We start from the raw sequence: 72,089 nt of genomic DNA, 5'->3' as shown, positions 1-72,089 counted from the left end.
GAAGATCCTAGATCCAGAAGGCTTGACACGAATCTCTGGTGGAGCGGAGAATGGTAAGTTAGACTGTTGAATGGGTCACTACATCTAGATGTCCTTATTACTTTTCATTTTGCAAATATAGAAACCTACATGTTTTTTTTATAAATCTTTCTTTTGTCTTGGTTTTGTGTGGATACTATCGGTGTAACAACAGTAATGCTCACTTCACGGCAACCCTCCTCTGACATACCAGGGTCACTGACTTTTCACTGCACCCGGGCAATGATTTAATCAGTGCAGCATCTGCCTCACTATACCTCACTACTGGGATTCAATTGGCAGGATCCCCCGGTGGACGTAGCTCCCTCCAGCTCTCTCATTCTCACGGGGCACTTTGGTCTTAACAAGCAGGCAGACACTGGTGCTTCAGGCTCCAGGGGAATGCATATTTGGAGTGCCTGGGTGATGTTGCCTCACCTAGCTAGGAGACTGGCAGACCTTAAACCCCAGCCCTAGTCACAGTCAAAAGTCTTGCAGCATTACACACCTAATGTATTTTGGCTATTTGAGAACACCTGCATACTACACTATAAAACACACTCCATTTCAGACCATGATCCTTTTATTTATTTATTTATTATTTTATAGCACTTATAAGGCGCGCAGCTACCCACAAAGGGTTTCCCGGCGCCAAGATAACAGAGCCCAAAACACAACAGGAGAGGAGACAGTCAACAGCCAACTATTTGTCAAACAGCCAAATTTTAACACTTTTTCTAAATCTCAGATGATTTTCTTCTTTGCGTATGTGGGGGGGGGGGGTGTGTTCCAGAGGGTGGGCCCTAGGTAGGAAAAGGATCTCCCACCCATTCTGGCCAGTTTGTACCTGGGAACAGCAAAATTCGCTGCTGTACAAGAGCGAAGGTCGCGGTTGGGGAAATAGGGCTTGGCAAGATCTTGTAAGTACCTGGGGGCAGTGCCAGCTTTGATTTTAAACAGGTAGTTCAGGGCTTTGAATCGAATCCGATTTTCCACCCTTAGCCAGTGCAGATCCCTAAGATGTTTTGTGATCCTAGCAGATCTAGGGATTCTGCATAGCAGTCTAGCAGCAGAGTTATGCACAAGCTGCAGGCGTCTTATCACTGCTTTGTTGGAGCCCAGGTAGAGGATGTTCCCGTAGTCAAGCCGAGATGTAACTAAGGCATTGACTACAGTCTTCTGGGTAATAGGCGGTAACATCCAGACAATTTTGCGTAGCCATCTAAGAATAGTGAAGCACATGCCTGCCACTTTGTTGGCTTGCTGCGTCATAGATAGTCCATCATCTATGATAACCCCAAGGTTTCTCACCTGGGTGGCTGGTGGCGGGAGCCTACCCAACGACGTCGGCCAATGGGGATCACTCCAGTTATTCCAGCATAGCAGCACTTTGTTGCAGAGTGCTTTAACACTGAATGACGTTTTTTTCTCAGTTTTTTGCTCTCTGTTTCTTGATTATTTACCCCATCAATATCTCAGAATGGCAGGGAAGACACATTCCAGTATTACTGAGGGTGAATTGTCAGTCATGGTTGATGAAATCATTAGGGTAGAGCCACAATTGTTTGAAGCCCAAGTACAAATGACAACTATAGTACAGAAAAGGGAAATGTGGGACAGAATGAATGCTGTAGCAAACAACCTGTGGCCCCAGGAGGAAATTAGGAAGAGGTGGAAAGACCTGCAGGCAGAGTGCGTTCCCTGGCCTCCAAGAGTCACCTGGAGGCCCAGAAGACTGGTGGGGATTCTCCCAGGGCCCCCTTACAACTCCTTCCCGGGGAGAAGAAGGTCCTGAAGATCCTAGATCTAGAAGGCTTGGCACGAATCTCTGGTGGAGCGGAGAATGGTAAGTTAGACTGTTGAATGGGTCACTACATCTAGATGTCCTTATTACTTTTCATTTTGCAAATATACAAACCTACATTTTTTTTTATAAATCTTTCTTTTGTCTTGGTTTTGTGTTTCAGTGTATTATCTCTCATTTGAGATTAAAGATTCCAACCTTCATTACATTTCCCAAGATGTAATTGTCCTTATAAGTGTTTTTACACAAAACAACATATTTCATATAGGTGTCTTATAGAGTAAATATTTTTCTTTTTTAACTGCATTTTTCCTAGGTATGTCTAAACTTCAATGCTGCAAGTGTTGTTAATATATAATTGAAATGAAGAGTATGCGCTCTTCCGGAGCAATGGGTCCGGACGAGTTGCCCATTTCAGTACTGAAGCAAGGTGTCACTTCATGGAGTAGGATTCTCCTTCCTTTGTTTAAAGTCTGCTTCTTAATGAGATCAGTTCCTACATCTTGGAAGGGAAGTATACTAATACCCATATTTAAGAAGGGAGAGCGGGATAAACCCATGAACTACCGTTTAATAGATTCTCTGGTTCTTCTCCTTGGCAACATGTCTGTCTTGATGTCCAGAAGTGATCTAAAGTATTGGGGTCTAGGCCACAATATTTATACTTGTAAATCCTTTGTCCTCTGAGGACAGAGGGTGCCTGCACCTAGCAAAAATCAGTTCTGTGCAGCTTCCTGGCAGGAGGTGGAGACAGCATTGTTGAAAGCAGACTTGGCCCAGGTAGCTGGAAGGAAATCTCCTCCCCCTACTCCCTATTCTGTGAAGGCTGGGGGCACTTAAAGGAAATTTCAGCCCCCCACTCTCTATGCAGCTACAGCCCTATTCATCCCAGCCGTGACTCATTATACTGCTGGAGCCTAAGTCCTCCTGTAACTTACAAACCAGACATGCAATACACAACCTAGCAGAGGTAGGCTGGATGGTTAGGTCAGAAAATACCTACTTTCTAAAAGTGGTATTTTCAAACACAAAATGTTAAAACCAACTTCACTAAATATATATTTTATCATTCTGAGTTCAGGCATTCTAAATTCATTTTCTACCAGGTTCCCTGGGTCAGTTAAGATTATAAGATGTTATAATCAAACTGTCAATTCTAGCCTATGGGGACAGGTAGCCTTGCAATAGTGAAACACAAAATTGGTTGTAATTCACTATCAGGTCATGCCACATGTCCTACCTTTCACTTACAATGCACCCTGCCCTTGGACCTACCTTAGGGGCGACTAACAGGTAAAAAAGGGAAGGTTTAGGGACTGGTAAGTGGGTGCACTTACCAAGTCAACATGGCAGTACTAGACTGCGCACAGGCTCTGCAATGGCAGTCCTGAGATACACTTTACAAGCTGCTTCTGTGGGTGTCACAATCAGTGCTGCAAGACCACTAGCAGTATTTGATCTACAGGCCCTGGGCAAACAAGGTGCACTGTACTAGGGTCTAACAGGTAAATCAAATAAGCCAATTGTTGCTAGTCCATTAAATCAATTCACAATACGGAGCACTTGTACTGCGGCACTGAATAGCAGTGGCACAGTGCCCAACGCATCTAAAACCAGCAAAACATATTAAAAACAGAGGAGACAACAGTGAAAAATGGAAAGGAGACTCACACCAATGGTACCAGGTCTAACAAAGGCTAATTGAGATAGGCAAAGAATATCTACACCCCTGAATGTGGGGTCCTGGAGGCAAATATGAACAAGAGTTCTGAGTACCCGTATCTAGATGACACATAAACAACCAGTCATCCATTGCTCCTCTATCAAGCGTTGGATCAGCATTCAAATGAAGTTAGTCCAAGGCACCAACCTCTGTTCCCACACCCAATGACTGCAGATATAGTTAGTGCAATAGGTGAAGTCCATGAGGGAGAGGATGAGCTGGATGTCATGACACATAAACAACCAGTCATCCATTGCTTCTCTATCAAGCGTTGGATCAGCATACAAATGAAGGTAGTCCAAGTCACCAACCTCTGTTTCCACACCAAATGCCTGCAGATATAGTTATTGCAATAGGTGAAGGCCATGAGGGAAAGGATGAGCTGGATGTCATCGGCGTAAGATACTATGTTGAAACCCATGCTGTCTGACGATGGCGGCGAGAGGGGCCAGGTACATGTTGAAGAGCGTGGGGCTGAGCGCTGATCCCTGTGGTACTCTGCTGTTGATCTCTGTGGGTTTGGAGATGAAAGGGGGGAGTCTAAATCCTCTGAGTTCTGCTGAAGAGAAAGGATCAGATCCAGTTGAGGGTGGTTCCTTGTATCCCGGTGACCTGCAGTCTGGCTGTGAGGGTGTGATGTGAGCTGGTGCTGAAGGCCGCTGAGAGGTCCAGTAGGATGAGGGCTGAGGTGTGTCCCTGGTCGAGTAGCATGTGGATGTCGTCAGTAGCGGCGAGGAGGGCAGTCTCAGTGCTGTGGTTGTTGCGGAATTCAGACTGGGAGGCATCTAGGATGGAGTGCTCTTCGATGAATGCAGTCAGCTTGGCCTTTATGAGTCTTTCGGTGATTTTGGCTGTGAACGGGAGCTGAGAGATCGACCGGTAGTTTTTCAGATCCCTAGGGTCGACCGTGGGCTTGACTGCTGCCTGCTTCCAGTCGTCAGGGAAGGTGCAGGATTGGAGGGAGGGGTCGATGGTCTTTCCTAATTCGGGGGCGATGGCGGTGGTGGCCTTCTGGTAGATATGTGATGGGCAGGGGTCTGTGGGGGCTCCAGACCGGGTTTTCATCATGGTTGTGGTGATGAGTTCTACCGTAGCAGTGGTCCAGGTGGTGATGGTCGGCTGGTTGGGCAAGGGGTGGTGAATGGTGCCTGGACACTGAAGTGGTTGTAGAGGGTCTTGCTCTTCTGATTGATGTAGGTGCTGAGCTTGTTGCAGAGTTCCTGTGATGGTGTGATGTCCACGGCCTCACTGGGGGGTTTTGTGAATTGCTGTATGACCTTGAAGAGTTCTTTGGCGTTTGTTGTGTTGGTGTTGATTATGTATTTGATGAAGGTCCGTTTGGTGTCCCTTATGAGCTAGTGGTAGTCCTTCAGGGCACTCCTATGGTTTTTTAGGTCTTCGTGGTTTTCCGGCTTCACCATATTTTCTTGAGACATCTGTGGGTGCGCCTGGCAAATTGGAGTTTGGTGGTGAACTAGGTGGCCTTCTGGGGCGTTGTTTGGCAGTGTGGCGGAAGGGGCGATATTGTTGGCGCATTTGGGGATCCATCGATGGAGCTCTTTGGCTGCGGAGTTGGCACCGGTCATGGTGGTGGGGGGTCTTGGAGGAGGGTGGAGTTGAGATGTTCCTCCGTGATTTTACACCAGTTCCTTTGTGGCAGGCAGGGGGCTGGTTTGGGTGCAGTGGTGGTGTTGAAGGTGAAATATACGCATTGTTAGTTGGTCCAGGGGGGCTGTGCGGCTCAGGGGTTAGAGGCGGCAGACCCGGAAGCAGAGATCGGCCCTGGACCAGGGTTCAATTCCCCGCCTCGGCGGGTCTTGGGCTCAAAAAATTCCACGGACTCGATAATTCTCGCTCCGGTGCCTTCTCAACTCACGGTTTCACACTCTGCGACTCTGGGCAATAGCTTGCTTAATCTCCACAACGGCCCCTCGCGGCGGGATGCCTGGCTTTCACCTTGTGGATACCCTGCCGGGGTTATCTCACAGGGGAATACCAGGACGGGTTCCCTAAGCAAGCGCCAGGAAACCCTTTGTGGGTAGCTGTGCGCTATATAAGCTCAAATACATTTACATTTACATTTACATTGGACCGATGCTGGAAAAACACTGTTTCAGTTGTTTTTCATGGCTCAAAAATGTGTAACCACTGATAACCACTGTTTTTTTAAGGTATTGAAAACACTGAAAAAAACACCAGAATTTCCCAAACATAGAAACTGAAAACAGGAAAGCCTAAATATGCTGTATATTGGTACTATACTTAAGTTACTTAAGGTAAGTGTTACTATTGTGAAATGACCAACAAAAGGATTCAGGCTTCCAGGTTCTACAAATATTGGTACAACATTGCAGTATTTGTTGTCATACATTGATTAATATTTAACTTTTAATGTATATCACGAATGCAGCTTGTTGGACATTGTGTCCTAGGGTAGTTTGGTATATATCTTTTTTATGACAAAAGTTCACTATTCTAGGGAACAAAGGCCAACCATTCAGATGTGTTCAACAGTTCCTTCAGAGAAATTAATATGGTTAAGTGACAAGATCATATATAATATTATACAATATGCAGGAGTTATCCCAGGAATTACAAAACTGTGACCAAATGGTTTCAGAAGATGCTCCCTACATGCATGAGATGATGATGTAAAGAACCAAAGCCTGTGAACCTTGTAGCAGGTGCAATAAGGTAACTAGGAAAATGTTGTGTGCTCAAAGTTATTGATCAGTGATATTCATACAGCTACAATTAAACTATTGCATATGTCTTATCAGCATCATCCAGAGCAGGCAAAGGAGACATAGGCCATGGAGGTGAGGAAGCAGCTGGCCACTGTGTCTCAGCTGGTGAGACCACTGACACCAAGGGACACAGTGCTACAGAGGGTAAAGGGACTGGCATGGAGGTCACCAGCTCAATATCTTCTTCAGAGGCCTAACTAAGAGACCAGTCTCTAGTGGGGGCAGTCCCTTTTGCTGCATTTACACCTGAATCCATGTCTGATATCCATCTCCACCCTCCCTCTTGCTCCCCCCAATTGGCCAACCCTGGCCCCTAAAAGGGCTGGGTCTCCTTTGCCACAGGCTTCTCAGCCCCTGCCTCTGACCTCCCTGACTGTGCTGAGCGAGAAGGCTATTGACCTCCTCTGCAGCCTTGCTGTTGGCCAGATTGCACTCCTGAGAGCCACTCAGGGGGTTAGCAGCCATGTGCAAATAATGACAGCTTACCTGGAAGGCATTCATAGTAGTGTATCTTGCCTACAGCAATCTTTGAAGGTCTGACCTCCTCACTACCGCAGCCTTCCAACCAACCCAACCTTTTGCTCCACATCCCATTTCTTCCCTATCCCAATTCACTATTCCCAGCCCTGTCCCAAGCACACTCACACATTTGCATGCACCCTCTCCAACACACAAAAGCCACAGACACAAACATAAACACAGACAGCAAAACTCACAGGCACACACCCAAATCGAGTGACACCATACTCAACACCACACCCACATGCACCACCACCATCACACCCACAGAAACCACATCCATCACCAAACCTACATGCACCACCACCAAAGAACCCACAGACACAGCCCCAACCACCATACACATGTACCACCCCACCACCACCACATCCACAGGCATTGCACTCACCACCACACCCACATACACCACCAGCACACCCACAGACACTGCACCCACACTACCACAGCCACATCCACTACCACCAGGACACCCACAGACACTGTACCCACCACCACACCCACATGCACCACCACCAGCATACCCACAGACACCACGCTCACCACATACACACTTGCACTGCTACATCCACATGTACCTCAATCATACTCAGAACTCCACAGCACACACATCCATGCACACATGCATTAGAAAACACACCCACAAAACACAAATGCTCACACTCACTCAGACAACAGACAGCTTGGAAGCACTTGCCCCCAAATGTACATGACATGCACCAAACCCACAGTCACCTGCACCCTCAACAGACACATGCACATCAGCCACTGCCGCTTTCACTCCCTCTACCTTCCAAACCCAACTACCTGCTGAACATCCTACCCATTTTCCCCATAAGAGATTGTTGTTTGCCCTTACCTTAAGCTGAGATTGTTGTTTGCCCTTGCCTTAAGCTCTTCTATATCTGAAACCACCCTTCCAAAACTACTGCTCCCAAATGCAAAACCACCCCTTCCAAATGCAAGACCACCACTCTCAAACGCAACTGCCCCAAGTAAGATCTTGAGGTGCCTGGACTGCCCACTAGATGCCCCTTCCTGAGGATTTCCCCTTGGGAGTAAATTAGCAGTCAAGCTTTGTGCCACAGCACAACAGTGCACAGGACCTTTTGAATAACATGGACTGCCATTTACTTCCTTATTATTTTGAAGATGTATCTCATTGTTTAAATAAATCTCTAGTTTTCTTTTCACCAAGTTTGTCCTGTCATTCATTTTGCTTTGCAATTTTTTTATTCTTATAAATGTTTTGACTAAAATGTGAACTACATATTTATCTTTACCATGATGATAGGAAATACAACATATTTTTTAATCTTTATCTTTGTTAAGTGCATACACTGGTTAACATAGTATGTGATGGTCATTTGAATTTAGGGGCAGGCATTCATCATGATAATGGACACTTACACCAGTACATACATGTTTAAACTTATTTTTGGATATGTCACTACAGGTGGGTTTGTTTCACCTTGATTACTGATAATTATGAAAACATATTAATTACACCTTATTAAATATTGGAACAATTAAAACTGGATACAATGCAGGACTTGCACTAGACCAGAGGAAATGTTACTTGGATGAATATGTTGGATGATTCAAAATTGGGACTGACATTGATTTTACAGGTAATTAATAAGGTAAAGGTTACACCTTGTGTGGTACCATGTCTGAATCAAGTTACATTACACTTATCCCAATGATAATAATTTTTAACTGGCCAATTTTTAAAATGTGTTTGAACACACCGGTATGGTCACTCTTAGATTTTTAAATTGATATATTCTTTTTTGTGCAAGCATCCATTTTTTTAAGGCAGCTGGCACCAAATGTATACATACAATGTGATTATACAGGTGTATTTCTTTAAATTTCTTAAACATCAGCATTACAGACACATGCATTGCACATTGGTATGCTATTTCTTGTAAGAGAGATTTAAAAGTGCATGAATCCAGAGCAAATGTTAACAGACAAGTCAAAATGTAACAGGTAGAAATGGAGCTCACTGTTGATTCCATCCACAATGGTGTTGATTTTGTTTGTCATCAAGTAGCAGCATCAGGAAGATCAGGTCCATGGCCTAAAAGGAAGTGCAAAAGTGAGAAAAAGTGAGTTTCTGCCTTATATCCCTTCCAATCCTCTACCTCAGGTGTGGAGGTTTTACCACCACAGTCATGTCACTGGGAAGGCACATCGTGAGTGACCCAGCACACAAACCAGCTGTCCTCCCTCCAGCATATGGTTTTACCTATTACCCCTTTGATGCTAGAAAACATACCTGGCAGAGACGGCGGCACTCCGATGATATGTCATCCGTCGAACAACCAGCATCTAAATAGAGCAGGTGGACTGCTAAGTAGGCGGATGGAGAAACCATTGAAAAAGTGGCTGCAGAACCAGGTCCACCAAAATCTGAATCAGGCCCTTAGAGCCTGAGTCTTTGAAGTTTACTGTGGGGTCAGTTTTCCTTTGAAGTGCCCTCTCCTCTGCCCTGCCCTTCCTTGAAAATCAGTCTGTCACAGCTGTAGTGAATCCAAATCTGATAGCCTCACAATACAGGCCATGTGAGTGACTAAAGGTTCATACCTAGATGTCAGCCACAGTGACTTGTGTATCAGAGGATTACCCCAGAGTTTCAGCCATACTCTTTATGGTTCCCTTATCAGTCCTAAATCCTTCGTGAGAAGTGCCCAGGTCCTTCCTAGTGACCTTTCTCTGAATCAAAGAGCACCCTTTGGAGTGCAAAATTGGGCACGGCCTTCCCTTTCTCCAATGTGTGCTACCCATCTCACATAAATGCAGCAATCCACACATCTATCTGGTGGGATTCCTCTAAGTCGCCATGTTCTTCCAGTCAGCCCTGGATCTCCCAAAATGGAACCCAGCATCTTCCATGTATTATACCAGTCAGAGGCACACATGCACCAAGCACTTGTATAACTCACATGCACTGCGCAGCACTACACACCAACTAAATGTAGGCCAAGGATGAGTGAAGCACAAAGCAAAAAAAGGCCTGTTCACTTCTACTGATCCCTACACGGTATGCTGCCACCACTGCGTTTTTGCTGCTCAACTCCTGGTACTGGCAGTAGTCTTTCACAAATATGATGATAGTGCTTTGGTTGCCCCCCCCGGATCCAAATCCATAAAAAAGGCCAATGTCATGGTGCACACGCATGATCCGTGTTCACGCATGACAACAAAAATTTGCATCAAGGATTTAGACATCATTACAGTTGGGGAACTCGAGGCAAGTGTGCATGTCAATCACGGTGAAAAGGACTTTTCCGTCCAAACACATAGTCTTACCTCATTATTAAATCAGTTGTTTTTGATTCATATTATTTATGGGAAAAATACACACTGCCAGGCCATGTTTGAAATAAGTGCAACATTTGTTGAAATTCCCTTGTTGAGGAATAACAAATTTAAAATGCAGCATACCTGACATACATCAGACTAAACAGACTAAAGTATGTTACTCTCTGAGTTTGCCCTCAATAAGCTCAAGGCAAGCAGAGTAATTGATCTGTAAACAATATTAGTCCTGAAAGTCTTGTATTGAGGTGCCAATGTAGCAAGGAAATTAAAAACTGAAGGGGCATTTGCTACAAAGATAGTGATTCCTTCCCACACGCGAAACAACTCCAAGATTGTCAAACTTTCTTGTAAATCTTGAAGATACTCAGGTCTCTGGAGAAGTTTATGAGGCCAGTAGCTGAAGATAAAAGGCCCAAAAGTGACCAACAATACAAGGAAGCTTCAAATCCATAAGCTGTAGATTAGCAGATAGGATCTAAGGCAGGCACCTGGAAACCATGACATAAGGAGGAAAAGTGCAAATGTGACCAATCTTGCAAGAACATGTCTATGGCAAGAGAATACTATAACAGTAGGGTAATCATGAGTACAAACATGGGCCAAAGATCTATCTGTAACAGACTCTGTTGATGATTCAGTATTTGGAAAAATATTGGATGAATAGTCCTGTCATGAAGGTACCTTGACAGCTAACCTGCCACGATGTGAATGATAGGAACAAACTCTTCCCTAATTGATTTTTTTTGTTCAGGTCAGAACTCCAAAAATGCCTTATCTAAACTTCCCAGGAGTTTAGACTTGGCACATCCAAATTGGTCTATGTATTGGTCCGCGTAGATGTTGTCCATCCATAAAAGTAGTGTGAAAAATACTCTGTCATTGTTGAAATTGAATAGGAATGGCCATTCCTTTACTGATCATGTCCCACCATTTTAGGACTGAATGCGCAAAGGAACTCATCGGCACAGACTTTCATCAGAACCTTTCTGCACATAAACAATCATAGGGAATTTGCTATTTCTTTGTGTGCTGCACAAGGCAGCACACATGGAAACAGCAAAAACTAGGAGAAATTAATTGTTTCTCCTCGTTTCGCCTGTTTAAGACCAGGTTTTTCCAATGCTGCATTGTAAGGAAGGCGAGGCCCCTATCGCCATCACAACGTCACTGAAAGGGACATTGTGGTTTAGTGGCTTGTAAATATGCCCCATAGCTTCTTTACTTTTCCATTTTTTGTCACAGTTGGTCACAAAACCCCTTTTTATGGCTCATTCCAAAAGAAGATCTAATATATTCTTTATAATCTCCGACTATTCTGCTCATAACTAAACTGGATACAGAGAAAATCTTGACATAAAGAAGATAAAAAACTATTTAAAAAACCCCTATATGGTTTGAAGAACCCATAAATTCTATGAAATTGGTTGCTAAATTTGAAGAAACAGATTCTGCAACCAATTTACAAAGGAAAAGAAAATGAGGTGCACACCTTGAGAAAAAGCTCTCCCTTCTCCCCTATTTAATCTTTATGTAAATTTGCGGGGGCTACAAATCTTAGTAAATCTGTCCCCGAGTTTCTAATCAGCTCCATGTCTTGAAATTGATTGTAGAGGTGAAAAGTATCTGCAGTAAAGTATTCGGTTGAAATTGTATTTTCCCTTTTTTTATGCTTTCTTTAATTGTACTGTAACATAGTAATAATAATAATGTGTTTTTTAATGAGGTCATGTTTTAAAACTTATGATGTACTTTTTATGATTAACAAAATGTTTAATCGAATAAAAGACTTTTTGATTTGATTTGATTTGAAGTATTCGGTTTGCCGGTTGCACTCTCATGTGAATTTACCATTTCTCACGGTTCAGAAAGATGGCCTTTAAGTGTTCTGACACTTCACAAGTTTGGCGCCTGCGCATCGAACGAATGAGACGAAAGGTGTGGTATAGTAGCATCTAGATTCATAAAACACTCACTAGACTCCTGATAAATGTACTGACTAGATGAAGTGCAGGCCGCCATTGTAAGATTACACTAAAGACATGGTGAGTTGCTTCCATAAATGCCAATTTTGAAATTAATATAACAGTAAAGGAAAGCCACTCACATTTGAATGCATTTATTTCCGTCGCTTCGGACGGCATCCTTGCACTTGAGTGTTATCCCAAGCGAGCAAGCAGTGCATTGAGCGTGAAGGACAGGATGTCACAGTGGGTCGTCTCGGCGCACTAGAGTGAAGAGAAAATATACACCTGTCAGGCCAAAGGGACCTAGTCTGCCAGTTCTGTTTCCTTTAAAATCCTGTTCATGACAGTCACTTTGTTGTGGAGAAATTTGTGCAGCTCAGGTGTTCAGACAAATCTATATAGAAATAAAATATTTAGCTAAAAAAGAAAATTCGTCTAATTACTGAACTTGTGAGATACAGTCAGAAGTAAACTCTGCCAGGATATGAGCACGCTTCAGAACATGCCTGTGAGTAAGAATCATAGTAAAACTGGACAAACCCTTGAGACAATGTAAGGAGAATACGGTTTAAAAAAAAAAACAGTATATTCAAAGTGTTCACATTTTTTTAAGGAAATGCTTTGTGTTTTAATGATGCAGCACAGTCACTCAGGAAAACTGCTGGAAAATTAATATTGTCAGTGATTTCTACATGCCCTAAGACATACAGATGCAGATTCCCATTTCCATCTTAGCGGGAAGTTCATTTTTTTGACTTTCAGCTTTTAGATGTGCTATTTCTCATTTACGTACCTTTATTTATCACTACTCGTTCGGTCAACACCTTTCATGGTGAAGGATGTGCACCCCTGCCCTTAATGCCCCAACTGTAATGATGCTTGGATTCCTAATGCTGATGTTTTTTGTAATGGGCAAACACAGACCATGCATGACATTGGCATATCTCACGGGTTGTGGTCTTTTTGGACTGGGAGGGGTGCCCAAAGCACTACCCTCTTAGGATCGAAAGGCTACTGCCTTTGCCAGAAGCAAAGCAGCACGAATGAGATAGTGGCAGCAGACTGTTTAGTTATCAATGGGAGTAGAGATGTCCTTTTTACCTGTGTCGCTGGAGTGAAGCCTACATGCTGGCTCATTTAAAGTTCAGCTGCAGTGTGCTTAACTCGCACTTGGCCTACGTCGGTTTGGTGTATAGTGCTGCACAGTGCTTTAGCATACACATGTGCTGGGTGTATGTGTGCCTGTGAGTGGTCCAGTACAGGGATTATGCAGTGCTGGGCAGTTTATGTATATTATATGCATGTGCTGGATGTATGTGTGCCTGTGAATTGTACAATCCTTGGAAGACTCTTGGTTCCCTTTTGGGAAACCCAGGGTTGACTGGAGGAATATCTAGAGAGGAGGTAGAGGAATACACCCAGACAAATCTGTGGATTACTGCATTGCTATATGCTGATTTGGGCAGGCTGGTGGAAGGGAGAGCCAGGCTCTTCAGTACACTTCAATGGGGGCTTGTTGATTCAGAGAGAGATCACTGCAAAGGGATCTCACCACATCTCAGAAAGGAGATGGGCTGATCAGAGAATCATTAGGAGTAGGGCTGAGGTCTTGCATTAAATCCCATGGTCTATTATGCGGGGCTATTAGATTTGGAGTGTCTCCTGCTGTGACAGACTGTTTTTAGAGGAAGGAAGGGCAGGGCAAAAGAGAGGGCACTTCAAAAAGAAGCAGGCCCTCTGACACAAACTACAAATACTCTAAATCACAGTTAGTGTCTTCTGGATATGGATTATAAGAAGGGGAGCTAGAGACCCATAACATTGCCAACTATCAAGCACCCAGTACAGCTGTGTGAGAATGAGTCGCTTTGCAAGACTTCTGCCTGTGACCAGTACTGGGGGCCAAGGCCTGCTAGGCTCACTGCTGGGCGAGGGGTCTTGGATAAGACCACGTGCCACTGGAAACTGAAGCACCAGCTCATGCCTGCTTGCCAAGACCAGTGTGCCCTGTGAGGGATGTGATTGGATCCTTACTGAGAAATGCGAGGAGGCATTTGCTGCACTGATTGGGCCGTTGCCCATGTGCAAGGAAAAGTCTTTGCCCCCCATATGAAAGATGAGGGCTGCCGTGAAGTGAGTTGTGAATGTATCTGCAGCGAAAGGTACATTCATCCCTCGTGGGCAGCTTTTATGTCGGCACCCGTGGGGCTGCCGTGAAGATTGCTGCTGTGCCCATCAGGTTATAGTCTGTGTGCTGAACTAAGTCTGTCACCCTATATGCCAGGTGGAGTCATTGTGAAGATTGTTGCTGTACCAATTTGGCTGTAACCCTTGTACAGAAGGGGAATGGTGACCCTGTATGATGGAGAGCAATCGGACAAGGCAACCAGAAAAGGCAAGGATTGTGGTCTAGTTGAGACCATCAGAGTGGGGGAGGATCCCAAGAAACATACCAGCTTACCACAGCCCTCCCGGCTGCATGTGAAAGATTTACAGGAGGCAGTTTCTGCATCTGCGAAGGGGTCCTGCTCAGAGATTATGGGTGCTCAGATTATGCAGGTGTGATGGTGTGGGTAAAACTGATTTACAGGCCACGCAGCCCCTGGGAAATTGTCTGCCAGCTCTGGTACACTTTTGACTTAAATTAAGTGTCAGAGTGGGACACTTGAGACTCAGACTACTAGTGGGGCCTAACCTAAATGTTGAGTATTATGAATGGGAAACTAGCACTACAGCTAGCAAGAAGACAGTGGGACTCAAGGACCCGCCTATGAAACACTAGAGCCCTGACCTCAAAGAACTGTGTGTATTGGTTGTAAATGTCCTATCTTGCTTTGTTTTCATATATAAAGCCCCCTATTTTCATAAAAACAAGTTTTTGTCTGGACAGTCATTAATTGCTGATGCGGAGCATATTGTGAACTGTGAGCTTGTGTTCACCCCCTGTGTCTACCTCCCCCCGAGGAGCCTTGGACTGCTCTATCGTGCTGCCACTGACAGATGGTGTTTAAAGGGTATTGGCCCAGTAGCTCGGGATTTATAGCAGGTCAGCCCTGGGAACTTCAATAGTAAAAGGCCTAAACTCTTGCAGTTGGGCCCAGTAGCTCCTGCTTGTCCCATGGCCATTTGACAATACTATGTACATAAAAAGCAACAAGGCATAAACTACACATGTAGATGCACAGAGTAAAATATGCTATTTTTACTGTTGTTGAGGGAGGAAAGGGGCATTATGACTCACTGGTGGATTTTCCTCTAGTGAGTTAGGGCCCCTCCTCAAACCTAAAATGGTAATAAAGAGCGCATTGCACCTCTACACAGCTGCATTTGCACTATTTGTTTGTAGAGAGCAAGCTTATCTCAAAGTACCATGGAATGTTGTGAACTTTAACACTGATAACTGCAGACCAAGAGTGTGACTGCAAAAGTTGGCTGTAAGATGCTCCTTCAAAGCTAGCTGGCCTGAAATTAGACCTTTGCAAGGAGTTTCACACAGATGCTGCCAGAACAAATTCAGACACCAGAATTGACATCACTGATTATGGGTACTACTGCCAACAAAGCAAAACTGAGTCTAGACCCAGGGAAAGGTATATCTTAGAGATCAGAAAGGATGGGCTATTCTTCTGATGAGAAGGATGCAGTGCTACGATCCTATAGTTTGGAAGCGACAGTTGCCAGGGTAATTGTAGTTTAATCTGAAAACTTGACAAATATCTCTCTTTGTCTGGCATTTATCTAAAGTCAAAAGGTACAGAATTGCCTGCTGATTGCTAAAGTTTCACAGCAGAAAACTCACAATCTGCAATGAACCACAGCATGTTCTTGTTGTTGGCATAGAGGTTTAGTGACCAGTATGGACCATTTAGGGGATCAACCTCTAGTTTGAAAAAAATGCAGACAGAGGATCTATTTAGAATTATGCATGACAGTGAAACTGGGTAAGCTGCACATGATGGCAGAAATGATATGACCAATTCCAGGACATTATTAACGTTCATCTGGTGAAGGCAGATCAGTAAGACAAAGTGATCAACGTGTATAAACACAGCAGACAGATCTAACATTACTAGGTCACTGATGGCACCTGAGTCTGTTTCCTTCCATATATCATCCAAAATAGAGAAATGCCCGGATTAAGTATTCACAAGAGGCCCAAGAAAAGCCTGAAAGAGGCTCAGAGAATTGTGATCTAGGATTAACGTCTGCATCTTGTAAGACATCCCATGACAATGAACATTTAGGATTGAACAAAGATTGATGGATTTAGTGGTTTCCACATATTTTTGTATGTGTTACCAGTTCATTTTTAACACTACAAGCTACAAAGAGGTATTTTCTAAAGAATACGTTTTCACTAGTTGCACAAAAGAGCATTTATCAACTTTGCTGGGCAACATGTTCTAGAAATAAACTCACAGACTTGTCAAACATAGGAATAATGAAAGCCAACACAAAGTTCCTTAGGGATTAGTGGCTAATCGCTCACAAAAAAGCTCTGGCAAAACAGTCTTCTTGTTTCTATGCTGAGTTTGATAATGAATGGTTTGGAAATGGAACACATGTAAAGGATGATGCTGAGGGGTACAAAAGTGTAGCTATACTAAGACATGTTGGTGCCATTAGAGGCAATGATGACAAAAGTCTATAAGCTACTTTGAAAGCATGTTTTTACAGTTGATGTGCCATATTTTCCACCATGCATTAGGGTTACATCCCATGTAAATGCAGTGAATAGTTTCCTCTGTTATACTGCAAGAGTTTTTCAATACAGACATTTCGATTTTGATCATATCACACATTACTTATGTTATGAACTGCATAGGCATTACAAACCTTTAGTATGTTTAATCACCAGTATTCTCTGTTTCTACAATATTCCTCCTTTCACAAAGATTGTATTCCAAATATGTAAAAGATAATATGTGTTGAGAGTTTCAAACTTGATTTTGGTAGGAATGTTTCAATTCTTTTATTTTTATTAGCAATTCTGATCTATCTCAATTACTAGGCTGTGCAAGTGTAAACATGTGTATCTGAATCACTCACCCTTCAACCTTTAATTGGTAGATGGATGCACTTTGGTTAGTTTAGTGAAAAATCTCCTCAGGGAGGTACATTTTTAAATATACCAGTGCAGAATCACAGGATATTTTGAAGACGTTTGAAAGGATTTGGTCTTGGATAACTAGTGGTTCCATTTTCTAAGGAGCAACAATTTCGACTTCTGCTGATAGGACTTACCCAATATATTTACCACTCCTTTTGCATTAAATCTTTACATTATCTTATTCCAATTTCCTGTCAAAAGACAATGTTACACTCTAGATTCGTCACTACTTTCAAAAGGTCATGTTTTATACTGTCTTCTTCATTGCCCAATAAAATGTAGCTGATGGTCAGGATATCCATGGTACATGCATGTAAAGAAGCAAAATCAATGTTTTCTTCTATTTTTTTCTGGGAACTCATCTGTATTTGGTAATATACATGGTGAACATCTGAATCAGAAAACCATTATCTATTATCAAAAAGACAAAATCTCTTTTCACTTTTTGGCTACAACAATTGATAATTCACATGTGTTCTTGAGTTACTAATAATACCAGTCAATAACTATAGCATATCAGTTCTCTAAATTGTAGTTATAAATTAGCCATCAAGAGCTACCATAAATCAATTAAGGAAGCCAAAAACAAAAATGTCACTCCTAAAATAGAAATAGCGAAACAATGTTCCTCTTGAGATTTTTCAGATTGCAAAGGATTTTCTCCATCCCAAAGTTTGTTCCATTGAAATCAAGCCTACACAAAGATTCTCAGACTTTTTCGAATAGAAGATGAAAGTGATTCAAGCAAGGATCACCAATAACAAGTTAGGGCCGGTGAAGATGCAGGAAATCTCAGTCATAACTCATCTGAGTTCTAAGAGTTCACTTACTCATGGGGACAACATTTTTTTTAAGAAGGTCAGACTGAAGGTCCTAAGAGATTTGTCCCAAAATTGGGCAAAGATAAAACAATTGATTGGCCTTGAATATTATTCGAGGCTTGCACCTATGTGGGACAGCCCAGGATCCCCTAGCTGTTTAAAAGATCAGTTGGCAGCCCTTTTAAAAACATCTGGAGTAGAAGTATGGGGGGACCTCGAGGTCGGCGGTTCGCTGTTGCCTTGGGCAACTCTAAACGATAAGCTGGTGGGAGGTTTTTCAAGGTTTAAATATCTGCAGCTATTGAGCTGGTCTCGGAATTTGAAGATCACACTAGGGCAAGGGGATCCCTTGGAAGATCATTTAGTTACCAAACCAGTAGGAAAGAAAGAAATATCCTTCTATTATTGGGCAATTAAAGACGCTATAGACTGGGAATTCAGGCTGGCTGACCAATTATGGGGGGAGGCTATTCCAGATACAGATTGTGAGTCCCTATGGCTAGCTTCATTTAACATCCTTTTCTCGATTGTAAAGCCAGCGTGGTTGAGGAGAAACCACTATTTTACAACACATTGGGCTTACTTTTCCCTGGCAAGGCTCTCTAAAATGTCCAAAGGCCCCCCAGCCATGTGTAAAAAATGCAATCTGGAGAGGGCTCCAGATACGCATATGTTCTGGGCCTGCCCCTCATTGGTGGAATTCTGGACTACAATTGAAGTCTCATTAACATCAATTCTGGTGTATACAATACATATTTCTCTTGAAACTATCCTTTTTAACATCTGGAGGGACATTAGTGGCCCAGATAGAGATTTTCTATTCTTTGCAATGCTCTTAGCCAGACGTGAAATCTGTGAGAGATGGGCTGAATCAACTTCCCCCACATATTCGGAGTGGTTGTCCTCTTTATATAAAACCTCTAAAATGGATTTGATTCGGTTGAAAAATTCAAAGAAATGATAATTTGGAAAAAACTATAAAAATTGGACAGCAAATTGATTCTGTCCCCCTTTTTTTTTTAAATCCAATGATTAAGCCTCAAGGAAGCTCTAAGCCAGTGTCAAAGTTTATGATAACCAGCGACATCGGCCCGGGTTCAGCCCTGAAGAGAGTACAACCACCCTCCCCTTTAACAACAAGAAGGCAGCAACTGGATGAAGTAGGTCTGTTGCTGGTAGTGCTGAGGGGCAAGATCGAACGGTGGGGCCTACCTCTCCTTCTGGAGTAGCAGCGGCAGCCTATGGATTTCAAGTTAGCTGGGGTTGGAGGCGAATGAGGAAAAAAAAAAGTTCACTTACTCAATTTCATTTGATCACATTACAGCAGCACTCTGAATGTGCTTTTAAGAATTGTAATACTGGTGGGGCATGCCCTTAGGATACATATAGTGGATGGAATGCCACTGACTGAGGTGGCACCGCTGGAGGATCACCTCCTTCTAGGTCCTATCTCAGAAAAGGCCATTTCAAATGGATTCCCCATAAGTCAAGGTAGACAGTCACCCAAGCACTCACCAACAGCAGACTGGACTACGGGAACGTGCTTTATGCCGGCATCAACAAGTACCTACTCCGCAAACTCCAGACAATACAGAACACTGCTGTGAGACTCGTCCTCGGCATCCCCGGGCACGAAAATATCGGCCAACACCTACGAAGACTCCATTGGCTCCCTGTGGAGAAAAGAGTCACCTTTAGAATCCTCCCTCACGCCTACAAATGCCTACACAACAATGGACCCAAATACGTCAACAACAGAATCAACTGCCACGTACCCAAAATGAACCTCCAATCTTCCAACCTCACACTAGCCGAAAGCCTGCGCATCCACAGAGCCAGAGCAGACGGAATATCCATCTCTCACATTTCAGCCAAATCCTGGAATGAACTACAGGCAGACATCAGGAAGGCCTTCAAGACCTGGCTCTGCGACTAACAGATCTGTGGACCCCCCTCTCAGCATCTTGAGACCCTCACGGGTGAGTACTGCGCTTACATTTCCCCTGATTGATTAATTGATTGACTTATAAGAATTATTTTTGTTCCAAAGTGAATGTCAAGCATTGTATCACTCAAGTCATCAATTGGATGTAATGTAATCATCTAAAGCAGTAATTCTTAACCTGTGGTCCGGGGACCTCTGGGGGTCTGCAAAGCCTACTCAAGGGGCACGCAACTGATTTGAAATTTACATAAAAGGGGGACCCTTCACAAACACAGACCAGGGAGGTCAACTGGGGGATTGCTGTGTGCAGCAGCCCGAGCGCTGCTTTCTTCCTGCCACCGGACATTGAAGCCTGCCTGTATCCCGATCACCGCGGCGAGCCGGTAGATCGGGAACTACAATTCCCTGCACCCCCTGCGCCCAGGAAGGCGCGCATCCTGGTTACAGACCCGCCCCCGGAGGTTCGCTTAAGGCCAGCGCGAGCCCCGGGGGAGCGGGGGACCCTTCACAAACAAAGACCAGGGAGGTCAACTGGGGGATTGCTGTGTGCAGCAGCCCGAGCGCTGCTTTCTTCCTGCCACCGGACATTGAAGCCTGCCTGTATCCCGATCACCGCGGCGAGCCGGTAGATCGGGAACTACAATTCCCTGCACCCCTTGCGCCCAGGAAGGCGCGCATCCTGGTTACAGACCCGCCCCCGGAGGTGCGCTTAAGGCCAGCGCGAGCCCCCGCGTCGCGGGACCGCGCGCGGGCTAAGCCCTCAGAGGACCTGAGGAGGACGGGATGGGCCACCCCACTTGGCCCTATCAAAAGGACGAGGTATAGAGACATTCTACTCTTTTGTTTTTCTTTTGCGTTGTGATTTGCCTATTGACGCCTGGGACCCCCTTTTGTAAATCAACCACCATGTCTGTCTGGGACGAACTTAATGCCCTGTGTGGCACAAACTATGTCCCCGATATTCTTACTTCCCCTACAATGGACAGAGATATGCTTCTCACAAACTGCACCCCACAGACCCTTGAAATATTCCCGCCTCAATCTGATACACTGTTTCAGAAACCAATCAGCAAAAGGAAAAACGAGGGTACTCCACCAAATGCCACCCGTATGTGCTGTAGCCCCTCTTATTCCCTCGTCAACCCAAGCGTATTAACGCCATCCAAAGCGGGGACCACCTCAAATGACTCTGTTTCCCCCCTCCATTCGACCCTATTGGCCCATATTGAGCGACTGTTGAATGTGGCCTTAACACCCCTGCTCTCAAAAATTACAGATCTGGGAAACAGGTTGTCTGATGTCGAAAAAATAGTACAAAGGATTGCACCTTTACCTGTAAATACTGTTACTCTCTCTCGCCCTACGTTCTCTCCTAATCTTGTAAACCCCGTGTCCATCGAACTCAGGAAAGATCCCTCTCTTAGCACATCCATTCAAAGCGGCAGGAAAGTTACTCCTAAGCCCACCCGCCTCCCACGCAAAGCCTCGAGGCCCCCTCAAGAAAGAAGACACCAAATGAACTTACCCCCTGAAGCCGCCCCCTACGTGACTCTTCTCTCCGGGGTCCCCGAACTTAGTCAGGATAAACGTGAAACAAGCCAGGACCTGCTGAATAAAGCCATCTTTTGGCTCAAGAACAATAGACCGCTACCACCCGAACTAGATGGCGGAATCCTGAGCGTCAGGAGGGTGAGATGGCTAGGGATGATGCCCAAAGACATTCCGGGAGACCTGATACTAATTAAATTCAAACATAGGAACATTGTCCCATTTTTAAGATTTTCCCAGCCCAAAATTGGAGATGGCCCTATTTCTATCTGGGACTTGTTTGATTTTTACCCTGGCCCAAGGGTATCGAACTATAACACCTGGTGAAAGGGGTTTCTGCTTACCATGCGTTCTTAATTTGCACTAGATTGGTTTTACTTTTGTTTTTAATATCCGGTCTTTTCTCAATATTGCAATGAACTGTTGATTTTTATATACATGTATGTATTTCTTTTTGCTGCTTTTATGGTTTTAAACTCAAAAACCGAAATAAAGCTTATTTGAAAGAAAGACATAAAATTAACAGATGAATAAAGTGCATATATACAAAGGAGCAAAATTAAAATGTTAAAATGTTCTTTAAATGTGAAGGAATTTGAAACTAGAGGTTAAAACTTAAATTAGTATCAGCAGTTGATTTGTGGGAGCAGTGCAAATGCATTAAACTGAATATAGTATGGATAATGATTGGCCTCAATTGAATTTAGAAAAGCTCTAACCTTCCTAATGAAAGGTTTTTTTATATATTTGTTTGTGTATTAAATAAAACATTACATTATTTCTGTATTTGCATGATGAATGCTGGTTTCTGTATTTCTTGTGTCTATTTTTCCAGTTCAAATGATCAAAAAGGAAATGACTCAGTGGGGAGTCCTCATATTCCAATAATAATTCATTGGGGGTCCCCAAGTTCCAGTAATAGTGGGGGTCCACAGAAGTCAAAAGGTTAACAACCCTTAATCTAATCTAATGTATAATACTGAGAAAACGGAAATTCTCCTGTTTGAGAAAACCAACACTTTCTCTGCCCTGAAATCTTCCCTCTTCTTCTGTTGTGGCAAGGAATGTATAGGGAAAAGTTGACAGTAGTTTATCTTTCTACCCCCAAATTGAGATCTTGTCTGGAAGCTGTTTCTATCTCATTAAATCTTTCAATCTTTCAAAAAATGTGGTAGTTTCTTACTTTAGCTGCTCGTAAGACAGTGGTAAGTGTCATTACTTCCAGGATCAACTACGGCAATAGTCTCTATTTAGGTATTCCTTACAGACTGCATGTCATTCAAAATGCTGCTAGACTGGTGCTCAAACTCCCTCGTAGAAGTGCTGTATCTAAGTGACTGTGGGCACTTCACTTGTTACTGGTACAGAATAAATCCTGTTCAATCTCTGACTATTGTCTTCAGTGCCTTTCAACATGCAGACCTGAAATATCTTGTTGCCCTTTTCACACATTATGCCATGCAAATAATGTGAAGTTTCACTAATAGCAAACTCTCATGGATTCCAAATTTCAGAAGATCCTTTTTTGTTTTAGAAGCCAGAGCTTGGAATCAGCTCTCCATTTCCATGAGACAGGTCGAAAATTAGGACATTTTCAGAAAGCTTCTGAAAGACCTGGTTGTTCTTCCTGTTGGAGGAGTATTCCTTATGCTTTTTCTAATGTTCTTTATCTAGTTCTCAATCGGTAATTAACCAGTTCGGACCAGTGTAAGACTGTACCTTGGGGTAACAGTGCACTCAATAAGTAACCAATTCATTCATTCATGTAATCAACAAGTGTGATGTGATTCTCCACTCAATTTGCCTGTTAAAAATATTATACGTTCAACAAAAAGTTTAAGGAGGGTCTGAGGGCAGGTTTACCGACCAACCAGATATGAGCCCCAAACTCTATATAGCACAACAAATAATATCTGGGGGTCAAAGGAAGGAGTCTGTAAGTCTGGCAGGAAGGACCACTATACCAAACGCATGCTGGGCAGTAGCGGTGAGAAAATAATATTTAGTGAATGGTCAAGTCGAGACTCAAGAGTACATGGAGAAAATGTATTGTTCCCATCAGAAGCCACACTGTACCGCCCTTGTTGTCATCATATGGGATCTCCTTACCCAGGAGGCAAGACGGCCGGTAAATAGTTACCGTGACCGAAATGTGATGTGAGGGCAGAACAGAAGGGTATGATAGTGGCTAATGAAAAAAGCAGTGTAAAGTGATTTGAGTGGAAAAGTGAAGGGTAATTATAAAATTAGGTGAATGGGTGGAAAAAGAAATTTTATTACTATCCCCCAAACCCTAAGATTAAAAGGCAGGTGTGGGTGCAGGTTTTAAATAATAACCGCACTTAGTGGTGGTCGACATGTTTCTGCATTATACAAGATTTTCTCAATGCATTCCTCAGGACCGAAAAACTGTACACTACTGCTTCACCCCACCTGGCTGCAGCGCAGGTAAAAGGAGCACCGCTCTATCCGTCGGTGTCTCCAGGCAGTCTTCAGTACTGCTCGGGGGGGCCAAAGTACTGAAGACTGCCTGGAGACACCGACGGATAGAGCGGTGCTCCTTTTACCTGCACTGCAGCCAGGTGGGGTGAAGCTCCTCAACCTACATATAGGGTGATATTTATTCATTCTTTTTCAAAGCAGTAGTGTACAGTTTTTCGGTCCTGAGGAATGCATTGAGAAAATCTTGTATAATGCAGAAACATGTCGACCACCACTAAGTGCGGTTATTATTTAAAACCTGCACCCACACCTGCCTTTTATTCTTAGGGTTTGGGGGATAGTAATAAAATTTCTTTTTCCACCCATTCACCTAATTTTATAATTACCCTTCACTTTTCCACTCAAATCACTTTACACTGCTTTTTTCATTAGCCACTATCATACCCTTCTGTTCTGCCCTCACATCACATTTCGGTCACGGTAACTATTTACCGGCCGTCTTGCCTCCTGGGTAAGGAGATCCCATATGATGACAACAAGGGCGGTACAGTGTGGCTTCTGATGGGAACAATACATTTTCTCCATGTACTCTTGAGTCTCGACTTGACCATTCACTAAATATTATTTTCTCACCGCTACTGCCCAGCATGCGTTTGGTATAGTGGTCCTTCCTGCCAGACTTACAGACTCCTTCCTTTGACCCCCAGATATTATTTGTTGTGCTATGTTAAATATTATAGCCATATGCTAAAAGCATATCAGATCTGAAATATGTTTATCCTAGAGTCATTCTTCCTCATGCTTTGAAAAAGGGGTGTCTTCAAAATAAATTTTGTTAGAATCCAGTTATGGATTGACCCATTGCACAATAGAATCCTTTGCTACTGAGGAGGTCAGGTGTAATTCAATTATCTTAGTTTAGCCCCCACTAAAGAAATTGCGCACTCACATTGGTCAACGAAACGCAACTTCCTGTCTATATTCTTTTGTGGCAATACAATATTAATATTTATTAGTTTCCTCCTTGTAGGTGTCTACTTGACACACTCTATGCTGGAGGGCCTTGCAGGTATACTATTTAGGAAAAAAACATTTCCATAGAAATTATTCATAGATTACATTATCATGACCTTTGAACCTGAGACTAAGGTACTTTCCATAGATTATTTTGAAATGCTTTTCAGCTTCTATTTTAACGTCAAGTTTGCTGTTAGTAACAACAAATACATATTCAGCAAGAGATGACCTGGCATTCATTAATTCATAAGGGAAATATGTTTTGTGGAAATACGTCTGTCACTAGTTTTCTTCAATGGCTTTTACTCATGACATAGTTTGTAGTTTTTGCGTCAACAAGGTTTGAGTCACTACCTGGCTGAATCCTTCTGGAACTTCCTGAATTAGGTGGCCATTATGAGTGCTGAGGAAATTTAGATTTGTCTAGTAACAGGGGCAACCTACTGATTTGTATTTCCAGATGTGAAGTAATTCCATTCCATCTTGGATTTTCGATTACCTATTTTGCCCAGGAAAAACAGATGTGATGTGTCTGTGGAAAATGGCCTGAAATGTTGAGGTAGTATGCAAAATTTGTTTTCCATAGTGATTCTCCATTCCCCATTTTCAATGTCCAATACAGTAATGGTGTGGTAATACTGCACCTGCAATTACCACATTCAGTTGTATCTGGATTCTCAGGAGCAGAATTGCCGCATTAGGTGTGACAATGATCTCATACTGAAACATTAGTGGTATATTGACAGTTAAGGGACAGAAATATTTTCCAAGTTCTGCTTCATGATTTCAGAAAATGGCCACACACGTCTATTAATCATAGAGAAAGGCCAGAATGTGGCCCTTTTTTTAGATACTTTCTGATGCAATTCTCTTGGTTCATTAATCTTCTGTACCTCTTTTCTTCTACTATTTGGAATGTTCTTGTAAATCCTCTTTGATGGCCAGAAAAGGAAGTAGTATTATCATCCAATCAATGTTTATGGGATAACTGTTTTTATTGCTCCCATATCATGACACAGCAGTGATGTGTTTCTTTCAGAGTTCAATGATTTCTTGAGTTCTCAAGCAATCTTTGGGTCATTAAGTTTTGAGTTTTGGATTCTCACTCAAATCATCCACCTCTATATGCATGTTGCTGTTCAATTCATTATAGGAAGGGAGATTAATTTCAATATCTTTTGGAGAAAGCTTTCTCCTAATGGTGGGTGAACTGATTGACAACGAAATGCAAACACCATCAATTACCTCCAGGATTCGTTAGTGACTTTTTTCTTAACTTTAACCAGTAGACCTGTTGCTTTGAAGTACTTATTCTCATATCTTAAACTAAGAATGCCTAGGCAAACCTATTAATTTATTGATTACTCTTATTGGCCTGTGAATGAATCAAACATGATAATGTTTTTTGGTGTATTTATTCTATTGCCCTTCTTCCCGTACATCAGCAATTCTGGAGCCCCATCTCATTTTCTATCTGAGGAACCAGTTTAACAGTATAATTATGTGATCATGTAGGTTCTGTTAGTGAAATAGAAAACAGAATCTTTATATTTTGTATTGGACATTACCAATGGCAAATAGTAACTACCTCATCAAAACAAAAGCAAGTGTAATTCACACTGAACGCAAAATCGGTGCTATTGCAAACATGAGTGCAAAGTTGCAAATATCATTTGCATCTATTGAAGCATTAGGTTAAACCATAATCAGCAATCACAAGAGGTAAGGAAAAAAATTGTGTAATTAATCACTGAATTTGCATTGCTATATATTCCATTGATCTATAAAAATCTTTAAAAATGTAATTTTGTGAAATAATATATTCAACTCCCCCACTTAGACCCTCAGTGTATTATAAAAACCAAAATAAAAACATAGTAAGAACAACAAAGCGTGATACCAAAATCACAAAGTGATAAAAGGGTCAGGATAGAGGACTACAATAACACACCTACAAAGACAATCCTCTATTAACGAGTATCTTTTAAGATGCAAAACAGACATCCCACATTTTTAAGGTAATGGCCAGTACAAAGATGCAGTCTTAAAAAAGCAGTCAAGGGATCAGCATATATATAAAAATTACAAAGTTGAGGCAGAGCTCGAGTGATAGCCATGTATAAAAATACTGTGCTTAAGACATTCAAGGAACTCAGGGGCCGGCCCGGAGGATGCGGAAAGACCGCTGCGGAACCTTGAAAGACCCCCCGCCAGATTAGGATGGCTGGGGGGGTCAGGAAGACCGTCCACCGCTTTTCCGCCGCGGTCGCCTTACGACCACGGCGGAAAGGGAAACAACACTTGCAACGCAACTTTTACAACACACTACCTTTACAACAAAACTTTTACAATGCAACATCCATTACAACGCATACCATTACAACACAACCATTACAACGCATGTCACTGCAATGTATACCACTACAATGCATGTCATTACAACGCAGTCATTACAACGTATACCATTACAACGCATACCTACACTATCCAACACTTACCCTACTGTTGCACCCCCTGTAGTTAGAATAGTAATTTTTACCCCTACACCATCCAATACTTACCCTACTGTTGCACCCCCTGGAGTTAGAATAGTAATTTTTACCCCTACACTATCCAACACTTACCCTACTGCTGCACCCCCTGGAGTTAGAATAGTAAATTTCACCCCTGCACTATCCAATACTTACCATACATGCAAAGTAATGGTATGCGTTGTAATGGTATGCGTTGTAAATGTAGTATGTGTTGTAGTGGAATGTGTGGTAAAGGTAGTTTCAAAGAATTCGTTGTAATGGCATGCGTTGTAATGGAATGCGTTGTAATGGATGTTGCGGTGTAAAAAATGGGTTGTAAAGGTATGCGTTGTAAAAGTATGCTTTGTAACGACATACATCCCGGCGGAAAAGCTCTAATATGGAGGCGGTGTCTAACAGACGCCGCCAGCCATATTAGGATGGGGCAGAACAAATGCCTTTCCGCGGCGGCTTCTCCGCCGTGGAAAGGCACACTGTGTTTACTTTGGGGGCCCGTTGTGGGCCCCCAGGGTGACGGGGGTGGGGGGTGCACATTGGGGGTACCTATGGGTAGTGCTTTGTACATGCAAATGCAAAGCATGCATATTTAACCTTGCAGCGGGTGCTGCTTCAAACAGCACCCACCGCAATGTTAAATATTGAGGATGTGACCGCCACCTAAATGCACTGGAGGGAACACCGCAGCCCCTGCGGACGTTGCCTCAACCTCAAGGGTCGGGGACGGACACAAGTCCGTCCGCGATCCTAATCGGCCCCTCAGTACGGTGTTGGAACAAAAAACATTAACATTGTCAAGCAGCCATCTAGCACCACTAAAAAAGAATTGTCAGAAAGATAAAGTCCATCAGGGGAAACCAAATAAAAAAGCAGTGATGAGACATGGAGCATAAGGACAGAAAACAGGCCAGAGGAAGGGTGGCTGTAATAACCCAGTTAAGGAAGCTAGGGGGAACTAAGCCAAAGCAAAAGGGCCTTTTAAGGAAAGTGCAAGATTCCATATATGACTTTAAAGTAATCCTTACAACCCCGACCTGTCAACCTGTGCAATGGCAGCTGCAATCTCCTTGCTAAAGATGTCAAAGAATTCGAACCATTCTCAAACCTAAATGACCCATACGCAGATAGATGCAAATGTATGCTCATTCTGTATATGCTGTGAGTTCTTCTGATCGAAAAAGGTTCTCTTTGTTTAAAACAGAGTTGGTTCAAAATCACAACATCTTAACCAGCATATCTCTCTCAGTGTTGATCTCTGTACTAGTATGTCCTTTGTTAATAAGCATTGTTAATGTAGCCATTTCTTGCCAAAATATCTCAATGGGATGCAGATCTCTTGTCACATCTCCATAGTTCCTTTTCATTGTTTTGGTCAAATATATTTAATCAATAAAGATAAAATGTCGGCAACTATGTAGCACAATGAGTATCAGACATATCCTTCAAGTGTATTGTTTCAACTCATATATAGTTAACGTAGGCAAAGGGAATGAGTAGGTACCATGAGACTAGCTGTAAAACAACAATATGCACTGTGTGGCCTTGATTGTGAGTCAAATGCAACAATAAAAAGTTGGTGGATGGAATGCTTGAATTAATCCTAGCAACCGGCAATTGCTTGGGGTTACATCCCAGTCCATCGTTTTCTGCTGAAAATATCATCTTAGTTTTGACCTAGACATATACAAATCAGTCTTGACCTGCTCCAAAAAGAGCAACCCAGCTGGAACTTCCAGTTCAGGTCCTCCCTGAACTGGAAGATTGAAGTGAGGGTAATAAAGGTTTAAAAATTAAAACATAGTCAGTACGGGACATAGTGTGATGAACATTAGAATAGAATGTGAATTCACAATCATCAGGATTACTAGTCTTCCAAGCATCATTCAGTGGGTGATAGGCAATAGCAGATTAAAATGCTGTATGAGATTTATCTGGTTTAAATTTATAATCAGATTTCCTGTGAGAAAAAGGGTCGAGCCTACTATTGAAATCACCAGCAACAATAATATTAGAGTTAGCAATTGAAGATCATTTTAATTTAATAATGTTCTAAAAATCAGGGTCAGATTTAACCAGCCCAAAAATGTTTAAAAAAGTAACAACTTTATTATAAACCATAGCGTGAAGTATTACCCATCGTATCATTTTCAGTTGATACAATTTGTAAGTTCAAAGATTTACGACAAAGGATGGCTACACCACCCTTAGGATTAACAGCAGGGGAAAAAACAACCCGGCCCACCCATTGACACTTGAGTTTGAGAGATTCAACACCATTTCAATGAGTTTCCTGTAAAAAACAATCTGAGAATGAAGTTTTGACAGATGAGAAAGTACCTTTTGACGCTTAACAGGTTGACCCAAACCACGAACGTTCCACGATACAACATTAAACATGTTAATGTTTAGGAAACAGGGGGATAATCACAATGGTAACAAACTGCAAGAAACAACAATGAAAATGAAAACAGTTGGTCATAAACATCAGACAACATGATGAAATTAAGAAGAACATACAAAAGCACATAAAATAAATACTCTTACAAATATAAGAAGAAGGAAGGGAACATTAGTGAAGAGACAGAAAGTGCAAGAAAGGGAACAAAACAGGGAAAAATTAAAAAAGAGTAGAAAAAGAAAGAGTAAAAAGAGACAGATCAAGGACAGAGAGCCAGGTCTGTATTATGCAGAGAAAGAAACAAGAACCAGGCATGTGGAGAAGTGTGACTCAATGCTTAGATCGGCAGACCTTGATGCAGAACACTGGCCAGGGACCAGGGTTCGATTCCCGCCTCGGCGGGTTTCGGGCTTAAATTCCTCTGACCGGATATTCTCGCCTCAGTGCTGATTCTAAGCATGGGTCCCACGCTGCAACTCTGGGCAATAGCTTGCTTAGTCTCCACAAAGGCCCCCTGATACACAAGGGATGCCTGGTTTCACCATGGGATGCCCAGGAGTGGACACCCCACAAGGAAAAGCCAGGAGGGGTTCCCTTGTGGTAGGAGTACAAGCGCCGGGATGCCTCCGGGTCACTGTTCGCGCTATACAAATACGCCACATTTACATTTACATTTATGTCCGCACCATGGACAAAATCGACAACGGAGAAAGGTTAAGATGAAGAGGATGAGAAAAGTATAGAAAATAAGACAATATGAGAAATAGAGAAAGTAAAATAGTACAAGAGAAACTATTTAGGACACATATTTAGGACGCATAAATCATCATAAATAGATGAAGAACATCAAAGATCAAAACAAGAAGTAATAATGAAATGTGAAACATTAACAGTCTAATACTATAAAAGCATAGAAGGTTTTAAAAACACTGAACATTTGTGCCCATAGACATTTTAGTGATAGAATGCAAAAACTTTTTTAACTTGCGAAGATCTTCAAAAGAGCGGGAATCATCTTCATGGGTGATTTTGCAAAGACAAGGATGTAAGAAGCCATAACGGATGTTCAGAGATCTCATTTGTGGATGGAGGCTTGTAATTATTTATGCCTAGCATTGGTAGCATTAGAAAGATCCTGTGAGATGAAGATGTTATGTCGCAACCAAACAAGACAACGTTTTTCTCTGTCAATTTATAGGACATGCATCAGGTCAGGGAATTCAAGAAAAAGCATAATTATGCCACGTGGTGTGTTAGATTGAGGTTGAGGTCGACCAAGATGATGAGCTTTTTGAATATTGAGGGGAGTCAAAGATTGAAGATTGAGGAGGTCAGCCGAGAATTTCTTCAAAAAAGAAAGGAGATCCAGATGTTTTCGGGCAAACCATACAGCTGAAGATTGTTTCTTCTGTTACGGTTTTCTAAGTCCTCAGTGTGGAGTTTAAGTTCATGGATTTCTTATTCCAGCAAAGGTACTTTAGTAGCCACATCTTGAAGATTACTTATACGTTGTTCCATTTCGGACAGTTTACCTTCCATATTGATCCATCGGTCTTCAATCAGTTGTAATTTTTCATTGGTGGGGTTCATGAATGGTTTTAGAGATTGATTCTAAGACCACATTGGAAAAAGACTGAACTGGAGAGGGGGATCATTTTTGGCTCTTTTTAGTTTGGTGCTAGACGAAGATGACTTTGTGAGAGTGATGGAGTCATTGGCTATCTTGTCCAGATAAACTTGATGACGAGGATGAAAATGATTTTTAAAAGTAAAGATTTTTCTCATAAATAAGATTCTTAATATACAACATTGATGTAGTTAACAGGAAAGACCAGATGATGGAGGATGTTGAGTGCAGCAAGCTCACATCAATAAATACCCATCCACGACCTCCTAGAGGTAGTCCACTTGTGAGGAAATTGGAGGTCAGTCAGCTTCAGCAGAAGCCAGACGGTAGAAGTAAAGGCAACATGCGGATAAGAATAACAGCACGAACCCTTAGGAGTTTCCACAGCACCAAATACCTGTTACGTCGAGGAATGATGTGTTGACAATATTCTTTGTTCCTTCACACCATGACAGCCAGAACACTGACTCATACAAGAGAATCCCCACACTCAAAGTTGACCACTGAGTCACATAAGCAGAAGAAGGAACAGCAGGTTCAATTGGCACTGAAGGCAAGAGGCTCCGAAGCAGAAAATATGCCAGTGAACATTTCCATGAGCAATCAATATATGTGACAATGTTGAGGTAAAGGCATGAAGAATGCAAGGGCTGGGCTTGCTTAGAGATGCCTTTCCTGTTTAAAATTATCACCCATTCTTCAAATACTGTGTAGTAGCAGAGAGCTGTATGGTAAATATGGCCTAATTACCAAGTTGTCATGTTTGTAGCAGTGACCAGTCTCAGCGTGGTGATCTCTCCTCATGAGACATGGGCACCGCGCATACAAAATGGCAGGTGCTTGCCTCAGGAAAACAAATTTGCGGCAAACGCGTCAGAAAAGCAAAGATGCTCTCACACGAACCACAGCAAATGCGAGCCGCCATATAGCTGAAGGCATACACTGCCTAGTGACTGCAGGGCAGGGTCTGGAAGCAGTCAAAATCCGCAGAACTCAACTGAAAGCCGCCATCTCGTTCAGTACGGTAGCCATGCCCCCCTTTTCAGTGTTTCTAAATAGCAAATTGGGTAAAATACCAAACCACTATTTAGAAATCTCAAAAAAGTGAATCCCTATTTAGGGAATTACAAATACGGAATCATTATTGATATTTACAAAGAATTAGCAATTTGTGAATACTCTTAGAATTAGTATATTGCACTTGCAATTTATCAATATATGGAAACAGGTGGTACCCAGGTACAAAGTTTAACAGGTGACCCAGAATACATTTTACTCATTCAGATTGGAAGTTCTGACTGCAAGATGTTTGTGTGTTTTTGCAGCCCAGCTCAGAACAACGATGAGAAATGAGAGGGGTTTTAGGCAGTGTGTTAAACTGTTTGAGTACTGTCGCGGCCTGCGTGGCTTGCATGGAGGTGGGGGGCGTGCTGGGAGGGGAGGGGCTTTGCGTGGGGTGGGGGAGTTTTAAATTAATAATATATAACTATTTTTTTTAATGTACCTTTCCACCAGCCCGGTCCCGCATCTTCTAGGCTCCTGATTCTGCTCTCCTGCCTCCGGCAGGAACATGAATTATGCATCCTCCCTCCCCCCCCCTAAGCCAATCACAATGCAGCAATGGCAGCATTGTGATTGGGGGGGACACTGCCCAGCCAGAGGCTTACGGGGAGGCCATGTTCTCCATGCAGACTGCATTGAAGCCAGCATGGAGAAAGGGCAGAGTGCGCATGACTGATTTGGGTGGTCCCAGATGGCCGACCAAACAGTCATTGCGCCCTCAGGAGTGGGCACACCACTCCTCCCCTGCTTGCAAAACAGCCACAACCACCCGCCTGCCTGCAACTAAACATTAAATGGTAATAATGGGAAGTTATTACCATTTTATGTTTCTGCTTCTCGCACTACGTGAAAGCAGTGGGGCAACGCTCCTATGCCCTAGTGGAGGAGCGGCCCCTGTTTGAGGAATCAGAAGAGGAAATACATGGGAAGTACAGGTTAAGTAGGAAGGTTTTAATTAATTTGATCTGGGCCAGACTGGCCATAGCAGGCACCGGGTATTTCCCCGGTGGGCCACCAAGGTTAGGGGCCGGTTTTGGGCCCCTGGGGCCGATTTTGTTACAAGGCTGTCTTTGCAGCATAGCTGCAATATCGGCCGCTGAAACAAAATCGGCAGAAACCAGCCCTGGTAAATAGCTTGGCCGCACCCCCAAACCCATTGGGGGCTGGCCAAGAACTTTACCAGGGCCGGTCTTGGGTCCCAGTCCGGCCCTGAATTTGATTGATGAATTATATATATATATAATAACAGTATTTATTTAGTTGTTTTAAAACTATTTATAAATCAACTGCATTTCCCATCAATCATGTCACCAGTACTGCATATGGATGAAATGGAATTGTTTAAAGCAGTACAAAAGGGGGTGGTGATGGACGGAGCCTCTGAACCAATCAAACACTCACACCCAGTCAACAGATCTGGGTTTAATCCATCACCATTATTTAGCTCACTCTGCCACCCCAGTTCAGACATGGCCATATGCAAATAAGTCTGAGCCTGTGGCTCATGGGAACAGTCCAGCTCGAACTGCCAAGCCATGCCTTCCCTGGACCGGATTCAAGCTTCCTAGGACCGGTTTCTGGCATTACAGCCGTCTTCAGTCAGGCTTGCTTGAATCCAGTGGCAAAGTGAGCAAGGGACTCACGTCTGAGCATACCCTGCCAACTTATGGCGAACAAATCGGTACAAAAGGGGGTGGTGATGGATGGACTGTCTACTGTACCCCCACCCGCTACACTGGAGGCAATGGTACAGACAACCCAGGAGCCTGAGGTAGTTGTTGGTTTTGCCATCATTGACACTTCCGCACCTGCATCATCGCAAAGTAAGTGTACATTGTTTGTAATTGTAACATTTCTCAACTTATAACTGCCTTCTACATACATGTACATATTAGTAATGCAGACATATTAGTATGGGACACTTCCATAACAAAATAAACCTTTATAGTGCATTATGGGACTCATAGTTAAGAAGAAAAACACTAGTCAGTGCCATCTATTTATTAAAGAAATGATATCAACTAAAGAGAAATTTGTTCCCCATGTAATGACATTACTAGTATGTCCATTATTCAAACAGGTGCACCTGAGGAGGAAATGTTTGTACAAATGCAGAGGCAGATGAACAGGCTAAAATGGTGGAGAAGGATTCAAACTTGTTGGAGAGTCAGTCCTGTACACCTCATGGCCATTCCAGCACCCCACAGCCACCATCTGTTGAGGATTAGGTTGCCATTCAGCCACCTACTTCCACTCTGCAGCACGTTGGCAGGCCCCCAACAGCAGCATCTCACAGTGTGTGCTCCTAGGCATCCTGATAGTTCTCATTGGAACCAGCCTTTGGGATCTCAGGCAGCTGCAGAAGATCAAGCATTGTGTTGTGGATCTGAGGCTTCCATGCTGCAGGCTCAGCATCTGAAGCAGAAACAAATTAAAATGGTGAACTAAAGATTGAAGACCACACAGAAAACCATTTTGTGGGTTTCAATACAGAGGCCAAACAGTTGGCAGACACTCAGTCTAGGATGGACACTACAATGGACAGTTCCCTTTAGAAATTATGTCTTCAGACGCCTGAGAACAATGCCAATCAAAGGCAAAGAGAGAGGAGCAGTGCTGTATCTATGGATGCCTTAACAAGGTCTATTTGAAGGCTAGCACATGCCAACTCTATCTTGTCAAGTCGAACTGTGATGCTACAGGTAAAATGGACCACTTCCGTAGGGATGTATCAAGGGGCCTCTGGCAGATTACCACTGCAGCGGAAGCCATACTAACTGCCCAAATTGCAAGTGGGGTAGGTGCAGACCATCCTGATAGTGAGGGGTTGTCCAGTGTTAGCAGCATCTCTGCCACAGATGCACTTGTCCTACGATGCAGTATCAGCCGTACTCCTGCACCTCCACATGGTGGACATTGCATACCATTTGAATATTGAGGGAATGTGTGCTTTTCCTGTTCCTAAACAGATATTCAAGATGGGATGGAGAGCATGTAGGCACATGTGTCTCATCTATACACGCCACAAAATGCGGAACTATGGCAAGTATTTGGCGCCTTGTCCGAAATGGTTGGCGTACCTGTGTCACCTTGCCCGCGGATTGCGCTGCTGGGGCAGGCTTGCCTTCTCCTGGCAAAGCGCCATGTAGCGTGCCGCTGGGGTCACGGCCGAGCACCCAAGTTCAAGGACTGGCTTACCGTCATGACTACATGGCAAGACCAGCTACACAACTATGCGGAATTACTTCCACACAAGTCGAGGCCCAAAGACATCTGGAGTCCGCTTGTTGCATACCTTCAACGACTACAAGCCGACTCTCAGTCGGAAGACGATGAACCAGAGCGAGCGACTATTCCTGCGGCACCAGACACAACACACCACTCCTAAATGGTCATTTACGATGTTTCCCTCTACGGTGCATGTGCCGCACCTTCAATACACAACCCCTCCTTTGTCCATGCACACTGAGGCTCCTGTCCTGCGCCTCCACAGTAGAGTAGCCTGCCCGCACAATCTGGAACCTGCATTCCACTCTCACCTGCGAGTTGCACACCCGTAGCAGTCCTAGTTTTCAAGACCACCTAGCTGATTATACATGTGCAATGTGGCCAACTTGACATGCACGTTGCACACGGTAGTACCCGTTGCACCTAACCCGTCCCCATACTCACACAGCAGTTTAGGATGCAGCTAATGGGATAGTTTATAGGCAGAAAAACAACCTAATATAGGCCGCTGAGTCTGTCGGATTTTTTGGTTAAGGTTATGTTGATTTAGTTGGTATGGAAGGGAAGAAAAAATGGAAAAATTGTGAAACCTCAGGCATTCTATTTCCTATTTCCATTGTTATTCTCAGTACTTTGCAAATGCTTCCTCATACAGCTCCCAATAGCCCTTTTCGCGGCCGGCCCTGATGGGTTGTAGGCGGCTTGCTGTATCAATCTAATTTTCCCCTGAAGTATAGTGCACTCCCAAGATGATGCAGAAGCTGCCGGCCCGACCATACAGGTTGTAGGCGACCAAGCTGTGTAACCTCTACTGATCATAATAAAGGTTTAAAAAAAAAAAATACAAAAAATAACTATGGCAATCCTGTAAAATTGCAAATTGGTACTTTGCATTTCCTGAGAATTCCTGGGTAGATGTATGATGTGGTTGATAGTGAGATGCATGGCATCTAGGAATGAACGGAAGAAACATGAAAGTGAACTTTGAGAATTCCATCCTACGACAGCAATCACACCCTGATAAATGTCAGAGGCCAATAGGTGAACAAGCACAATACCTGAACATGATGTGTCACCTTGCCCGCGGATTGCGCTGCTGGGGCAGGCTTGCCCTGCACTGACCGCACATCGCAAATTCTTTGCACTCGGCCTTCTCCTGGCAAAGCGCCATGAAGCGTGCCGCTGGGGTCGCGGCCGAGCACCCAAGTTCAAGGACTGGCTTACCGTCATAACTACATGGCAAGACCAGCTGCACAACTATGCGGAATTACTTCCACACAAGTCGAGGCCCAAAGACATCTGGGGTCTGCTTGTTGCGTACCTTCAACGACTACAAGCCGACTCTCAGTCGGAAGATGATGAACCAGAGCGAGCGACTATTTCTGCGGCACGAGACACAACACACCACTCCTAAATGGTCATTTACGATGTTTCCCTCTACGCTGCATGTGCCGCACCTTCAATACACAACCCCTCCTATGTCCATGCACACAGAGGCTCCTGTCCTGCGCCTCCACAGTAGAGTAGCCTGCCCGCGCAATCTGGAACCTGCATTCCACTCTCACCTGCGAGTTGCACACCTGTAGCAGTCCTAGTGTTCAAGACCACCTAGCTGATTATACATGTGCAATGTGGCCAACTTGACATGCACGTTGCACACGGTAGTACCCGTTGCACCTAACCCGTCCCCATACTCACACAGCAGTTTAGGATGCAGCTAATGGGATAGTTTATAGGCAGAAAAACAACCTAATATAGGCCGCTGAGTCTGTCGGATTTTTTGGTTAAGGTTATGTTGATTTAGTTGGTATGGAATGGAAAAATTGTGAAACCTCAGGCATTCTATTTCCTATTTCTATTGTTATTCTCAGTACTTTGCAAATGCTTCCTCATACAGCTCCCAATAGCCCTTTTCGTGGCCGGCCCTGATGGGTTGTAGGCGGCTTGCTGTATCAATCTAATTTTCCCCTGAAGTATAGTACACTCCCAAGATGATGCAGAAGCTGCCGGCCTGACCATACAGGTTGTAGGCGACCAAGCTGTGTAACCTCTACTGATCATAATAAAGGTTTACAAAAAAAAAAAATAACTATGGCAATCCTGTAAAATTGCAAATTGGCACTTTGCATTTCCTGAGCATTCCTGGGTAGATGTATGATGTGGTGGATATTGAGATGCATGGCATCTAGCAATGAACGGAAGAAACATGAAAGTGCACTTTGAGAATTCCATCCTACGACAGCAATCACACCCTGATAAATTTCAGAGGCCAATAGGTGAACAAGCACAACACCTGAACATGAATGGGGATAGAATTGCTGCACAGAGTACTGCTTGCTAGATGTGGCTTTAAAAGGAATGTAAAATCCAATATGATATTGCTACTTAGCTTGCATTTGCCATGTATTACTTCCTCTGTTAGTTGAAAAATTGTCAGCCTGACTCTGAAAATCCTCTATTGTCTCTGCCTCCCCCTCTGCTGAGCAGCCAGTATTCACATCCTCCTTGCAATCACTTACAGAGCAGCCATTGTGGAAATCCCTGATGCATTCTGGGCTGTTTTCATACTGAACACCTTATCACCACCTGGTTTGGATTGGTGTTAAATTGCATGTGCAACTGGCCTTTTTGCAACTAGTTGCTCTTTGGGTAGGAAGAATTACTGAGCTGCAAAACTTTTGTATCACAATTTTTGGTTTGCAAAAGGCTTTTGTACATCGCAAAAAGCCATTTTTCCATTTGCAAACAATTGTGCAACTGATTTGCGAGTTGCTATTTCTTTATACATCTAGCCCAACATCCCTATTTTAACACCTCTTGTTTAGCACATATGAAATAGAGACAACAATATTTCATAGCTCCATGAAATAAATAGATCAATTTAATTGGGAAATATCTGGGTTACCCATACTGGAATGATGGAATGGGTGCAATTGGAGCATTCTTCCATCATAGACAAAATACATTAAACAGTTGGAATGCAATTTAAAGCGTTACATAAATACATCCATCTTATGTCACATTAACTCACAAATGTTTCGAATTTAGGAAGTTCTGTGCTTCCCAAGTGAAAGGCACTTGTGCCTGAGCTTGAGACAAAGCAGTATTCAAAAGTTTACTAGAGCATTCTAATGAGTCAGAGAATAGGCACTGTCTACGCAGGGGAGGAAAAACACCATACAATATATATGCAGGATACTACATATATCCATTTTCCTTCTAACAGAAGAACAATGCAAAATACGATAAAAGATAACGAGAATGAACAAAGAACAGATAGCAAGGAAGGAACAACTGTTTGGCAGAGAAAACGAGAATGGGAAGAGAGAGTAAGGCAGAGCGAGGAGATATAAGGGAGAAGACAAGGATGAGAAGGTAAAGTGAAGTAAGCAAAAGGAAAAAACCCAGCCTCACCAACAATGAACTAGAAAGAAGGCGACAGTGAAATGCAAGAGAGGAAATAAGAAAAAGGGAGAGACATACGTACCAAAGACAACCCCTATGCACACCCACTGGTCAGGCAAGCAAGCAAGGAAAGAAAGACAAGGCGCAACGGGGCAGAAGAGAAGACAACTCCAAGCACAGGAAGAAGAGAATCCTCTAGAACAAAGAAGAACAAGAATAATATAGCAGAAAGAGAAAGACTAAGAACCAAAGAAGAATAGCGGAGAAATGCGAATTGAACAGATTCCAGAGACGAAAAGGAAGTGAACATCTATAAAAAATCTGAACCTAAGAAAAAAGAGAGGAAGCCAAGAGACAAAAGCAGTATCACTATATACTACATATATATATATATATATATACATATATATATATATATATATATGTATGTATATATATATATATACATATATATATATATATATATATATATATATATATATATATATATATATATATATATATATATATATATATATATATATATATATATATATATATATATATATATATATATATATATATATATATATATATATATATATATATATATATATATATATATATTGTTCATCACCAAAAAGCTCTTGTGCTTTAGGTCACACACGACATCCCCGCTATCCAGCTTTCTTGCCTCTTACATCCTGCATGCCCATTCTCCATAAAATACTTCTGCCTCCAAGGCAACTCTGCCTCTTCCTCAGGGGGCAAACACAAGAGCAAACAGGAAACTCACCGCTAATTTACATCCTTAATTTATTAGAAACACCGCCCTATGTGGGTGTGGCATGTCGATTTAACACCATCGAGCATCATGGTAAACGTAGTCCCTGGATGAGTTTAAATACCCCTTAAGTAGGTTGCTTGATCTAGTGTTCGATATTCTAAGTCAAAATAAGCTCCTTTAGTAGGAAGGGAGAATATATATATACACCAAGATTATATTATGGCACTATGTCTTAATTTTTTATCTGAAAATCATCTTTGGCACAAGACTATTACCAAAGAGTGTGTTTTACAATAATATTGTTCACGTTACTTTGTTACTTCCAGGATTATATATTTTTTTCTTCCTGGTTTTAAATTAAAACATCTACGATATTTATAATGATAAATATATACATTTTGTATCTGACAATTACTAAGATTATCAAAATAATGCATTATCATGGTATGAAACGGTTAACAAAACAGATTTACATATTTATTTTGTTGTCTGTCATTTGTTTTTATCATTTGCACGTCGAGGGCATGCTCTGCACTAATTTGTCCCACAACTATGTTAAGTATATATTAGCACACCACTCTGAGCGTTTCATGTGATCAAGCTCCCTGGAGGAGTGAAACGCGTCGTGGGTGGACACTGTTCTTATGATTTAATTTAATTTAATTATGCCTTCAACTCTGCCATCCATCTGTGGATTTGTATTTTCTTTGTGAACCACTACCAGCTACGAAATTGGGGTCATTCGAGAGGTCTACACCTGCTTGTGTTTTTGCCGAGCAGTGGCGAAACAGGAACATTATTTTCATAACCTACTGGTGGTCGCCAGTAGGTAGTTATAGTTAGGATTTTTTTCAATGCAAAATCTCAAAATTCTATTTGGAATAACTTTGGCGCCGGTTGACGAATCTGCCTGAAAATTTCCTCAAATTTGCCTCGCGGAGCTCCGGTCCTTCCTTAAAAGTTTGGGGGGGATTCGTGAAGCGGGGGACGAGATAAAAGGGGGGTCCCTAAACGTGTTTTCCCCATGTTAATTTCCATAGGGCGGTCGAACTCACTTTTAGCCCGAACGGCTGAATGGATTTCCACCAAACTTGGCAAAATTGTAGGGACTGGTAGCCCGATGTGCCTTTGCTATGTCTCAAGATATGTGCTCCAGTGGTTTTTGAGTAATTTAGGTTAAAAAAAATATATATATCTATGGCAGCGCCCCGGTACGCGCGTACCGGGCGCGCTACGCGACCTGCGTGCGGAAAGCTGATTGGCTCTCGGGTGTCTGTAAACATTCCAAACAGTCCGGAGCGGCCACCATCTTGTGTCTCTTTAGGGTCGAGACACAAGAGGTGGTCAAACAAAGGGGGAATTGACCATATTGGGGCAGAGTAGACCCCCCCTTGACCCCCTAGGTTTGATGTGGGGGCCATAAAAGGGCCCCGTGGGACAAAAAATGTTTGATTTTTGCAGGGGGAGCGCCCGGTACGTGCACCGGGGAGCGTACCGGGGTGCGTACCATGGGGAAAAAGAATTACACTTTCAAAAAAAGTAGTTGTTTTAAAAAAACATTCTTTTTGTTTTTTATATATATATATATATATACATACATATATATAAATGCATATGCATATATATGCATATATGTGTATATGTGTGCGTGTTGATAGAGGTAGAGAGGTAGAGGTGTAGAGGTAGAGAGGTAGAGGGGTAGCGGTAGAGAGGTAGAGACTAGTAGAGAGAGAAGTAGAGAGAGGTAGATAGTTAGAGAGTGAGTAATAGAGAGTAGAGAGTGAGTAGTAGAGAGTAGTAGAGAGCAGTAGAGAGAGTAGCAGAGAGCGAGTATTAGAGAGTAGTAGAGTGAACAGTAGAGTGAATAGTAGAGTGAGTTGTAGAGAGTGAGTAGTAGAGAGAGAGTAGTAGAGAGTGAGTAGTAGAGAGTAGTAGGGAGTGAGAAGTAGAGAGTGAGTAGTAGAGAGTAGTAGTGAGTAGTAAAGAGTGAGTAGTACAGAGAGAGTAGTAGAGAGTGAGTAGTAGAGAGTAGTAGATAGTGAGTAGTAGGGAGTAGTGAGTAGTGAGTAGTAGGGAGTGAGTAGTAGAGAGAGAGTAGTGGAGAGTAGTATAGTAGTAGAGAATGAGTAGTAGAGAGTGAGTATTTGAGAGTAGTGGAGTAGGAGAGAGTAAGTAATAGAGAGTAGTGGAGAATATTTCAAAGTTTGGCACAGCACCACTTGCACAATGAGTACAATCAAATCATGTCACTTAGAGTCCTTATTGAAGCGCTGAATCTTGGTGTATATTCAAATGCTTTTATTTTCCTTAAGTTTATGTACCACAGCCAGCCGAAACGTTTCGTTCTGTACAACAGAACTTCTTCAGGGCGTTCTTATTTCCTTCAAGTTATGTCGGTATCCTGTTGTCATATAACTAGATATTTCTTCCAAATGTTAGACGAGACGTAAGTACATTCTTATTCAAAGTGACTAGGTATCAATTTTACCCACACAATTCGGGCAGACTTGAGTAATTTATAGCATCCTCAAAGTCAGTCTTTAAAAAATTCCAAAGTATAGGACATGATAATCCAAATCCAAATGTTTCTCAAGAAAAGTCATTTTCAATCTTTCGGAATATCGGTGTTTGGGCAGATATGACCCAGGGACCCCCAATATGCAAGGGGAATTAGTCCCCCCTCTGCAAACGCGCCAGTGGCCTGCATTGCAGAGAGGTGTAAAAAGAGTGTGGCCTCATTACACCTCTCTGCAATGCAGCCCCCTGGCGCATACTAGGGGCTCCTAGTGGGCTGGTTGGCCCCCAGGGACCCCCAGTATGCAAAGGGAATTAGTTCCCCCTCTGCAAACGCAGCAGGGCGCTGCGTTGCAGAGAGGTGTAACAAGGGGCATAGCCTCATTACACCTCTGCAATGCAGCCCCCTTGCGCAAAGCTGGAGGTTACAGGTGGGCTAGTTGGCCCCCAGGGGCCCCCAGTAGCAAGGGGAATTAGTTCCCCCTCTTCAAACATGCATGGGGCTGCATTGCAGAAGGGTGTAAAAAGGGTCGTGGCTTCCTTACACCTCTCTGCAATGCAGTCCCCTGGCGCATACTGGAGATTCCTGGTGGGCTTTCAGGTCTTATATAGTTAGGAATTGGCATTAAAAAAACCTTTGAAATTCACTGAACAAACCATAGGTTTCACACCAGTGATAGTTAGGAATTAGCATTTAAAAAACCTATGAAATTCACTGAAAAAACCATAGGTTTCACACCAGTTATAGTTAGGAATTAGCATTTAAAAAACCTATTAAATTCACTGAAAAAACCATAGGTTTCACACCAGTTATAGTTAGGTGGAAATTTTACTCGCATAAAACCATTGAAATTCCCACGTTATAGTTAGTTGGACTCACTATAACTTGCGCGCCTGCAATGCCTGCTGATGACGTCACATATTACATCACTCATGACATGGTCAGTGACATCACTCATGACATCACTGATGACACCATCCTTGTGACAGAGTGACAGACCTCCTTTCAGTGTAATGTAACCCTTGAAACACATATTCAAAAATAGAAACTAACATTTTCATAAAAATGGAGATACCCATACCAGTTACAACAACAAATTCAGTAATTCCACCATCTAGATACACATCCACTCATTCACCAACAGTTCTATATAGTCACTCATACATATATTCACTCATCAAATGTAGTGATACACCTATACATCCTGTTACACACCGACAGTCATCCAAAAGTTACTCACACACATAATCACACATGCAAATAAACTATTGAACATCCATTTATTTGCATATACAGCTATACACACACTACCACCTTACTTCTAAGGAAACTTACACATACTTACTCTCTTAAACAATCACTTATAGAAACACATACTTATTTAAACAAGAACTCTTTCAATCTCTCACTCTCACATATACTAACTCATATACATCAATACTCATATATACTAGATTAAAACATATGTAGTTACTGATAAAGACACTAGTGAGACAGCCATTCACTCACTAACACACACATATACACACTCATCCACCCATACAGTCCTGCACATATGCTGTCTTCAAAACACATACAAACAGTGAGTTAGTCATTGATGCATCTATGTGCTAAGTAACACCCCCACCAAACCATATATACACTCATACTGATACTAAAAAAACATCTAATAACCCATATACACACACATGTAGCTACTCACCAACCCATGCAGCCACTTATACACAAAGTGAAACACTGATACAAACATTTAAATATTCAAACAATACTCGTTAATACATGTATTCACTAAGATACACTTAATAAGCTGGTCAACCAATCAACTTTTTTTTTTTAAAACATCTATTAAGACACTTATTTAAACATGTATTCTTCCATCGACCTTTACATATACATACATAAAACATATTTATTTTTCAGAAAGACACACATTCACTGGATGGTGTCATCAGTGATATCATGAGTGATGTCACTGACGATGTCATGAGTGATGTAATATGTGACGTCATCAGCAGTGCATTGCAGGCGCGCTTGTTATAGTGAGTCCAACTAACTATAACATTGGAATTTCTATGGTTTTATGTCAGTAAAATTTCCAGCTAACTATAACTGGTGTGAAACCTATGGTCTTTTCAGTGAATTTAATAGGTTTTTTAAATGCTAATACCTAACTATAACTGGTGTGAAACCTATGTTTTTTTCAGTGAATTTCATAGGTTTTTTAAATGCTAATTCCTAACTATATATAAGGCCTCAAACCTATGAAATGTAATATTTTTTATAATGAATCCTATATTGTATATTTATATAATACTTTTTTTTTTTACCCTGGTTCGCCCCGGTGTGCGCACTGGAAAGCGCAGTTTTCTGGAGCTCCCCGGGTCGCGCACCGGTGAGCGTCCCGTTAGCGCTATTGCTGCGAACGAAAACATTGTGACGTATCGCGTAGCCGCGTCCGAGTGATACGCACAGCGTAAACGCACCCAGAAGTACTCGAGCGAATACGATCGCGCAACGTAAACATCTGACGCGCTTACGCGACGGGCCCCGTGGCGCGCCCCTGGGCGCGCCCGGGGGCACGTCGCGTAAGCGCGTCGGGTCATGTGACCTGAAAATAACACTTTTTATTGGTGCAGAACAGTTTTGGTTTCCAAATGATGAAAGCCCGGGTCATGTGACCTGAAAATAACACTTTTCATTGGTTCAGGACAGTTTTTTTTCCCAAATGATGAAAGCCCCGACCTTTTTTCCTTATTCTGACTTTGTCCTTTGACTAAGGAAGACCTGTTTGGAGATATAAGAGAAATATTTTGTACTTTAAAATGGCTACAGTAGCAGCAGCAGCTGGAGCATCTGCACCACCACCACCACCACCAAGAGGTCCACCACAACATCACATTGGTGGTCAAGAAGAAGAGGAGGAGGAGGAGGAGGGGAGAAGGTGTCTGCCAGAAGACAATACCCCATACAGGCCAAGGCAGCACATTGTATGGACATTTTTTTCTATCCCAGAGGGCAAGAAGAAAGTCAATGCGCTAAAGGTGACTTGCCAAATCTGTGGCATTGAACTTTCAAGGGGGAACCCTAACAAAAAATATTCGTTTGGTAATAATACCATGATTAGGCACATGCAGCGCAAGCATCCAAACAACTAGGCTGCCGCAGAGGGGAGAGAACTGGCCAGTAACCCTCCCCAATCTTCAACCAGCACCTCCAAAAGAAAGCAACCCACTCCATCGGGACCAGAAACAAGGGAGACGATCCCTTGCATACAACCACGGTTTGATGAATTCAGGATCACATGTATTTTTTGTGGTAAGACCATTTCCTATGGTGACCAGAGCATACAGCTCATCCTCCTTGCTGGTGACAACCACAATTTCGTCCCAAAAACCCACATTTTTTCCTGATATTTTTTTGCTCCAGTTGAGCCATTTTCAATTCCCTGTTTTTTGTTTCTCCCCATAAAAATAACAATTTTTTTTTAAATAGTTCATAAAAGCCAAAAAAAGTACAAAATGTTCAAAAAACATTAAAAAAATATAAAACAACAAAAAGAAGAAAAAAAACAGTTCTTTTTAGAACTACCTCCAAATTATAAAAAAGGCTACATTTTTTAAAAACTCTATCATTCTTTTTTCCCCATGGAACACTCCCCGGTACACTCCGCGGTGCGCGTACCAGGCGCTCCCCCCGCGCAAATAAAAAAAAGAATACCGGGGAGCGCTTATAGATATATATATTTTTTTGAACCTAAATTACTCAAAATCCACTGGAGCACATATCTTGAGACATAGCAAAGGCACATCGGGCTACCAGTCCCTACAATTTTGCCAAGTTTGGTGGAAATCCATTCAGCCGTTCGGGCTAAAAGTGAGGTCGACCGCCCTATGAAAATTAACATGGGGAAAACACGTTTTGGGACCCCCCTTTTATCTCGGCCCCCGCTTGACAAATCCCCCCCAAACTTTCAGGGAAGGACCGGGGCGCTGCGAGCTAGTATGTAACACCAAAAAGTTGCACAGTATATTTTAAGTCTGACTTCACGTTATAATACATTTGCTACTAGTTTTCAATATATATATAAAAATAAATAAAGTGTCAAACAATTTTTGAATTAAGAAATAAAAATTTATTTTTCAGATTGTTTTTCAAAATGTAAAAGAAAATCTAAAAAATCGTGATCATTTTTTTCTTCATTTTTCAGTAGAAAATCTACTGCATCTACACATTGCACAAGTTCATTGTTTATTGTGTCGTCGTAGAAATCCATGTCAACTTCTGTCTCCATTTTTTTTTCTGTTTCAGTTTTCATGTTGTTTTGTTGTTCTTCCATTTTCAATTCTGAAAAATGAATTTTTAAAAAATATATCAGTACAGATAGGGCACTGTTGGGTTTCAGTACAGATAGGCAGTTTGGTTAATTAAAAAGTGTTTTTTTCTTTGGGCAGTGTATGGTATCAAATTGGAAGTAGAAATATGAAGAAAATTATCAAATAAACTCCTAGTCAATTCTGAATTATACTATAGAAGTCTAACTCTATCCTTAACTCAGGGCTGGCGCTAGGCATGGGCAGCGTGGGCTGCAGCTCATGGTCTCGCACTCAGCCCACCAGCATGGGGCCACGCACTCGTGATGTGTCCTTTTGTTTTCCTGGAGATCTATCATAAAGAAAGGTGTCGCCTGCAATTAAGGTCCATTGGAGGGGGCCCCCTCCTTGGGCCTCCCATGGATGGTGTTAGGAGGTATAGGGGAGGGAGAAGGAGACGCTCCCTCAATTGCAAGGAAAACATTCACAGACACTGAGGGGGCCCCATTGTCCAGCATTTTTGCGCACCCACAGTTTTAACTTTTAGACCACAATCAATTCTCACACCTATGAAGGTGTGAGAAATGCGTGTGGACTAAAAGTTAAAACGGTGGGGGCGTGAAAATGCTGGACAATGGGGCCCCCTCTGTGTCTGTGAATGTTCTCCTTGCAAGGGGCCACTTATGTAAATTGGAGGGGGCGTCGCGCACGTTCCTTTTTAGCCCATCGCCTTGCAAATCCTAGGACTGGCCCTGCCATAACTAAAACAGAGAAGTCTATTTTTTTCTATAAGTATTACAGAGTGATAGAATATAACTGTCAGAAAATGTTTTTCTAATTAGCTTTCAGTACAGAACATACTTCAGTTTTATAAATAATATCTTACCTTTTAAATATAAGTTGAAGTTATCAGTTGATTTTTTGTTGTTATGCACTTCACGAAGTAGTAGTCAAAATGGGTGTGTTTCTCTCTCTTTGTATATATATATTCAGGTACATAACCAATGAAATGTCATGATATAATAGTAGAAATTGAAAGTAATCTTTTAATTGGTTTTTATTTCCAACACTTTCGATATGTTTTGTGAAGTAATTTACCTCAGGGATTTTAGAGAGTTCTACATGCTAAATGGCTAAATGGTATTCCAACAATATTTGTGAAAATGGTAGGGATTGGTATGTAGTATGAGCTAATGTTTAATTGGTGAAAGTGTCTCCAGTTGTTTTTCTGTAAATTACTTTCCCACCTTTTTTGAGCGAGTGCTTGTCAGTGTGTTTCCCGGTACGCGAACTTGCAGTGTTACCGGAGTCCTCCATTTTGTGTTTCGGTAGAATTGAGATACAAGATGGAGGGTAAATAATATTCAGAATGGGTAGATAGGGGTAGTTTAGACGTATCCTGTCTCCCTAAGTTTTCTGAGGGTGGCTCAGGAGGCTCATATATGTCGTTAAAAAAATTGTTTTTATCGCGTGGTTAGCTGCCGGTACGCGAACTAGTTAGCGTACCGGGAAGCGAATATAGGTGAAAATAAGTGAAAAAAGGTACATTCGAAATTTCAAAAGAGTACACTAAGTTAAGGTAGCTCTGAAAAGAGCTTTTGGGTTTTGTGTATGTTCTAGAAACATATAAGTAGGAACCAATACACATTCTTAAATTTAGTATGAAAACTTTGTTCCCCTCATCTGAGAAATGCACGCCATCTCCTCTGTAGATATCTTGCATGTAGTAACGCAAGTTATTGTTGTAGATGCAGCCCATTCCATGGTCCCTCATGTAAGCTGAAACAGACTTATTTACATGCTTCCTCCATTTTTCTATTTGTGGACAAAATTGATTGGACCACCTCCATTTTTGTCTTTGGCATATATTGGAATATACCAAGGCAGTTTGAGGAAAAAGTGCCATCAATTGCTCAAAGGTGTCCTTTAAGAGCATTTCCAGACCTACCCCAGTCAAAGTGCCCAAATCATTTCCTCCACAGTGCACTATTATGAGGTCAGGGTTTGGCAAATGTAAAAAGGTTTTCACCAATGGTATCAATTGGTGACATTTCAATCCTCTTCGGCCAATCCATTTAATTTCCACATTTTGTAAATTGAGGTTGTGTAAATTTCTGTTATCAGCATACCTGTGAGCCAGGTGAATGTAGCTATGTCCAAGAATCCAGACTGAAAACATGGCTAGAGGAGTTTTTGCTGCAGTCAGATGAAGTGTGGGAATGAAATGGCAGTTGAAATAGTGAAGTTTGTAATGAAAGAAAACTGTGGAGTTTAAGTGCAAATGATTCATTAGCAGTGATTGGTGTATTTCCATTGCTGAAAACAGAAAGTTAGGGTGCATGGATGTGTTCTTTGAAAGATGTAATTTGAATGGTTAATAAAAAATGATGTTATGAAAGATTTCAGTGGATTAGCAGGTGTACTGAGAGTTAAGAGTTCATTTGAAACATTGTTGTGTGAACTTGTAAACCTGAGAGGTCTGGCAGGCGGTAGTTGCTATGGAAAAGAGGTAGAAAGGGCAGAGGGGGGAAGGGTGTTGATTTGAAAATAGTGAGGGAAGAGTTTTGAGTGGCTGACATGAGAGATATGTGTGATGAATATCAGCGTTTCAGTGCCTTTGTTGGTTCCAGCCTCTGGAGTGCATACCTTTAATTCTGCTAAAGAATAATTGGTGTGTTTCTGAGTCTGTTTTGAATTTCAAAAAGAATTTGTAAAGGTGAGTTATCGTTTATATATTTTAGATAAAGACTAGTATGCTTTTTTGCGTAAATAAGAAAGTCAGCTGTGTATTTAAAATGATGTTTTGCGTCAAGTGTTTTGCATTCTGCTTTCAAAGGTGATTTTGGATTCTTTTACCAATTGTAATTGTAGATAATGTAAATTATTAGTACTGACAAGGTGTGTATGTACATAGGAGCTGTGCTGTGTTTTCAAATTATGATCAGAAAATCGTTTTTAAGGAAAAGGCATGCTTTAAAAAATTATGAGAAACTATGTACTTGTGATGTGACTTCTGCAATGCGTCGCTTTTGCGGAACAGATATATGATGCTTTTGTGTTGGTATTGTTACGGTGTATATGTAAAAAATTATGCATAAGTGTTGCACGGGCATTGTAAATACTCTCCTATGTGTGCTTAGCAATTTCAAGTCACTTCCCCCGGGTTCAAGGGCCTTGTGAATACGTCCCCATGTGTGTCTGGTCATTTTAAGTCACTTTCCCCGTAGTGCAAGGCCCTTGTAAATACGCCCCCATGTGTGCCTGAAAAATTTTCATTTTGATTGTTTGAGTTACATAGCCATGTTAAAAGTTATTGAAAAAAAGGTGCAAGTTCCTTAAAAAAACTTTTTGATGTGTATTAGGGCATCTTAAGTCTGATCCGCATGAATGTAGGTGTATTATTGTTTTACATAAAAGGTTTAAAAACTTTGTTTGAAATCAAATGCATGCACACTTAGGGCCCGATGTAGGTGGTCGTTTCAGGCCATTTACCGACCGGTTACGGCCGATTTCGGCCGTTTCCGACCGGTAAATGGCCAATCGGTATGTAGGGGCCTAAATCCAAGGCCACATGTATATTTTAAATGATGTTTTGCGTCAAGTGTTTGCATTATGCTTTGAAAGGCGATTTTGCATTTTTTTACCAATTGTAATTGTAGTTAATGTAAAGTATTAGTACTGATAAGGTGTGTATGTACATAGGAGCTGTGCTGTGTTTTCAAATTATGACCAGAAGAGTCCTACCTACATATGGGTGGCTTTAAATCGGTATATTAATCGATGTTTTATTTTACCGAATCGGTAAAATTACCGATTCGGTAATTTTACCGATTCGGTAATATATTGCCCCTTACATGACAAATTTTGTTATCTGGTCGGTAACGGCCGAAAATACCGTTTTTTGGTCGTTACCGACCGACCTACATCTGGCCCTTAAAGTCTTAGAGAAAGATTTATGATGGTTGTGCGCCTCTTTTGTGCTGTTGGTGAGTCACTTTTGTAATGCAGGAGAGATTTACAAGAAGCACCATGTTGCAAAACAGCAGCCGCGGGTCGAGGAGGGAGTTACGGTGGGGCAGGCATGTGGGGAGGGGGAGGGGCAGGGTGGAGGGACGTAAACACTGGCATATGGATTATTGCAGGTAAGTACACAATTTAATGTGTGTAAAGTTTCATGTGGTTTTTTTTTTTGCAGGGTGGGTAGTCATTTGCATGAAAGCCCTGTAATACTATCACTATCACAGTAAAATTAAAAAATATTTAATGAATCATCTTTATAGCGTTGCTGAATCAAATTCTTACTGTTGATTTACTGTTTGGTATTAGTGGTTAATAGCATTTTTTATTATATTTTACCACAGATTCAACTGCAGATTATTGAGAAATTAGACAATGCCATCTAAAGATAGAATCCGAAAGTCTACGAAACGTCAAAGACAGCAGATTACTACATTTTTGCAGCAGTCCTCTACATTTAAATCATCTCAACGCACGAAGAAAACTTCGGGTAAGCGAACGAAATCATTTCTTAGAAACATTTGTAGAAACAAAAGTATAACTACAGAACAAGTTTTAGTGCCGAAAAAGAGCGCCAATTTAAATGGAAAGGAAAGGCCCGTCAAAAAAGTTTCTGCTACAGCTGGATATAACTCTGTGCATGGCAGTAGAAGGGAAAATGTATTCAGGGACATTCGTAGGCGAATGTTCCGCAACAGGGTAATTGTCAATTTGCTAAAACAATTCAAGAAAGGCCAACAGAAAGCGGCATTTTATAAAAAAAAGAAAAATGTAGAGAAAATTATTGATCAGGCTTTCGAAATTAAGCGAAAGTTATTTATTTTGGTAATTAATAGAATTAGGAAACTAAACAAGATAATCTATGTTTTCAAATCTAATAGTAGATGGAAGAGAGAAGTAAATCGAAGTAATTTTTGTGATGTTTTCTCAGGAGAATGGATGCATAGTTCAAATAGTGAGGCATTTTTTAATGAGGAGAGTTATTTTCAGGACAATGATTTGGTGCATGCAGTTGACACCAGTGGTTGAGCTTATGAGGTGAAAGACGGTCAACCGGTTGAAAAAGAAATACTTGTGTCTGCAGATGCAGAAGAGGCGTTAAGTGATGAGGTTTTAGGGAGACGTCCTAAGGGACCAGTGTACACCTGGAAGTGTAGGTCTATTTGGAGTGTGCGACAGGATTCCATCAATTTGCTTTGTGATTTTATACGGACATTTCATAAGAAAAGTGTAAAGCAAAAATAAAGATGTTGCAAGAATTAGATCCTTGCAGAGTGAGACAAGTGACAGGTTTGCGTGGTCATTCACTGGCTTGTCTTTCCAGGAGAGTATGCCAGAGTGTATTTCATCATTTCAGGATGCTAGCAGTGCATCATAATAAAGTGAGGAAATTAGTGAGAATGTTGTATTATGCTAAGAGTCCAGCAATTATGCTTAAACAATTAAGCAGTGCTCTTTTGCATGGTTCTGAAGTAGATGTGAAGAATATTTGTCAAGAAATTGAGTTCTGTTACTTTGCTGGTAAAGAGAACAATGTTGATATTGAATCACTAGAAGAAGGTAATGTGGAAGACAGTGTACAGATTTTCAGTACAGATAAGTTTCATAAGGATATTTTCACGTTTATGGTGAAATCAAGTGAGAGGCCTAATTTTACTTGTGTGTGTTGTCGACGGACTTATTATAAGAATCCGACTAAGTTAGTGGATATATATGCAAAAAGTGATATGGAAAACAATAGTGAATGGAAGGATTTTGCCACATACTTGATGGTAGAAAATTGTTTTGATTTGGGAGCGGACCAACGTATGTGTACTTATTGTTTTAACAAATTAAACCAAAACCAGATGCCTGCTAGGGCGGTTCATAATAATCTGGAATTGGTAGAGATTCCTTCTGAATTGAAGGATTTAAATACTTATGAATCTATTTTGATTCAAAGTGTGCATCCCTTTCAAGCTATTGTAAGAATGGAGCCAAAGACAGGGAAGTTGCCTCCATCAGATTTACAGAGAGGATTAAAGGGAAGAGTTGTTTATTTGCCTCTAGATTTGAACAAAAACATTAACACAATTGGAGTAGAGAAAGTGGAAAAGGAACCTCTAGTTATCATAGTTAATGGTGTTCCAACAAAGAGTAAGAAAATATGGCAAGATTTAGTGGATGTTAGGAAAGTCAAAAATGCAACATTGTATTTAAAAAAAAAATAAGTACTATAAGAATGTATATGTGGCAGAAGAGGAAGTAAGTGAGGAAGAGGATAGCGATTTGTGTCCTGGTCAAATTGAAAAAGTAGAAGCCTCTAAAAAGGAAGAAATTTATGAACATTATAGTGTTCATCCTTTGCATTCCAAGGAAGCTATGGGGAATGCTATTGAGTTGTTTCAAATGAAACAAGCCAAAGGGAGTCCCATTAGTGTTTGGGAGGAAAGTTTGGAAGCTCAGTGTTTCCCACAGCTATTTCCCACAAGTCGAGGAGGACGATATGATGAGCGACCTGTTCAAATTCCTGCTTCAGAATACCGGACTTTACGATTGTATGCAGAAGATGCTAGGTTTCGACAATGCATTCCCTATTTGTTTTATCTCCTGTTTGAAAGCGATCTGTCAGGACTGTCATATGCAGTGAACCACATCTTGAAAAGTGGTATACAGATGCGAAACATCTCGGCAAGGGACTTTATGGATAAAGTCAATGTCCAAGACAGTATTTTGGATTCTCACCGAATTAACCTCATGGCGTGTCAGCGTGGTACTAATGAGTACTGGTACCGTCGTCATGGTGATTTAAAATGCATGCTGAGGAACTTAGGAACTCCGACATGGTTCCTCACTCTCAGCTGTGCCGAGTATAGCTGGGAAGACTTACTTGAATTTCTACGAGAGGCAAATGGAAACATTGAAAATATTGAATTCAAGACACCCGGAGAACTGTGCTCTTTAGATCCAGTGAATGTATGCAGGTACTTCAATCATAGATTTGAAGCTATGATGTCTTTCATCATGAATAAGAAGAATCCACCTCTTGGAGAGGTGTTGGATTTTTTCTGGAGAAAGGAGTACCAAGCAAGAGGTGCTCCTCATATACATATGCTGCTATGGATCAAGGATGCACCTAAATTTGGAACAGATCCGGATGACTTAGTGATGAGTTTCATAGAACAGTATTCTACGTGTGCTGTTCCAAACGCAAAGGAGAAGAAAAGCCTAAGAGAACAAGTTCTACGTTTCCAAAGCCATCGTTGTGGAAAGTACTGTTGTCGTAAATTCAGAAACAAGGACAAGTTCTACACCAAATGTCGTTTCAACTTTCCACGACCGGTGATTTCTAAAGGAAGAGTAAACAGTTTGATGTCTTCACTGCGACATAATGTGACGAGGAAATCACCCAAAAACACATACAATTTGAAAAGAAACGAAGAGTCCAAGTACATCAACGACTACAACCCTGTGATTTTGTCCATGTGGAATGCTAACATGGATATACAGTTTGTGGCTGACAACTGTATGGCTGTGGCTCGGTATGTGACATCTTACATCACCAAAAAAGGAAAGACAGAACTCAAGGATATGTGGGAGGATATTTCCCATGAAAAGAGCCTCAGCAAGAAGTTGTACAGTTTCAGTTTGAAGATGTTGTCGCATCGAGAAATCGGAGCTTACGAATGTTCTGACCGCTTGTCTTCAGCAAGTCTCTATGCCAAATCCAGGAGTATCGTTTGGGCGAGTCTTGGTCTTGCTGCAACGCGAAATCGAGTTCTAAAACCTGTCCGGGAAATTGAGTATTTGGCGGAAAAGGAGCCAAACAGTACCGACATTTTGAAGACCAACATGTTGGATACATATTATCCAAATCGAAGCAGTCACCTGGAGAATGCTTGTCTGTATGATGTTCTTCAAAATTACGTTCTCAAAAGGAACATCAAAGAAGATATCGATAAAGGAGTGTATGCTGTAATTGGAAGTGAAGGATGTCTGGTCAAGCAAAAAAAATGTCAATTGATAAATCATCGAAAATTGGATTGTGAATCTTCCGAAAGAAAAGAGTTTTTCTATTTAGCTCTTTTGCAACTTTTCAAGCCTTGGCGTGCAGAAGAGGAACTGCTTGGGGATTTTCTCTGTTACGAAGACTCCTTCAATGCAGCCAAGGAGTCCATAGAATGTCCTGTTTTCCCAAATATCTACAAATGTTGAATGCAGAAATTGAGCAGGAAGCAACAATTGCAGCCAAGATTGCTAGAGACAGTTCTCAGGACAGTCAGAGTTCTGTTTCATTGAGTCAGGATCCACTAGGAGAACCAGTTATCAAAAATGAAGCTGCCACTGCCATGATTGAAGTGGAAAGAGCCATGGCACATGCTCAGAAGGATGCAGTTAACTTAGAAGAATTGGAAAGACAACTCAACGTTGAGCAGAGGAAAATATATGACGAAGTTACCAGCCAAATTGACCATGGATTAAGTCATGAGAAGGAAGAGTGCTCATGTACGTCGTTGAAGCCTGTCCAACTGTACGTGAGTGGAGAAGCAGGAACTGGAAAAAGTTTCCTCATTAAAGCAATTTCATGTTATCTGCAGAAAAGGACTGAATCATCGCTGTCTTGTGTTGTGACCGCTCCAACTGGACTGGCAGCTCATAACATTAAAGGGATTACTTTGCATCGGTTACTGATGCTGCCAGTGGAGCATGATAACAAATTACAATACCACAAGTTATCTTGAGATGCTTGTTATGAAGTATCTAGAGTCCTGAAGAAGATGAAACTTCTTATCATTGACGAAGTAAGCATGGTTTCAAATGTCATGCTTGCTTTTGTGCATTTGAGAATGCAGGAAGTTCTTAAAACAGAGTATGATGTGTTATTCGGTGGCAAACACATCATTGTTTTTGGTGATCTTCTGCAGCTGACACCAGTGAAAGGACAACCAGTGTTTAAACTGCTTACACATGAAGATACAGAGAAGTGCCTAGGGAGCAGTGGCAACGTTAACATATGGTTAAACTTCAGTTATGCTGAGCTGCGTGAAAATATGCGTCAGGCAAAGGACGAAGATTACAAGAATATTCTGCAAGATGTTAGAATCAGGAAAGTGACTGAGCGTGGTAAAGAAGCTTTACATGCACGCTTACTGTCAAATTTATATCCAGAAAAAGACGTTTTGCCAGAGGATATTTTTCAGAAAATTACTGAGAAGAAATCTGGAATATGTTTGATGCCAACTCTTGCAGAATGTTCCATCTTCAACAACAAAATGTTGAATTTAGAAAAACAAGACATTGTAAAACTTGAAGCTATTGACAAAATAGAGCATATGGAAGCAACAATTATTTTGTCAGAGAATTTGAAATCTAAATTGGATTCATTAGAGAAGACTATATCTAAAACTGCGGGTTTTGAAAAGACTTTGAATGTATGCTTAAATTGCCGAATCATTTTGAGAAGGAATTTACATGTTGAAAGAGGTCTGGTAAATGGATCAATGGGTAATGTTGTTGATTTTGAGAGATACAGAAGTAGAGATGGAATTGAGTTTTTAAAAATTAAATTTGATGGCATTGAGGAAGTACAGCTAATTGGTCGTTGCTCTGCTAGGTTTTTGCTTGTTAAAGACTTATATGTTCGCCGTAAGCAGTTTCCTGTTTGCTTGGCATATGCTGTGAGAATCCATAAATCGCAAGGTTTAAGTGTAGACACTGCTTTGGTGAATATTGGCAGTTCTGTGTTCAAGGAGGGTATGGCTTATGTAGCATTGTCACGAGTCAGAAGTTTATCGGGATTGTACTTGATTGACTGTGATGTCACAAACATTTGTGCGGATCTAGATTGTGTTAAAGAATACAATAGGTTAAGAAGAGAGTATGCGCCACATTTGCCTCAATATCCTTTGTTTGAGAAACGTGTGGTAGGCCGGAAACGAAGAAATATCAGTAATAGTTGGGAGGTTGATGCAAAAAGACCAAAAGTCGATGAACCCAAAAGTGGAAGCAGGAATAAAATGAATTCTGTTGAAAATGTTGTTGGTTTTAAATTTGAAAATAGTTCTGGTGTCAACTGCTATGCTAATGTAGTTGTTAATGTTCTCTTTTCACTAGAGACTTTCAAAGAACAGATTGTGATCAATTCGGAACAAAGTTTATGCTGTTTGTTGAATTCTGTGTTAGAGAAATGTAGTGCTGATAAAACGAGAGTAGAAAGTGTGTCTGAAATTCGTTTTCTGTTAGACGAATGTTCAGGTCAAACAGAATTCTCTGAAAATATTAAGCAGGATTGTCAGGAGTTTTTAATGTATATGATTGATGTATTGCAAGATGAAGGTGTAGATGTAGATTATCTATTTGGCCTTTCTTATCAATGGCAACATGACTGCGAGAACTGTAGGCTATCAAGTATTAATAGTGTAGACTCAGAAAGATTTATATATTTAACTTCCCCTGACAGTAAATCAGTATCCTTCAATAAGCTAGTAAAGGCAGCCGATCAAAATATGGAGTGCAGCCAATGTAAGTCTGGAATGCTGTCCATGTTAATTTTACGAAGTTATGGCCAGTATGTCATTTTAATGTTCCAACGATGTAGGCCTGATGGAACTAAATTGACAACTTTAATTAATAATTTTGTGGCTTCGCAGTTGTCAATATCAGGAAGGACTTTTAAAACTACTGCAATTATATATCATAATGGTCCTTCAACTAATTCAGGACATTATACAGCTTATTTGAAATCTGGAAACGGTTGGTCATTCTGCAATGATTCAGTTTTAACTTTCCAAAAAAGATTGCCTTTCCACCTTCAAAATTCTTACCTGGTGTTCTTACAACCAAAATTTTAGGAAAAAAAGCTTGGGATTTGTTCAGAGGAATTTCAAGATGTTCTAATGGCTCCTACTCTATATGGCCTTGTGGATAATTGTAGTACAGAGCGAAAACTGTTTGTTTTTATAAGCAAAGTCAAGTAGCAGATCAAAATAAGGAGTAGAGGAAATGTAAGTCTGCAATGCTGTCCACATTATTTATGGAAACTTATGGATGAAATGTCATTTTACAATTTCAACTACATAAACTGGAAGAAAATAAGTTGTCCAGTCTAATTAAAAATGTTTTGGCTACATAGTCATCGATTTCAGGAAGAACATTTGCAACTGCAGCTATTATATAATATACTGGTCCTTTGACAACATCTGGATATTACACAGCTTATTTAAAATTTATAAAATGGCTAGTCTTTCAGCAAACATTACTAATTGACTATGAAGCAATGTTGCCTTTTGACTTGTTTTTTGAAGACAGAATTTAGGGTAGGTAATTGGACTAGAATGATTCTAGGTGTTGCTGTAATTTAGTGTGCTGTTTCAAATTGCTTTGTATGTCTCAGTTTTCTTAAAACAATTGAGTTTATCTTTCAGAAAGTGGCGGGCTGAAAATAGTAACAGCACAACAGAGTATAAGCTGTTCATAGGATATCCTTTGACGTCATAGAAAGTAAGTTACTTTGGAGAAGTTCCTATTTCTGCTTATTTATATTATTTGGGTTTTTTAAACACAATCATTTTGATTGTGTTTTTTTTCTCCCCGCTGTTATATGATGAATACCTTCAACTCACTGTTTTCAGTGAAATTTGATATTTTCTGATAACAGCAAAAATAAACCATTAAATATGTTTAATTAATTTTCTACTTTGAAATGTGATTTCTAATATATATATGGATTGGTGTGGCTCACTGGTTAGAGGTGGTAGACCCGGAAGCAGAGGTCAGCCCGGGACCAGGGTTCAATTCCTGACGTGGCAGGGTCTTGGGCCATGGTCAGCGGTCTCGATAATTCGCGCCTCGGTGCCTATTCCAACCATGGGTCCCACTCAGCAACTCTGGGCAATAGCTTGCTTAATCTCTACTAAAGGCCCCATCAGCGCCGGGGATGCCTGGCTTCACCTTGGGGATGCCCAGGAGGGATCATCTCTCAGGGAAAGCCAGGATGGGTTCCCCAGCGGTATACAGCGCTGGGACGCCTCTTTGCTGGGGCAGCTGTGCGCTTTACAAGTATACCACATTTAACATTTAACATTCATTTTGTCTCATGCTCACACTTTTTTTACCACCTTCTATTAATTTAAATTTTTTTGTTCTTTCTTACACTTCCTCAACACCCAGAAATCTGTGCTGTCAAAATTACAGTCGGTACAGAACGCGGCTGCCAGAATTCTCTTAAACATCCCTCGCCGCCAGCCCACTACCCTTGCCATCCGCCAGCTTCACTGGCTCAGAGTAGAGAGCCGTATTAAGTTCAAGGCTCTCTGCATTGCCTACAAGGCAGTGCATGGTACAGGACCCAAATTCTTGACTGAGGCACTTCAGCTGTACACCCCCAAAAGACTGTTGAGATCTGCTAACACCTGCCTTCTTCCTGTACCTCGCACTAGAACGGCAACTTGGGGAGATCGTCGCTTTTTAGTAGCTACACCAAAACTCTGGAACCTTCTTCCTTTAAATATCAAAAATGCCCCCAACCTGATGAGCTTCCGGAGGCTCGTAAAGACATGGCTGTTTGACCAGTGAACTCTGCTATTATGGTCCTGCTAGCTCACACATGCGCCGAGACACCCTAGGGTATTTGTTTGCGCAGTAAAAATCTCAAAAATAAATAAATAAATAAATAAATTAAAAGTATAAAAAAGATAATTTAGTACGGTAATGACAATTAAAAGGTAAGTGTTTAGTACTCTTTACATTACATGTCTATCAGATTTAACTTTTATTAGTTCCACTGCTTCTTTTCTTTAACCCTTAGTTTCCTGTCTTTGCTACTTCCTTCATTTCTTTTTCTTTTACTTACTTATACTACTCTTTTCACTTCTTCTATCAGTCCCTCTTTCAACAGTAACTGTGTGTTACTCCCTCTATTTGTCTTTCTTTTCACATTACTCTCTGTTTATTTATTCGTCTTTTTAAAAAATATATATTTTTAGTTCCTTCCCGGTTCGCGTACCCGAACGCAAACCGGGAAGCGAATCAAAAGAAATAGAGGATGCTAGAGTGCTAAACATTCTAGCAATTTTTTTAAAAAGGGAAGGTAGTTCTGAAAAGAACTTTTTTTTATTCTTTTTGATGTTTTATATTTTTTGTGTTTTTTTTGAGGAAGGGGAAACAAAAATGATTCACTTCAAAGGCTCAACAGGAGCAACAAAAAAAAATTACTTTCTTGGACGTTTTGGACATTGATGATTTTCAAATGATGTATTTATTAAAGTAATACTTATCTCTCCACATGAAATTAATTTTCCACATGCTAGACATGTAAATGTCATCTGCCCAAAGTTCTTTTGGAGATTTGGGACCGTTTCTCTTGCCTCTGACTCACTCTTTGCTAAGTCATTGGTGCATATTTTAGCCGGTCGGGGGTTATCCATCAGATCTCGAAGTTGTGCTTTAGAATAATTAAGAGGGTGCCACCTCTCCATGTGCCGATGCATGGTATGATTACCATAGCTATATTTTTTTTCGGTTCCTCTCGAGAGTTTTTTTTTGCAGATGAGGCAGGTAACGTATCTGGCATTAACTTTCTTTTCATGAGAAGGATGAGAAAAAAATTGCCAGATAAAATTCACTTTGATATGGGACGTTCTTGGCATTTATTTCAGAAAGCCACTTGTCCCTTGCTCCTGTTCCTCGTCTTCCTCTTCTTCTTCTTCCTGGTTGAAGATGACTTGGCTAGTTGATCCTCTCTTCTTTGGTGGTGGTGGAGGTGGTGGAGATCCACCAGCTGCAGCTAATACAAATGCCATGTCTTAGCAAACAAAAACAGGTCTTTCATCATTTGAGAAAAGAAAATGTTCTAGACCAATGAAAAGTGTTTATTGTACGTCATATGATCAAGCGTTCCATCATTAGGAAACTAAAAGTAAAATGAACCAATGAAAAGTTTTATAAACAAGTCACATGACCTGTTATGCTTACGTTCCGCGTTCCGCGCTGCGCCTCGGATCGATTCTGAGCCTTTACGTTTCGCGCCTTGGTTCGCGTTCCATAACGCTTCCGGGTGCGCTAATGCTGAACGTCTCAAGGGACATTACGTAGTAACGCGATATGTGGCGTTTACGGGACGCATCGCGATGTGCCTTTCTAACGCGGTATTTGCACTAACGGAACGTTTACCGTTTCGCGGATCGGCAGCGAAACAAGAAAAAATAATTTAAACTATGATATAAATTGAATTTAAAAAATATAATACAAATATATATAAAATATATTTGTGAATTAGAATAAGAACTTATGTTACAGCTATAGATATTTGCTATTAAAAAACCATTGAAATTCACTGAAAAAACCATAGGTTATAGACCATATATAGTTAGGAATTAGCATTTACAAAACCTTGGAAATTCACTGAAAAAACCATAGGCTATAGACCATATATAGTTAGGGATTAGCATTTACAAAACCTTATTTTACTCGCATAAAACCATTGAAATTCGCATATATAGTTAGTTGCGCTAACTATATATCGCGCACCCGCAATCCACTGCTGATGATGTCACATATTACATCATTCATGACATGGTCAGTGACATCACTGATGACATCAATGATGACATCTCAAATGACATCACTGATGACATCACTGATGACATCTCATTTGACAATCCTGATCACATCACTGATGACATCATTCATGTGATTATACGATGAACCTCTTCAGACTCTGATATAACCTTAGATACACTCAGTGTAAACAGACACTCACAGACTGTCACTCATCCATGGAGTTACTCACACACCTAGTCAGTCATGCAAAGAATCAATCACACCTCCATTTCCTCAACTATACAGTTATTACAGTTATACACACCTTACTTATTCGAACATATACTAACACATATTTACTCTTTTATACAATCCCTGATACAAGTTCACAATGCTCCATACAGCCACTCACACATTCACTGGCTCTTATGCACAGTAATTTATATATGTGAACTCTCACATGTACTGTGTTTTACATATGTACTTACTTTGACATGTAGCACTGAGATATCCATTCACTCACCAATACACTCGTACACAGTCAACCACCCATACAGCTGTTTCCACATGCAGTTTTGAACCCATAGATCTAGTGAATCAACTGTTCACACATGTATGCACAGAGTCACACACCTCCCAGCCACCCCCACACACACACTCACTCTCCCATACAAATACTTGGACAACCAATCAATAACCCATACAGTTACTCATATGGCTACTGATCAACACATGCAGCAGTTCATAGAACAACAGATATAATGATGCACAAATTAAGATAGTTTAGTCACTAACCCATGCACTCAGTGAGACACATTTAATCACTCTCTCATACAGTCAGTCAAGCACCTACTAAATCCTTCATCCAGACACTTATACATCCACTCATTCTTCAATATGTAAGACATATTTTAACTTTACAGAAACAGACAGCCACTGGATGATGTCATCAGTGATGTCATCAGTGATGTCACTGACCATGTCATGAATGATGTAATATGTGACATCATCAGCAGTGGATTGCGGGTGCGCGATATTTAGCTAGCGCAACTAACTATATATGCGAATTTCAATGGTTTTATTCGAGTAAAATAAGGTTTTGTAAATGCTAATCCCTAACTATATATGGTCTATAACCTATGGTTTTTTCAGTGAATCTTCAAGGTTTTGTAAATGCTAATTCCTAACTATATATGGTCTATAACCTATGGTTTTTTCAGTGAATATATATATATATATATATATAGGTAGTTATAGTTAGGACCTTTTTTCCATAGGAAATCCGCAACATTCTATTTCCAATAACTTTGTCCCCGGTTGACGAATCTTCGCGAAATTCTCAAAACTTGTGGAGCGCTCCAGTCCGCTCCTATCCTGTAAAGTTGGGGGTGATTCATCAAGCGGGGGGTGGGAAAAAAGGGAGGTACCAAAATGTGTATTCCCCATAGGATATTTTAGAAACGGCTACAATCCGAACTGCTGAACGGAATTACACCAAATTTTGCATAAAGGTAGCCCTCGGTTCAGAAAGCACCCTTTTTTTAAATGGTGTAAATTCGCTCAGTAGTTCCTGAGAAATTCAAAAAATAGTGGTGAAAAAATAATTTTCCCGTAGGAAACTTTAGACACTGTTATATCAAAAACTGCTGAACGGAATTACACCAAATTTGGGACAAAGGTACTGCTTGGCTCAGAAAGTGACCTTTTTAAAAATGGTGTACGCCCGTTCAGTAGTTTTTGAGAAATTAGGGAATAAAGCTAGTGATATCTATGGCTGCGGTGGATCTGCGCACCCCGAGCACGAGCTGTATGCTAATTGGCTGTCAACACTCCAAACCAGGACGTGTTGGCAGCCATCTTGAAACAAAATGTGTAAAACACGCACGTGGGCCAGGATAGATAAACCCTGAACCCTAGGCCTGCTCAGGGGGTCCCACAAGGCCCCCCCCCATTAATATTTTTTTTTAAATCGGCAAAATCCGCACAGGGTGCGTGGATCCTGCAGAGAATAAAACGAAGCACGGAATCCAGCGCTTCGTTAATATTCAGCTCCCGGGTGGGCCAAATCCTGGGGGCAATATTAATTTTGGGTTGGGCGGAAAAGGGGCCCTCCAGCCTCGGGGACTGCCATCCCCGGGGCTTAAAAAAATGGGAGGGGGGCTTAAACGTCCCCCAAAGCCCCAGGGACCACCAACCCGGGGCTTTCTGAAATAAATGGCAGGGGGAATCACACCCCACCCAGCCCCAGGGACCGCCACCCCCGGAGCTTCAACTATACGTGGATGGGGGGCTCAAAGGCCCCCCAAGACCCGGGGACTGCCACCCCGGGGCTTTAAGAATATATTTGCAGGGGGCTCGTGGCCCCCCTGCAGCCTGGGACCGCCACCCCCTGAGGCTTCTGCTACTTTCAGAAAAAAGAAAAAAAACTGTGTGGGGGTTTCGATCCCTGCACACAACCCGGGGACCGCCACTTCCCCTGGGCTTTGTGAATGATGGGAGGGGGGCCGCATGGACTCCCTCCTGGAGCTTTGTGGTGGCCCTGGGGACCGCCCCCCCAGGGCCGGCTCCTGCAATGTCCCGGGGTGCCCACCACTGGGACACTGTAGTTTTCTATGACAGGGTGGGAGCCTCGCAGCTCCCACCATGCCGTAGCAAACTTGATTTGGATTTTGAAAGAGAGAGCAAGGAAACCTGCTCTCTCTTTCAAAATGCAAACCAAATTGCTTTTCCACAAGGGGAGCTGCATCTTTGCAGCTCCCCATGTGGAAAAGCAATGCCGGCTCCCGAGGGACGCAGGGAGCTGGCGGGACTGTGGAGGGATTGGGTACCCCCTTGGTCCCCAATGCAGAGGGCCAGCCTGGGGGATGGGTCCCCCGGGCTACAAGTGGCCCGGGAGGGGGGCCATGCATCATCACTCCCCAAAATTAAATTAAAAAAAATGATACAAAAAAAGTCCGGCCCCAGGGATGGGGTCCCAGGTGCCGATTAAGGCCTCAGGAGGGGGGCCATGAGGCCCGTCCCTAGTTTTTTATTTGAAAAACAAAAATTAGGGGGCAGGCCCCTGGGGATGGGGTCTCCAGGGCCAATAAATTAGAAAAAGAAGGGGGGCCCTACAGCCCCCTTCTTAAAAAAAAAAGACCGGCGTTGCGCCGGAGGCCACGCCCCCTCCTTGCATAACTCTGCAATTGCACTCCCCTGGCGCGTTTGCAGATGGGGAGCGAGTTTCCCTTGAATACTGGGGGTCCCTGGGGGCCAACAGCCCACCAGTAAACTCCAGTATGCATTGCCGAAAGGTGTTCTCAGACCATGCCCCTTTTTACACCTCTCTGCAACGCAGCTCTGAGACGCTTAATGGAGGTAGCTGGTGGGCTAGTTGCAACCCAGGGTGAATTTCAATGGTTTTGTAGGAGCGAAATGTCCAACTAACTATAACTCCCCTGAAACCTATTGTTTTTTCAGTGAATTTCTAAGGTTTTAATAATGCTAATTCCTAACCATAACGTGCCTGAAACCTATGTTTTTTTCCTTGAATATATATATATGAATATATATATTATATGTATATATATATATATATATATATATATATATATATATATATATATATATATATATATATACATATATATATATATATATATATATATATATATATATATATATATATATATATATATATATATATATATATATATATATACACCAAGGAGGGCGCCAAGATTCACGCTGCACAACAGGGACATGGCTCTTTTATAATCACGGGGTGTCCTGCTAAAGTCTGAAAACGGCAAGGTATAATCAACATCCCCGTATCACCTACCTGGAAATAAAGTGCATTCTGGGACTTTGAGTTTACGAGGAATGCGTGAGCTGTCTTTGGTGACCAATGACATCATCGGTGGGGCGAACAATGTCCAATCAGCATGGGGCAGGACATATTTTAAGTGACTGTTGGGAAAGCAACCTGATTATTTTTGGGCGCTGACGAAGGCTGTAATGGCCGAAATGCATTCTCCTCTGCACAATTGAATAAAGGTGTTCTTCAGCCTTCCCCCACTGCGGCCTCTGCTCTTTCTTTGCAAGGAGGTTGGTGTGATATTTTACACGCATGCCAGAAACGCATTACAGAGGCCCCCACACCACAAGTTGGCCTGAGTGTTTTTCGCACTTGCTACGGCAACAACGCTCTCCGATGGATTGGATCAACTCAAGCCCACCTTTCAGGCTCGGAAGGAGATGGAGCGGTGAGGAGGTTATTAACCTCATGCTGGGCGGAATAGGATTGCCGCTTCTGCCCCCGCTGTAAGAATCAGGGGATCTGTGGGTTGGGGTGGTGTGGGGGCCAAGGAGGGCGCCAAGATTCACGCTGCACAACAGGGACATGGCTCTTTCATAATCACGGAGTATCCTGCTAAAGCCTGAAAACCACAAGGTATGATCAACACCCCCGCATCACCTACCTGGAAATAAAGTGCATTCTTGGACTTGGAGTTTACAAGGAATGCGTGAGCTATCTGTGGTGAGCAATGACATCATGGGTGGGACGAACCATGTCCAATCAGCATGAGGCAGGACATATTTTAAGTGACTGTTGGGAAAGCCACCTGATTATCTTTGGGCGCTGATGAAGGCCGTAATGGCCAAAATGCATTCGCCTCTGCACAATTGAATAAAAGTGTTCTCCAGCCTTTCCCCACTGTGGACCCCGCTCTTTCTTTGCAAGGAGGTTGGTGTGATATTATATATATATATATATATATATATATATATATATATATATATATATATATATATATATATATATATATATATATATATATATATATATATATATATATATATATATATTACCTACTGGCGGTCGCCAGTAGGTATATATAGTTAGGATTTTTTCCCTATGGGATTTCTGAAAATTCTATGCCTAATAACTTTGGCGTTTGTGGACGGAATTGGCTGAAATTTTCAGGAAAATGGCACATTTTGTTTCTGTGCAGCACTTGAAAATTTGGGGGGGTTTTGTGGAGGGGGGGCCGAGAAAAAAGGGGGGTCCCAAAACGCGTTTTTTCCATGTTAATTTCCATAGGGCGGTTGGACTCACTTTTAGCCCGAACGGCTGAATGGATTTGCACGAAACTTGGCAAAATTGTAGGGACTGTTAGCCCGATGTGCCTTTGCTAGGTCTCAATATATGTGCTTCAGTGGATTTTGAGAAATTAACGTTTAAATCAAGATATATATCTGTAACAGCGCTCCGGGCAGCGATCCGGTTAGCGAACCTTTCGCGTATCGGAACTTTGCGATGCGAAGCTGATTGGCTCTTCGGTGTCTGTCAACATTCTAAACAGTCCGGAGCGGCCGCCATCTTGTCTCTCGGTAGGATCGAGAGACAAGAGGAGGCCAAAACAAAGGGGGAAATTACCATAAGGGGGCATAGTAGATCCTCGTTGACCCCCTAGGTTTTATGTGGAGGTTTTAAAAGGGCCTAGGAGGGTCCCAAAAAAAAAATTTTTTTTTTGCGTGGTAAGCGCCAAGTTCGCGAACCGGAAAGCGTTCTGGGCAGCGAACTTTAAGGATAAAAGAATGATAGACTTTTGTAATACTGTATGTTAATTATTTGTTGTTTTTGTTCGTTTTTTTATTTATTTATTTATTTTGATTTTTAAAAAAAATTATTTATTATTTTCATAGTTCATTAAAACTTCCAGCATTATATCATCTGGTATCTCGTCGAACATGGATGTTTCTGTCTCTTGTAAGGTTTGAATAAATTGTTCGTCAAAAGATTGATCCATAAAATCTTCATCCACATTTTCTTCATTTACAATGTCTTCGGATGTAATCTCGAAGGAAGCATTACTTTTTTCTTGCTCCCCTTCCATTTTTTTGCTGTAAATTGCATAAAAAAAATAATTAAATTAGAAGAGTTAGGGCACTGTTGGGTTTAAGTTCAGACAGGTAGTTCTGTTTTTTTAACAGTGAACTTAAAGTAAGTTAATTCATAATTATAGCAGAGAAGTGTAAGTCAATCAATAAATATAACAGAGGAGTCTATCTGTATCTATAACTATAGCAGGGGGACAGTAAATAATTATCAAAAACGTTTTTACAAATTAATTTAAAGTGCCACTTACAAATTATCAATTTAATTTTCAGGGAGGTGAAAAGGCTCTTGAAATGTAGTTCAGGAAGTAGTAGTCAAAATGGCTGTGTTTCCTTCTCTTCCTTTATATATATTCAGGTACATAACCAATCAAATGTCAGGAAAAAAAAATTGAAAATGAAAGTAACATTTTCATTGGTTGTCAATTCCAACACTTCAGATGTGTTTTGTGAAGTAATTTACCTCACGGTACTTAGAGAGGTCTACAGGCTTAATGGCTAAATGGAATTTCAATCAAATTTGTGAAAATGAAAGGGATTGTTATGTAGTATGAGCTAATCTATATTTGGTGAGAGTGTCTCTAGTCGTTTTTCTGTAAATTACTTTCCCACCTTTTTTTAGGACCGCTTTCCGGAAAGCGGCCCGGTTAGCGAACCTTAAGCGTCACGGGAGTCCACCATTTTGTGTTTCGGTCGCATTAAGATACAAGATGGAGGGCAAATAATGTTTAGAATGGGTAGAAGGGGTCATGGTAGACTTATCTTGACCCCCTAGGTTTTCTGAGCGTGGCTGAGGAGGCTTATATGTGCGGAAAAAAAACATTTTTTTTAAAAATCCGCGAGGTTAGCTTTCGGTTAGCGAACCGGGTAGCGCTCCGGGGAGCGAATTTTGTGGAAAATTAGTGAAAAAAGTTAGAGAAAAATAATAATTGTGAGTGATCAGATGTAGGGTAGCTCTGAGAAGAGCTTTTGGGTTTATGGTACATTTAGGTACTTATAAGTAGGTACCAATGCACAGTCTTAAATTCAGAATGAAAATTCTGTTGCCCTCATCTGAGAAGTGAACTCCATCTCCTCTGTAGATATCTTGCATGTAGTAACGCAAGTTATTGTTGTACAGAGAGCCCATTCCATGGTCTCTCATGTAAGCTGAAACAGATTTGTTTACATGCTTCCTCGCTTTCTCAATTTGTGGACAAATTGGTTGGACCACCTCCATTTCTGTCTTTGGCATATATTGGAATATACCAAGGCAGTTTGAGGAAAAAGTGCCATTAATTGCTCAAAGGTGTCCTTTAAAAGCATTTCCAGACCTACCCCTGTCAAAGTGCCCAAATCATTACCTCCACAGTGCACTATTAACAGGTCAGGTTTTGGCAAATGCATAAAGGTTTTCACCAATGGTATCAATTGGTGACATTTTAATCCTCTTTGGCCCAACCACTTAATTTCCACATCTTGTAAATTGAGGTTAGGTAAATTTCTGTTCTCAGCATACCTTTGAGCCCAGTGGATGTAACTATGTCCAACAATCCAGACCTTAAACATGGTGGGAGAAGGTTGTTCTGCAGTCAGATGAAGTGTGGTAATGAAAGGGCAGTTGAAACAGTAGGAGTTTCTAAAGAAAAAAAACTGTGGATTTCCAATGCTAATGATTCATTAGCAGTGATTGGTGCATTTCCATTTCTGAAAACAGAAAGTTAGGGTGCATGGATGTGTTCTTTGAAACATGTAATTTGAATGGTCAAGGAAGAAACATTTAATGAAAGATTGCACTGGATACGCAGGTGCACTGAGAGTTCAGAGTTCAATTGAAACATTGTTGTGTGAATTTGCAAACATGAGAGGTCTTCCAGGAGGTGGTTGCTATGGAAACAAGGCAGAGAGGGCAGAGGGGGGAAGGGTTTTGATTTGAAAAAAGTGAGGGAAGAGGTATGATTGGCTAATATGAGAGATATGTGAAATGAATATCTGTATTTCTGTGCTTTCAATAGCTGCAGCCTTTGGAGTGCATCCTTTTTCTTCTGCTGAAGACAATTTGGTGTATTTCTGAGACTGTTTTCAAAACTCAAAAAATATTTGCTAAGGTGAGAAAAGATTTATTTAATTTAGATAGAGAATAGTATGATTTAAGGAGAAAATGATGAAGAAAGCTGTGTTTTTAAAATGTGGTTTTGTCTCTAGTGATATACTAATAGAATTAGTTTCTTTGAGAAATTGTAATTGCATATTTGGTGTAGCATTCTGGCATGCAGTAACACAAGTTATTGTGGTACATGGAGCCCATTCCATGGTCTGTTATGTAAGCTGAAACAGATATGTTGTTTTTAAAAACGATTTAAGAAATCAATTACATTTCTGGATATGTACTGCTAGAGCTTCATAGGTTGTTTTGAGCCATATTTATAAGGCATTTGAGTGTCTTTGATGTTATGTTTTCCTTTTAAAATGGAAAGTGTTCCTCATGGGGCCCTGAGCAGTTCTTAGCCATGTTATTTAATGGGAAGTGGATAACATGGCTAAGAGCATTTGCTGGAAAATGCATGAATATCGCTGACTTTTCTGCGATATTCATGCATTGCGGCCGTTTTTTTCGCATTTGCGAGCAGTTCTTAGCCATGTTATCCAATGGGAGGTGGATTACATGGCTAAGAGCATTTGCTGGATAATGCATGAATATCGTTGACTTTTCAGTGATATTCATGCATTGCGGCCGTTTTTAATCGCATTTGTGATAAACAATTACATTTCTTGATATGTACTGTTAGAGCTTCATAGGTTGTTTGGGGTCATATTTAGAAGGCATTTCAGTGTCTTTGATGTTATGTTTACCTTTTTAAATGGAAAGCGTTCCTCATGGGGCAAGTGTCTTGTAAATACGCTCCCACTTGCGCTTGGCAAATTTAGATTTTGATTATGGGAGTTACCTAGCCATGTTAATAGTGTCCCAAAAATGGTGCTAGGACATTCCAGAAAACACTTTCATGTGTCTCAAGGACATTTTTAGTCATTTCTTCATGAATGCAGGTATACAATTGATTTATATGCTGTGTTTAAAAACGAATTTTGAAATCAATTAAATTTCTGGATATGTACTGTTAGAGCTTCATAGGTTGTTTGGGGTCATATTTAGAAGGCATTTTAGTGTCTTTGATGTTATTTTTCCCTTTTTAAATGGAAAGCGTTCCTCATGGGGCCCTGAGCAGTTCTTAGCCATGTTATTTAATAGGAAGTGGATAACATGGCTAAGAGCATTTGCTGGAAAATGCATGAATATCTCTGACTTTTCTGCGATATTCATGCATTGCGGCCGTTTTTTTTCGCATTTGCAAGCAGTTCTTAGCCATGTTATCCAATGGGAGGTGGATAACATGGCTAAGAGCATTTGCTGGAAAATGCATGAATATCGCTGACTTTTCTGCGATATTCATGCATTGCGGCCGTTTTTTTTCCCATTTGCAAGCACTTCTTAGCCATGTTATCCAATGGGAGGTGGATAACATGGCTAAGAGCATTTGCTTCAAAGGTTGTTTGGGGTCATACACCATTTTTGGGAAATTATTAACATGCCTATGTAACTCCCATAATCAAAATCTAAATTTGCCAACCGCAGGTGGGAGCGTATTTACAATAAATTTGCACCATGAAGAACGTAAAATAGCATAATAGACACTCAAATGCCTTATAAATATGACCCAAAACATCTTATGAAGCTTTAGCAGTGCATATTTCCAGAAATGTATTGGTTTTCATTTAATGATTTACTTCATTGGTAGGCCTTCACATGTTTTTTTACCTTGGTTTTTTACAGTGAAAATCTTATCTGCAACCATGTGTTGGCCTCACCTCAAATAAACAAAACAGGTGATGGACTGAATGTGGATCAATGACACACATTCACCCCAGTCTAAAGATCTGGGCCTAAACAAATCTTTAGATAGGCTACATCTTATCGTCATCCTGAATTAATCATTTAAAATATTAGGGAGTGATTTATGATTGTTGTATGCCTGTTTTGTACCATTGAGTGTCATTTTTGTGATGCAGTGCTGGTGGAAAACATTTGCTATGTTAAATAATTAGTAGGGCATTAAGTTTTAGATGACTGTTATTTATTTACTGTTTGGTAATAGTGGTTAATAACATTTTATATTATATTTTTCCACAGATTCAACTGGAGATTCTTTCATAGTTTGGAAAAAGCCTACAAAAAGTAGAATAAGAAAGGCTAGAAAACGTCAAAGACAGCAGGATGATGTTTTATTGCAGCAGTCCTCTTCCCCAAATACTTGTCAAAACACCAAGAAAGGTCCGGGTAAGAGTACGAAATCATTCTTAAGAAATATTTGTAGTAAAAAAAGTTTGGCTCAAAAAAATGTTTCAGTCCACAAAAAGAAAAGTAATTTAAATGGAAAGGAGAGACCCATCACAAATGTTACTGGTAGAGGAAGAGATAACTCTGTGCATGATAGTAGAAGGAAACAACAGTTTAGGGACATTCGAAATCGAATGTTCCGTAATAGGATATTAGTTAATTTATTGAAAAATATTAAAAAGAAAGGCCAACAGAAAGCGGCATTTTATAAGAAGAAGAAAAATGTAGAGAAAATTATTGATCATGCTTTTGAAATTAAGCGAAAGTTGTTTATTTTGGTAATCAATAGAATTAGGAAACTAAGCAAGGTAATTTCTGATTTCAAAACAAAAAGTAGATGGAAGAGAGTAGTAAATCGTACTAACTTTTGTGAAGTTTTTTTCGGAGAATGGATGCATAGTTCAAGTTGTGAGGCATTTTTTAATGAAGAGAGTTATTTTCAGGATAATGATTTGGTGTTTGCAGTTGACAC

Source organism: Lissotriton vulgaris, chromosome 8 (genome assembly GCF_964263255.1).
Source record: "Lissotriton vulgaris chromosome 8, aLisVul1.2, whole genome shotgun sequence".
In the NCBI taxonomy this organism is placed as follows: Eukaryota; Metazoa; Chordata; class Amphibia; order Caudata; family Salamandridae; genus Lissotriton; species Lissotriton vulgaris.
Note: the sequence above shows the minus strand (reverse complement) of the source record.